Source organism: Durio zibethinus, chromosome 15 (assembly GCF_047325235.1).
Source record: "Durio zibethinus cultivar Kanyao isolate XHJ-2024 chromosome 15, ASM4732523v1, whole genome shotgun sequence".
NCBI classification, from domain to species: domain Eukaryota; kingdom Viridiplantae; phylum Streptophyta; class Magnoliopsida; order Malvales; family Malvaceae; genus Durio; species Durio zibethinus.
The window spans coordinates 25097016-25161780 of NC_143176.1; the positions used below are offsets into that span (position 1 = coordinate 25097016).

Sequence of the window (64765 nt, forward strand, 5' to 3'; positions counted from 1 at the left end):
GAGGCCTCCACCAACATCTTCAAACTTCTTAACATTGCCATTAGTCACCGCATCTTGGTTTAAGAATTTTAGCTTGATTCCTTTTTGAAGCTTGTGCTGGATGTGCTATCGGATGACCTTTCCCTATCTTTTAGGATCGACTAACCCATGTGCAAGTGCCATTTACATTGAACTTTTCCCTTCTTCGGCCTTCAAATTTCTTATTTGAATATTTGCTACTACCACCAAGATATATACTGATGGTCGCTCTGGTTATGCTTTGGGTTTTGCACTGCCTTTACACCTTGCTATTCATTAGGTCCTGGCCCTTGCCCTAACAGCCATATATAGGTCGTGTGCTTAAGCACCATCCATTTTTAGAGCTAGTTGATTTGGCAGGTGAGTTATTATACACTCCTTAGTGGATTTTGACTTTTATTACCACTATCCTATTATCTTAATTGACCGACACCCTTTGTGGGTTCTAGGTTAACATGCAGTTAGGCATCGTAATCTAGCTTCTAGTTCATCCTACATCACCAGTTCTGCTTAACAAAATGGCCCACTAGGAGCTCATGATTCCATGGAGCGGCTTCATGAAGTAGCCTCACCTTCTTACCTATTTTAAGTTTAAGAAGAGGTCAAGGGTGTTGCACTTATGATGCCTCTAATCATTGGCTTTACTTGATAGAACTTGCTAAGGGCTCCAGCTATCATGAGAGAAACTTTAGAGGGAGCTAGCTACTAGACATTTCAATTAGTTTTTCACCCTATACCGAAGTCAGACAAATGATTTGCATGTTAGTATTGCTACAGGCCTCCACCAGAGTTTCCTCTGCCTTTGCCTCACTCAGGCGCAATTCAAAAGATCAAGTTTGGTTGGTAGTGCACTTACAAGGGATCTTGCCAATTAGTTTCCTTATGCCTTATGGGTTTTCTAGCTCATTGACTTGCACACATGTCAGACTCCTTGGTTCATGTTTCAAGATTGGCTAGATGGGGAGCTTGTAGGTTGACCTCAGAAGCACATGTGGGTTGACACACATCTAGATGGCATGTGTTGCATTCCATGATAGTGGCGACAACGTCTCTGTAAGCATATAAAAAGTTTGAGCTTAGGCCATTGCCATGATATGCATCAATCCATACCCCAAGTTGATTGGTGGACCAGCTCTTACCATTCCACATCCAACTGAGGTGCATCCCTAGCCCCCATCTACTTTTCTACCAATAATTTCATGCACTTTTTAACTCTTTTTTTAAAGTCCCTTTCATCTTTCCCTCATGATACTTGTTCATTATTAGTCTCTTCCTTGTATTTAGCCTTGGATAGAATTTACTACCTGATTAGAGCTACATTTCTAAACAACTCGACTCGCAGATAGTGCCTCATGGTGTGATAGGGTCTAGGCATAACGGGACTTTCACCGCTCTTTGATACCTCATTAGAGACAATGCATGCTGGGAGCTTTACCAGTAATGATCACAGCACTATCATTATCGGGGACTCACTTTTGGGCCAATAACAACCGATGAGATCATAAAAGGCCATTTTTTGCCCCCTCACCTGAAACTCAATGGGTGGGGGGTTAGAGGGGGTGATGATGCATGACACCCAGGCAATCAGGCCCTTGGCCTAATGGCTTGGGCTGAAACTTGCATTCAAAGACTCGATGGCTCATGGGATTCTGCAATTCACACCAAGTATCATATTTCACTATGTTCTTCATTGATGCGAGAGTTGAGATATCTATTGTTGAGAGTTGTTTTAGTTTTTCATGACAAAATGAGTCACGGTGCCACCCATGCATGCAATGGGAACTGATGATAATGGTAGACATGCTCTTTTTCATTTTGATCCCTTGGTCCGATTTATGCTGGGGATTCGTTATTCGACCAAAAGTGATGAGACTAATTGTTTTGCTCATTCGACAGGTAAAACAAAGTGACCATCGTGCACACCCACAACTGAAAGAGCCTTGGGGTACGAAGGCTACCTCGCCCCATCGATGTTTTGTTAAGATATTCACGTCATTCATTAAGCAAGTTTCAACAATGATCTTTCCACAAGTTCACCTATGAAAACCTTGTTATGACTTCTCCTTCCTCTAAATGATAAAGTTTAGTGGACTTCTCATGATGTCATAGGCAACAAACCATCCACGTTGCCATAATTTGAACATTTCATGGACCATTCAATTGGTAGGAGTGATAGGTGATGTGTACAAAGGGTAGGGATGTAGTTAATGCAAGCTGATGACTCACGCTTACTAGGAATTCCTCATTGAAGACCAACAATGGTAATGATCTATCCTTATCATGATGAAATTTCAAAAATTACCAAGCCTTATTAGCCAAGTCTATAGAGACATTGAATACATTAGTGTATTATGCGTGCGGGCCCAAAATATCTAAGGGTATCATAGACTTGTTATTGCCTCAAACTTCCTTACCCTAAAAAGCCATAGTCATTCTAAAAAGCTAGCCATAAAGGTTCACCTTCACATAGCTAGTTAGTAGGCTAAGGTCTCGTTCGTTAATTGAATTAAACAAACAAATCGCTCCACTAACTAAGAATGGCCATGCACTACCACCCATAAAATAAAAAAAGAGCTCTTAATCTATCAATCCTTAGTATGTCTAGACTTGGTAAGTTTCCATGTGTTGAGTCAAATTAAGCCATAAGCTCCACTACTAGTGGTGCCCTTTCATCAATTCCTTTAAGCTTCAACCTTATGACCATACTCCACCTGAAACCCAAAGACTTTAATTTCTTATAAGCTGTTAGAGGAGTCCTAAATGTAGCATCCATTGACCATTGTTTAGCATCATTTATGGTTAAGACTAAGACAGTATCTAATCATCTTTGAGCCTTCAACTTTCATTCTTGATTAATGAAAACATCCTTGGCAAATGCTTTTATAGTTGTTCATCTTTCATAAATCCAAGAATTTCACATTTGACTATGAAATACGAATGTCCTTGACTATCCCTATTAATCAATACTCTAATCACCATAGCATCATCAAAAAATTGAACAACAGCAATGAAGCTTTCGACGATTAAAGGTGGGGGGCCAGGGGGTGTGCACACATGATATGTGATAAGTGCTGGTCCTTGGCCCTTATATTGGCCCTTTATCCCCCAATGAATCTTAATAACTCACAACCCCTTAACGAGCATCAAAGCTTTTATGGTTCACAGTCAGTAGCCATTCAAGTGTCTGAAATGGGGACACTTTTTTCAAATGGCCACAAAATCTTCTACACTGATTTTTTAGCTGAATGTTTTTGTGAATGCTAACAAAAATACAAGAATTTTTCTACACATGGGATTTTGCAATTCTCACCAAGTATAACATTTTGCTATGTTCTTCATCAATGTGAGACCTAAGATATCTATTGCTGAAAGTCATTTTGGTTTTTTATGACAAAAAGAGTCACGGTGCCACTTGCAAACATACTGCGAAAGGGATTGCAACATCACATGCGCTCTTTTTCATTCTAGTTCCTTAGCGCGATATGAATCGAGGGCTCATTATTTGGCCACAAACGATGATACTAATCATTTTGCCCACTCAAGAGGCAAAACAAATTGACCATCGCACAAGCCCAAGGCTAGAAGAGGCTCAGGGCATGAAGGCACGCTTGCCCTATCAGTGTTTCATTAACACATTTGTGGGTCATTCGTTAAGCAAGTTTCAACAATGATATTTCCCTAGGTTCACCTACATAAACATGGTTACAACCTCTCTCTCTTCTAAATGATAAGGTTCAGTGGACTTCCCATGATGTCGTAGGTAGCAAACCATCCACGTCACCATGATCCAAACACTTCACTAGACATTCAATCAGTAGGATGGGCGGTGTGTAAAAAGGGCAAGGATGTAGTTAACATGAGCTGATGACTTGCATTTACTATCCCATGATGAAATTTCAAAGATTACCCAAACCTATCAGCCAAGGCTATAGACTCATTGAATACATCAATATAGCACACTTGCAACCCAGAACATCTAAGGGCATCATAAACCTGTTATTGCCTTGAACTTCCTTAGCTTAAGTAGCCATAGTCCCTTTAAGAAGCTAGCCACAAAGGATCACCTCCATATAGCTAGTTAGCAAGCTGAGGTCTTGTTCATTAATTGATTTAACTAGACAAATCACTCCACTAACTAAGAACTACCATGCACCACCTTCCATAGAATCAAGAAAGTGCTCTTAGTCTATCAATCTTTACTATGTCTAAACCTGGTAAGTTTCCCTATATTGATTCAAATTAAGCCATAGGTTGCACTCTTGGTGGTGCCCTTCCATCAATTCCTTTAAGTTTTAGCCTTGTAACCATACTCTCCCCAGAACCCAAAGACTTTGATTTCTCATAAGGTGTCGACGGAGTCTTGAAAGTAACATCCATCGGTCCTTGGTCGACATCATTTATGGTTGAGACTAGGATGATATCTAATCATCTTCAAGCTTGTAACTTTTATTTTTGATTAATGAAAACATCTTTGATAAATGCTTTCACAATTGTTCATCTTTCATAAATCCAAAAATTTCATCTCTGACTATGAAATACGAATGCCCCCGACTATCCTTGTTAATTATTACTTTGATCTCAAAGGCCACCATATATAGAAATCCTATAATGTTATCTTATGCTAATGTATACAAGTACAGGCCTACTTTGAGCACTCTATTTTTTTCAAAATAGCAGCACTAGAGGAATGACCTGACCAGTTAAGGCTATGAGCACATCTCTATCAAAGGGATCAGTAGATCGATGCTCACTGTGGGTAGGCCAGATGACCCAACCCTAATTTTGACCATGAGCTTTTTAACTGCAACAACTGGAATTACCATAGCTACTGGCACTAGACTTGCCCTCCAATGGATGCTTATTAAGGGATTTAGATTGTACTCATTTCAATTACCGAACTCATAGAGCCCGATATTATTATTTATTGTGACTACCACCCCATGTCAGGATTGGGTAATTTGCACACTTGCTACCTTCTTTAGATTTGCTAGCTGTTTCTTAGGATCTCTCTTCGGATTGAACCCTAATTCTCTGCTACCCGTCACCACCATGGTAGGCCACTATCCTACCATCGAAAGTTGATAAGGTAAAAATTTGAATAATGCATCACCGGCATAAAGGCCGCACAATTTATTGAGTTATTATGAATCATTAGAGCAATGGTTAAAGCCCGTGTCAACCTTTTATCTAATAAATGCATCCCTTCTAGAAGTTAGGGTTTGTTACACGTATTAGCTCTAGAATTACTATGGTCATTTGAGTAGTAGATACCATTAAACAAACTATAATTGATTTAATGAGCCATTTGTAGTTTCATAGTTTGAATTAGCAAATACTTACACATGCATGGCTTAATCTTTAAGACAAACTTTTGACACTGGTAGGATCAACCACATAGCATTCTTTTAGGATGTTAGCACCTCATGGACCTAAATACACTGATAAAGCAACAAAGAAAGCCAACATGAAGCACAAGTGTTATGCATGTTGAGCATGTAAAATCCTATGCCCATAAAACATTTCGCATCTAAGAGCTTGATCGAACACTATTGCACCAATGTGGCCACACAGGTTTGGGTGGCATACTTGGGACATGAGGTATGATTGAGGTCAACCCATAGCCCCTAAGGACATAAGACGGATAAGGGATGCTAAGACATCCAGTTTCAATTGATTTAGGTATGCAGCATAAGATCCCGATTGTGCCTCTAGGGTACGATGACCACATGAGGGAGATTAAAGATGATGGCATGTCAACAATTCGATGAATCAAGCATGGAGCCTAAAATCGATGTATCTCTAGAAAAGCGTTAGCTAACTTTGTTAAAGCTTAGAAACCTTAAAACTATCTAGAAGGCCCTTAATAGCCATACACTTGGATTCATTATAACCATTAGTACCAAAGGGGCTCAATTATAAATAGGAGAACCTTCCCCTTATTTATACATAAGCCATAACCAAGTGAACATAGAGAAGCAGGAATGTAAGCATTAGCAACATAGTCTTTGAGAGCCTTTGTAGAGAACACATAAGGGGCTGTGTTCCAAGAATAAGTGTACATCCCCATCAAGTAAATAAACTACTATTGCCTTAACCATTTCCTTTCTAGCTTTTTCCTAAACTCGTAGGAGGTTAGTTGAGTTCCAGCATAAGTGAATGGCATAATCGATTAGTGTATGGCACCTAGTCGGTTTAAAGACTAACTTAGGAATATAAATAATAGTTTCCCACCTAAGGTTGCATGGTAGCTAGGCTTAAGCTCCCAGCCCATGATAGTTGGTATCAGTGCTATTTCTAACTAGAGTTAGTATCAGAGTAAGTTTCAAACCTTGGTTACGATCAGTGTTGGTGTCAGTTTGAGTGCACGAGTAGCTTGTGTGTTAGTGTGTCAGTTGTGCTATAAACTTGCAATGGGAAGTATTGTGTGGGCGATTACTGGTTGTCAATGCCAAGAGTGGGGCATAAATACGTGTGGGTGCTCCTAAGTAAATTATGGGAAGTTCTTAGTCCAAGTTTTGTAATTATGATGCACATGAAAAAGCATGGCTAGTAACTTTCAAGTGGAGTGCATAAGTGAAGTGCAAGAGGGCAACCCACCTATAAGCAAAGAGAAAAAGACCGATTCGAAGGATCTATTATCATCCATGGCTTCTCGACTGGCAAAATGAAAGTTAGCCATGAGAGATTTGAAGGATCAGTTTAAAGACACTGAGGATTGCATCCAACAGCTGGACTTGGCATAGGAAAAGCTTAAAAAAGAGATGCATTATGTCTTGACTCGAGAGATAGAAGTGCTTACACAACAAAATGAAGCTCTAAAAGCTCAAGTGGTAGCCTTATAAGAAGAACTAGAGCAACTCAAGCAAGAATTTGTTGTATTTTGGGTTGGAAAGTTGCAAACAAAGTTTAGGACCTAGGGTGAAAGTCCTAAGCCAAAGCCATTTGTTAGAAGTTGCTCAACTAAAGAAGTTGACAACTTCATGTGGGGCATAGGGTATACTTCATAGTGGTTAGTACAGTGAAGGAAGCCATGGTAAGCATGCTATCATGTACTTAACTAATGTGGCCTTGTTATGGTGGCATCGAAGGTACAATAGCATGCAGTTTGGGTACACTGCAATCACCACATGGGATCAGTTTATGAGCGAACTAATAAGATAGTTTAAGTTAGAGTATGCAAAAGAAAAAGCTCAGGTAAAGCATCACCCATTCACTCATAAAGGAAGAGTGTGAGACTATTATTGAGAGTTCTTGGAACTATCACTTATGGTTCCCAGCATAGCCAAGCAAGAAGCCTTCTTATACTTCTTTGACTGGTTAAAGTCATGGGCAAGTATCGAGCTAAAGTAGCGTAAGGTCCAAAACTTGAGTCAAGCAATTACAGTTGCCAAATCGTTGGTTAAGCATCAATATACCAAGTTTCTTAAGCCTAGGGGTAGCAGCTTAAGTGGGGGAGACAAGAGTAACTGCTCTTCATTAGAGGATGAGGTTGAGGAAAAGCCACGACATCACAATGCAAGGGTCGAAGAGCCTGATAAGGATAAAGGTAAGAAGGCTATTACCTTTAACCACTTCTTGTGTTCAGGGTCACATATACCTAGGGATAGACCATAATAAAAGAAGCTTGTAGCCATTGTAGAGACTTATAAGGAGTCCAATGACAAGAATAATGGTAGCAATCAGCACGTTGAGGACTCTAATGGTGTGTTGAGACTTGGTGCTATTCGGATGAACCAAGAGGAGTGAACTTCTCAAGCTCTCGATGAAGGCGATAATGGTGTGGCTATGGAGAGCCACAAGTCAAGCTAATAAGATTAGTAGAGTGTGGTCATGGAAAGCCACCAGTTAAACCAAAGAGATTAGGCAGACCCTTTCGTTAGAGTGTACAAGGGTGACTCTTAAGCAAAAATTGGTTTGGCAACAAACGTGTCACTGTCAAGGTAAGAGAAAGGGGTGATCATGATCAGGCACCAAGGACCATCGAGATAAGAGACAAATAATGAACCAGTGTGCGTGTGCGCTAGAGGATTGACATTTCCTTTGCAACAAAGGTATTGCTAGGACAAGCGAAAAAGAATATCATAAACTGTGCATGAGTCCTAGACCAAAAGGATCACATGATAGGACTTGCTCGAGATGGTGCAAGTGAAGCACTAGGAAAGATTGAGACCAAGGTCCTAAAGGAACATATTTTACCCAAGTGTACGGGCTAAGGCTAGGGCTAGAATGTAAGAGTACACTCATAGTGAGCTACAAGGTGCTAAGCATGAGGGCTGCTTGCTAGAAGGTTTTAGAATACCCCAGGATGTAGGACAAGTAGTCAGGTATAAAAAAGCCTAGAACTACCTAGAGATAGGCCATGTATATAGGTATGGAAAGGTTTAGAGAAGCTTGGAGGTAGACCAAGTGCATGGGCACCAAAGGTTTCAAAAGGGCTAGGCATAGGCACATGGAAAGACACTGTAGCACATAGATAAAGAAGCTTTTAGAAGACCCTAGCTATAGGTAGAGTGGCACCTAGATGAAGAAGACTTTAGAACCCATTTGGCGTAGGCACTCAGTGAAAGTGTTTGAACTCTTCCAAACCTAGGGCTCGATAGGGAGCCTAAGACTAGCATATCTCTAGAAAGGCTTTAGCCGACCTTATTGGAGCTTGGTCACCTTAGAACTATCTAGAAGGGCCTTAATGACCATATAGTTTGATTCATTGTAACCACAAGTACCAATAAGGCTTAAGTATAAATAGTAGAGCCTCCCTCTCATTTGTACAAAAGCCATAACTAAATGAAAGCATATGGAAGCATGAGTGTGAACATTAGGGACTTGAGCCTTAAGAGCCTTTGTAAAGAAGACATAAGGACAAACATACCCCATCAAGTAAATATACTAGTCTTGCCTTAACCGTTTCTTTCATAGTTTTCTCTTAAACTCCTAAGAGGTTAGTCAAGTTCCAGCACAAGTGCACGGCACAGTTGGTTTGTGCATGGCACCGAGTCTTTTTAAAGGCTGACTTAGGCATATGGATGATGGTTTCCCACCTAAGGTCGCATGGTAGGTAGGCTTAAGCTCCCAGCCAATGATAATTGGTATCAAGCCAGTTCTAAATGGAGTTGGTATTAAAGTAGGTTTCAAACCTTGGTTACAATCGGTGTTGGTGTCAATTCTAGTGCATGCGTAGCTTGAGTGTTAGTGGGTCAATTATGCTATAGACTTGTAATGGGAAGTGTTGTATGGGTGATTGTTAGTTGTCGGTGCTAAGAATAGGGCATAAATACACTTGAGTGCTCTTAATGAAATTATGGAAAATCCTTAGTCTGAGCTTTGCAATTATGGTGCATGTGCCAAAGCATGGCTAGTAACCTTCAGGTGAAGTTCACGAGTGAAGTGCAAAAGGGCTGCCCACCCACAACAAGGGGAAAAAAGCTAGTTTGAAGGATCTGTTGTCATCTATGGACTCTCGGTTGGTAAAATGTGAGTTAGCCATAGGAGATTTGATGGATTAGTTCAAGGACACTAAGCATTGTATCCAAGAGTTAGACTTGATATGGGAAGAACTCAAAGAAGAGATGCATGATGCCTTGACTCTAGAGATAGAAATGCTTACACAGTATAATGAAGCTCTAAAGGCTCAAGTGGTAGGCTTACGAGAATAAATAGAGCAACTTAGGCTAGAGTTTGTTGCGTTTCAAGCTACCATAGTTGCAAACAGGGGTTTAGGACCTACGATGAAAGTGCCCAAGCCAAAGCCATTCACAAGAAGTCACTCAACTAAAGAAGTCAACAACTTTGTATGGGGCATAGAGTAGTACTTTTGAATGGCTGGTATAGCACAGGAGGCTAAGGTAAACACTGTTGCCATGAACTTAATTGACGTGGCCCTATTATGGTGTTGTCAAAGCTGCAATAGCATGCAGCAAGGGGAGACTGCAACACCACATGGGATTAATTTGTAAGGAAACTAACAAGATAGTTTAAACTAGAGTATGATAAGAGGAAGCTTGGGTGAAGCTTCATCAGCTCACTCAAATGGAAAGAGTGTAAGACTATTGTCAGGAGTTCTTAGAATTGTCACTTATGATTCCCAACATGGGTGAGCAAAAAGCCTTGTTCTACTTCCTTGATAGGTTAAAGCCATGGGCAAGAATCAAGTTAAAGTGGCATAAGGTCCAAAACTTGAGTCAGGCAATTGTAATTTCCAAATCATTGGTCGAGTATGAGTACACCAAGTCTTCCAAGACTAGGGACAATAGCTTAAGTGAGAGAGACAAGAGTAATCACTCTTTATCAAAAGATGAGGTTGAGGAGAAGCTTTCGCATTGCAAGGAAAAGGGTCGAGGAGTCTAACAAAGACAAAGGTAAGAAGGCCATTACCTTTACCTACTTCTTGTGTTTAAGATCACATAGGCCCAGAGATTGCCCACAATAAGAAAAGCTTGTAGCCATTGTAAAGACTTATAAGGAGTCCAATGACAAGAATAATGGTAGCAATCAGCACCTTGAAGACTCCAATGGTGTGTTGAGGCTCAGTGCTATTTGATTGAGCCAAAAAAAGTAAAACTCTTAAGCTCTTGATAAAGGTGATAACAGTGTGGCTACAAAAAGCCACTAATCAAGCCAATAAGATCAGCAGAGTGTGGACATGGAGAGCCACTAGTCAAACCAAAGAGATCAACTAAACCCCTTTTATCAAAGTGCATAGTGGGTGACTCTGAAGAGAAAGTCAGTTTAATAGTAGACACATTAGTGTCAAGGCAACATAAAGGGATGATCACGATTAGGTGCCAAAGGCTATTGGGATAAGCGATAAACATCTATCTAGCATGCATGTGTGGTAAAAGATTGGCATTCCTCTAGCAACAAGGGCATTGCTAGAACAAGTGAGAGAGAATGTCACGGATCATGTATGAGTCGTCGACCAAGAGGGTCACATGATGAGACTTGCTCAAGATGGTGAGATGAAGCATTAGGTAGGTTCAAGACCAAGTTCTTAAAGGCACATACTTTACCCAAGTGTGTGGGCCAAGGCTAAGGCTAGAGTGTAGGAGTACTTTCATGGTGAGCTACATGGTGTCAGACAAGATGATTGCTTGCTAAAAGGTTTTAGAACACCCTAGGATGTGGTGTAGGCAGTTAGACATAGAAAGGCTAAGAACATGGAAGGGTTAGATAAACCTGTAGGTAGGCTAGGTGCGCGGGTACCAAAAGTTTTAGAAGGACCAAGCATAGGCATAGTGACAAGCATTGTAGCATCTAGATGAAGAAGCCTGTAAAAGGTTAGTCGAGTTCTAGCACAAGTGCATGACATAGTTGATTAATGCATGACACCAAGTTGGTTTAAAGGCTAACTTAGACATACAAATGGTAGTTTCCCACCTAAGGCTGAATGGTAGCTAGGCTTAAGCTCTTGGCTTGTGACATAGGCATAGGCTTGAGTTCAGCACAACTAAGCCTTTTTTCCACATACATGTTAATTGGTCAAGGCCATAGGCACCTACAGGTCACTAGACTAACCAGTCACCAAATAACATGATGAGAAGGCAAGAATGGCCTAGATTTTGCTCTAGGGACATTATGATGGATATATGCAATGACAGGCCCATCATGTACACCTATTCCTCTTATGGAAAGGAAAGGGGGGCTCAGACAACCAACTATTAAAAAGCATGAGAGATTTTATAGATATGCTTGTAGTAGACATTAGAGCATTTGAAATGCGAACACTTTTTTTAAACGGGCACATCCTGCACCAAGATTCCATAGGTTTTGATGGTGCTCAAGGCATGTCCTGACACTAAGGCCCAGCATATGCTGATGGTGTTTAACGTAACTGCCAACATCGAAAGCCATTTACTACCAATGCTGATCGAGGCATGTGTCCAAACCAAAGGTAGCATATGCCAATGATGGTTGAGGCAAGTTCCCATACCAAAGGCTAACTTGTGCTAATGATGTTTGAGGTATGTGCCCACACCATGCACCAGCATGTGCCATTAATGGTTAAGGCCTTAGTCAAACTTTGATTTTAGGCCACGATGCACATATTAGCTTAGGCATATGTTGGTTCAGCATTTTTTTACCTAGGGCACCATCGTTGGAGAACTTGATCGGTGACATTAGAGGTTCCAGTGATTGGGGGTAAGGGCTAGGGAGGTGTTCGCACATTATATATGATGGGCACTAGTCCTTAGCCCTTATATTAGCCTTATATGCCCAAGGAACCTTGACAACTCACACCCCTTAAAAAACGTAAGAGCTTTTACAGGTTCGCAGCTAGTAGCCATTCAAGAGTCTAAAATAAGGGCATTTTTTTCAAATGGCCAAAAAATCTTCTACACTTTAATTTTTTAGTTGAAGTTTTTTATAGAAGCCAATAAAAATACAAGGATCATGTATACCAAAATTAGTGCCAAAACTCCTTTTAAAAAAATTTTAGAAAATCTAAATCGAGAAAAATTTTAAAATTTATAAAAAATAAAAAATGAGTCATCTTGCCATGAAACTTCACATGAAGGCTTAAAGGACCATTATATGAATTTACAACCATAAAAATGTCATTGGTATAACAAAAATATGATGATGTGCTTGAACCCACCTATTGCCTAATCATGGTGCACATGGTGCATAGCTTAGGCCCAGGATACTTACGCATGGTATAAGGCCTAACATATGTTGATCATGTTAAGGGAATTACCTACACAAAGGCTAGCATGTGTCGATGGGGGTCAAAGCATGTGTTGAGATAAAGGGCCAACAAGTCCCGATGGTGGTTGAGATAAATGCATGCACTAAGGGTCTTTCGATGTCGATGGAGGTCAAGGCATGTGATGTGTCATAGTCCATTGGTCCAAGCCTAAGGGTTCTTTTTGAGTCAAGGAATAGTTTTAGTTCTAGTAGGATAGGGTTTGACAGCCACAAAGACCATGCCTTGAGGCCTTCTAAAGGCCCAAGTTGTAGGGAACTACCCAAAATAGTGGTATAGGTAGTGATAAAGACTCCAAAGTCTCAGGCATAATGTTTAGGTTTGGTAGAATTGAGCCAGGCCTAGTTATGGGAACTAGTGAGTGCTTATATGAATTTGCAAGCCATAAAAATGGCATTGGCATGGTAGAAATATAAAAATGTGCCTTAACCCACCAACTACCTAATCGCGGTATGCATAGTGCATAGCTCGAGCCTAGGATACCTATATGTGGTGAGTGGCTTAGCATGTGCCAATGTGTTCAAGGGAACTACTCACATAAAAGGTGAGCATGTTTTAATGGTGGTCAAAGCATGACCTGAGACTAAGGGTCAATATATCCTGATGGTGGTTGAGGCATGTGCATGTATCACAGTCCACATACTACTCTAATCCCATAGGTTTTTCATAAGTCAAGGAGCAATTCCAATTCTAGCAAGACAAGGTTTGATGGCTAGATGGATAGGCCTTGAGGCTTACTAAGAGCCCAGGTTGTGGAAAGCTAGCCTAGAATAAAGGTATGGGTAGTGATCAAGATTTAAGAGGCTTAAGCATGGTGCTCATGTTTGACAGAATTGAGTTAGACCCAGGTATGGGTGCTAGTGAGCACTTATATAAATTTACAAGCTATAAAAATGGCATTGGCATGATAGAAATATAAAGATATGGTTACACCCACCTACTACCCTGTTATGGTGTGCATGGTGCATGTGTCATGCCCTAGACAGGTGCTAGGTGCACAAGCTCAAGCACCCGAGGTTGAGGCTCGTGCACCTGGAGCATTAGCAGGGATTTGCATACTAGGCCTTGGTGAGGAGTCCAGATCATCGGTACAGCATAAAACAAGATCTTCTAAAAGCACGTTGGATTAGTAGAAGCCTTCTAGAGGATTTGGTTGACCCTAAAAATCAAGAAACAGAGTCCTGTATTAATGTAATTTGTGTAATCCTTGATTGATTGTAATTCCTTGATTCTAGGGATTTAGCCATAAGTGTAGCTGGAGGCCTCAACTATAAATAGAGGGTCACCCTACCCTCTTTTATACATCATTTACACTTTTGCTTTAGTAAAATATAGAGCATATTCCAGCAATCTCTTGTTCTTTTATTTTTCTCAAACTTGCGCATTCTATTCTTCCTATTGTTCTGGTGCTCGTACACTTGTGTTCTAGGCTGACTTAGGCTAGAAAGAGGTGATTCCAAGCCTAAGGTTGACGAATTTTGAGTCTTAGGTCAGAGCCCATGATAGTTGGTATTAAAGTAGTTTTGGTTCTTCTTGTTTGTGTGTGTGTAGGTTAGATCACAGTCAAGGAGATGGCATCCCAATGCAATATGGCTAGCCAACAACCAGAGGCCCAGAAAGAAAGGCAAAAAAGGGGTAAGAAGACCAGTTCGAGAGACATCTAGTCTACCATAGATGAGAGGCTGTCCAAGGTGGAGGTGATCATGGGTGGCATGAAAGAGAAGCTTGATGATGTGGAGACTCATATTGAAGTGCTAGACTCCATGGAGGAGGAGCTCAAGGGTGAGTTACAAGTTGCTCTCAATCAAGGCTTCGATGTGATCCCCCAAAAGGAATGAGACCTTTGAGGCATAAGTGGAGACCATGCGCGATGGCATGAAGGCCATGTGCAAAGAGATAAAGGAGCTCAGGAGCGAGTTCGCTGCATGCAAGACTACTATAGGGATTGGCATATTTGCTGGGGCATCTAAGACCCATGTGGAGATCACCAAGCTCTAAGGGTTCAAGGGGACTAGGGCAATCAAAGAAGTAGACAACTACCTGTGGGGCATGGAGTAGTACTTCTAGGCCACAGGCATGCAAGATAAAGCTACCAAGGTAAGCACTACATCAATGTATCTTACTGATGTTGCCTTGTTATGGTGAAGGTGCAGGTGTGTTGATGTGAGGTGTGGGGTGCCATGATTGGAACCTAGGCAGAGTTCCAAAATGAGTTCAGAGAGTAGTTATACTTAGAGTATGCCAACGATGAGGCATGGGCAAAGTTGTGTAGGCTTACCCAACAAGGGGAGATAAGGGATTATGTCCAGAAATTCTCTGAACTGATGCTTCAAATCTAAAATCTGAGTAAGATAGAGGGTATATTTTCTTTCATGGATAGGTTGAAGCTGTAGGTGAAGTGCCATAGATCGAGACTTAATCTCCAAGCCTACATGGCTTTAGGACCCAAGCGTGCATAAATCCGGTGTCCTAGATTAGCCTACCTACTATGATTCACACCCTTGTGAGGTATTGTTTGCTCTGACCCCTCTCACCTCATAGTTTTATCCCACAAAAGGTGCCTCACAAGGAGAAAGAGGTGTGAACCCTTATTCCCAAGACCAATTCTAGTATTTAACTGATGTCAGATTTCTGACTTCACTTCAAGACCATGACATCTTTCCCCACTCCAATGAGGGCCCACCATCCTCCATGGCATATCTTTAGTACCCTATAGAGTTGGCTTTGATTCCACTTGTCATAAATCAAGACTTAATATCCAAGCCTATGTGACTGCAAGACCTAAGCATGCACTCATCCAGCATCTTAGATTAGCCTACTTACTACGGTTCACACCCTTGTAAGGTATTGTCTACTTTAGCCCCTCTGGCCTTATGGTTTTATCCCACAAAAGGTGCCTCACAAGGAAGAAGAGGTGTGAACCCTTATATCCTAAGACCAACTCTAGTACTTAACTGATATGGGATCTTAACTTCACTTCAGGACCATGATAGAAGTATGAGCTACAAAGGCAGGGAGTTCGTGACTTGGCTAAAGCCATGACTACTATTAAGTCCTTAGTGGAATTCAAACAATTGAACAAGTTTAAGTCTTCCAAGCCCAAGGGAAAAAGTAAGGACAAGAGGGACCAAGAGAAGTAGTCCAAGGGAAAAAACCATGATTGGTAATCCAAAGATAACGATCAAAACCGTTCAGACAAAGATGGTGAGAGAAAGCCACTAGCAAGGAAGTGGAAGGCAAAGGGGGATCGAGAGCCACTCGTATGCTACCTATGTGGAAAGAGCTACATAGCATGTAACTACCCACAAAAGGGTAAGCTAGCTGTTATAGACAAGGAGTTTGATGAAGAGCCAAAGGTAGGGGTAGCAAAGCTTAGGTTGTTAGTGCTCAATGCTGTCAAGAGTAAGGGGAGCTGTAAACCAAAGGGCTTGATATTTGTTGATCTGATGGTTACGGGTCAGAAGGTGAGTGCACTGGTGGACGCAGGTGCCTCACACTTGTTTATTTCATGGGTTTGAACCCAAGAGGTCAAATTTAAGGTGTAAAAAAGAACTAGTACCATCAAGACAATGAACTCCAAGGAAGCTCTAGCTATTATAGTAGCTTAAGGAGTGGAGTTGTAGCTTAGAGACTAGAAGGGCAAGAAAACCAATAAGGTAATACCCTTGGATGACTATGAGTTTGTGATTGGGTTGGATATCCTTGTTTAGATTAACGCCTTCCTTGTGCCTTTTGCCAATTGTATTTGCATTCTAGATGTATAGTGCCAATGCCTTGTACCATCGAGGTGAGGGTTCAAGATTGGGTCTAAGGTGGTGTTAGCCATTCAATTTGCCAAGGTAGTGAACAAGGAGAAAGACACCTTCTTGGTAGCCCTGAAGTATGAAGAGTCAAGGGAAGATGAGTCTAATACCCTCTTGGAGGTGCTAAAGGTGCTGGAGTCTTTTAGTGATGTGATGCTCGTAAAGCTGCCTAACAAGCTACCACCTAAGAGGAAGGTGGACCATAAGATCAAGCTGGTGCCCAAGCCTAAGCCACTAGCTAGAGCCCCTTACCGAATGTCCCCACCAGAGTTGTAGGAGTTAAAGAAATAGCTCAAGGAGTTGATTGATACTGGCTTTATCAGGCTATCTAAGGTGCCATATGGTGCACTCATTTTATTCCAGCATAAGCATGATGGGTTGTTGCAGTTGTGTATAGATTATCAAGCTTTGAACAAGCTGACCATCAAGAACAAGTATCCTATTCCACTCATTGTGAAATTGTTTGACCAACTTGGGAGTTCAAGGTGGTTCACCAAGCTGGATTTGAGATCAGGCTACAATCAGGTCAGGATCGTGGAAAGAGATAAGCCCAAGACAATGTGTGTCACTCGGTATGGCTCATATGAGTTCTTGTTCATGCCATTTGGACTCACTAATGCCCCAGCAACCTTTTGTACACTCATGAACAAGGTACTTCAGTCATTCCTTGATCGATTTGTTGTGGTTTATCTAAATGACATTATGATCTATAGCTAGAAGTTGGGAGAGCATGTAGACCACTTGAGACAGGTGTTCGAGGTGTTATAAGTGCACAAGCTATATGTTAAAAAGGAAAAGTGCTCATTTGCCCAGTAAGAGATCTTGTTCTTAGGCCGCATAGGGAAAGGTGGTAGGATTCGCATGGATGAAGGCAATGTGCATGCAATATTGGAGTGGGAACCAACAACCAAGGTCACTGAGTTGAGGTCATTCCTTAGGCTGGTCAACTACTACAGATCAAAGGCCACTCAACCATAACCACGCCATTAATTGACTTACTCAAGAAAAAAAAAGCATGGTAGTGGAGTGTAGGGTGCCAAGAAGCCATTAATCGGTTGAAGCATGCTATGATCAAGAAACCAGTCTTGGCCTTGCCAGACCATGCCAAGTAGTATGAGGTGCATATATACACATTAGATTATGTAATAGGGGGTGTGTTGATGTAGGATGGACATCCGGTTGCATTCGAGAGTCAAAAAGCTCAATGAGACTAAGCGTAGGTACATGGTCTAAGAGAAAGAGATGACTACAATGGTGCACTACTTACGTACTTAGGGCCATTACCAATTGGGGTCGAGGTTTGTGGTCAGAATGGACAATGTGGCAACCAATTACTTCTAGTCATAGAAGAAGCTATCCACCAAGCAGGTGAGGTGGTAGGATTTTCTTATGGAGTTTGATTTCTAGATGAAGTATAAGCCAGGGTGGGTGAACCTACTAGTTGATGCCCTGAGCAGAAAGGCAAACCTTACTACCATTAGCCAACCAAAAGGGCCTTTAGTGCCATGCATCAAGGAAGGGCTTGTGCATGATCCTACACCCAAGGCTCTCATGGAGTATGCCTAACAAGGTAAGACTATGCGATTTTGGTTGCAGGATGGTTTATTGTACACCAAGGGTAGTAGGCTGTTTGTGCCATAGCATGGGATGCTTTGTAGGGAAGTCATGCATGAGTCCCATGATTTAAGGTTGGTTGGACACCCAAGGGTGAGTCGTACCTTGGCTTTGATAGAGGATTGATACTACTAGTTGTACATGAAGGAAGATGTAGAGGCCTATGCGAAGAATTGTCTTGTGTTTCAACATGACAAGGTGGAGCTCAAGAAACCAAGTGATCTCTTGGAACCATTGCCAGTGCCAGAGCAACCATAGGAGAGCATCACTCTGGACTTTATAGTCAGTCTACCCAAAGCAGAGGGATTTGGAAGTATCATGGTAGTGATGGACAGGTTTTCCAAGTATGGGATTTTCATTCCAACAACTAAAGAGTGCCTAGCCGAAGAAGTAGCCTAGTTGTTCCTGAAGAACATGGTGAAGTACTAGGGAGTGCTGAGAAACATTGTTAGTGATCGAGACAAGCATTTCACAGGTAGGTTCTAGACTGAGTTATTCAAGTTATTGAGATCAGACTTGAACTTTTCCACCAGCATACATCCGCAGACTGATGAATAGACTGAGCATGCGAATAGGCTATTAGAGGTCTACCTCAGGCACTATGGGAGTGCCATGCAAAAGGACTGGCCAAAGTTATTAGATGTCACCCAATTTTCTTCCAACTTATAAAGGAACGAAGCAATGAACTAGATTCCATTCGAGATCATGACAGGTCAGTAACCGCTAACACCCGATTTGATTACTGTAGGTTATACAAGGCAGAAATTTAATAGTATACAAGTTTGCAAAGGCTTGGTAGGAGCAATCTGACTTGGCCAAAGTGTATCTACATAAAGCAGCAAAGAGGTTGAAGAAGTGGGTAGACCAGAATAGGTGGGACATGCAGTTCCAAGTAGAATACTTAGTGTTGGTGAAGCTACATCCCATTGTGTGCCATAAGGGGCTGCACAAAGGCCTAGTCCAAAGGTATGAAGGACCTTTTTGAGTAGTCAAGAGAGTAGGCAAGGTTGCCTATAAGTTAGATATGCCACCCAATCTAAAGGTACACTCGATGTTCCAAGTTAGCATGCTCAAGCAATTTTGTAAGGATAAAGGAGATCTAGGATGGGCAGAGTCAAAGCATGCACCATTGAAAGCTAGGGCCTTATATGAGAAAGAGGCCCACAGCATCATAGTTGACCAAAAAGTGAGGCAGAAGAACAAATAACCAAGACAGGAGTACTTGGTGTGTTGGAAGGGACTTTCAAATAGTAAGGCAAGCTAGGAACCAACAGAAGACTTATGGTAGTTTTGGGACTAGATGAAGCAGTACGATGCAAAGGATGCAACGAGGGCATTGCGTAATCAAGTGGGTGAGAATGTCATGCTTTGTGCAAGTGTGCCAAGTGCACAGGCTCAAGCAATCGAGGTTGAGGGTCGTGCACCAGGAGCATTAGTGAAGGTTTACAGACTAGCCCTTGAAAAAAAGTCCAAACCGCCTGCATAGCATACAGGCCAGCTTGCACAACCAAGGCCAAGCTCACAAGATGCCTGTACCACATCCAAGAAGGCCCAAGAGAGAAAGTGTACAATAAGATCTTCTAGAAATGCATAGGATCAGTAGGAGCCTTCTAGAAAATTTAGTTGACCCTAAAAATCTGGAAGCAGAATCATGTATTAATGTAATCTGTGTGATCCTAGATTGATTGTAATTCTTTGATTCTAAGGATTTAGCCATAAGTGCAGTTGGAGACCTCAACTATAAATACAGGGTCACCCTACCCTCATTTATACATCATCTTACACTTTTGCTTCAGTGAAATATAGAGTATATTCCAACAATTCTCTTGTTCTTCTATTTTTCTCAAACTTGTGCATTCTGTCCTTTCCATTATTCTAGTGCTAGCACACTTGTGTTCTAGGCTAACTTAGGCTAAAAGGTAGTGATTCCAAGCCTAAGGCCGCACAGATTCTAAGTCTTAGGTTGAAGCCCATGACACACATCCTGAGCCTAGGATACTCGCGCATAGTGTACGACACAACATGTGTTGATGGTGGTCGAAGTATATGTCAAGACCAAGGGCCAAGATGTATCAATTGTGGTTAAGGCATATGCATGTGTCATAGTTTGTAAGCTGGTCCAAGCCTATGGGTTCTTTCTGAGTTAAGGAGTAGTTCTAGTTCTAGTGGGATAGGGTCCGATAGCTAAAAGGACCAGGCATTGAAGCCTACTAGAGACCCAAGTTATGAGAAACTAGCATAGAGTAGTGGTATGGGTAGTGATCAAGACTCTTGAGGCTCAGACACAATGTTCATGTTTGGCAAAATTGAACCAGGCCTAGGTATGGGTAATAGTGAGTGCTTACGCAAATTTACAAGCAATAAAAATAGCATTGGCATGGCAAAAATATGAAGATGTGCTTGAGCCCACCTACTATTTATCATGTGTGCATGGTGCCTAGCCCAGCATATGTTGATGGTGTCTAAGGGAACTACTTGCACAAAGGGCCTACATGTGTTAATGGTGGTCAAAACATACACTAAGACCATGGGCCAACATGTCCCGATGGTGCTTGAGGCATGTGCATGTGTCATGGGCCTAGGACTTAAACCAAATGTGCCATGTGGCCTTAGGCTGGACTCTCTCGTATGCCTAAGTTAGCATGCAAACACTTTCAAGTAATGAGCACTCAAAAGAACATTGAAAGGCACTATAAAGCTAGAAAAGGCTAGAAAGCAAGAGAAGCTTGGAAATGCTATAACTTGTATTCATTTAAGTGTTGTTGTATACCAAATAAGGGTGGGGAAGCCCTCTATTTATAGTTGAAGCCCCCATGAATCAATGGCTAGGATTGACTCAATCCAATGGCTATTACAATGTCCAAGATTACAAAGAGATTACATGAGATATACGTCAAGAGTTTGAATTGTGTAGGGAAGTATACTATCATGGGAGCCTCCAAATCCTTCTAGAAAGTTCTATCTATTAGGTCTACTTGGGCCTGATGATAGTTGGGTCTACTATGGCCTGGTGTGCCCACACTAAGGCCTAGTCCACTTGCACCGGGGCTTAGTCCATTTGAGGCCCATCTACAAGTGTTAACCTTGGTCTGAAGAGCTTGCATGGGTGGTTTTGGTGCTTGTGCATGCATTCTGCTCTCAAAGGGTTCTTATCAAGATAGGAAATGGTTCTAAAGCAACATGGACCAAGTCATAATGTAAGGAAAACTAGGTTCAGAGGTGTAATGAAGGCCCTATGTGTAGGACCATGACCTAGAATGGGTGTGCAGGCACTAAAACAAGCTTAGGTAATTCAGGCCAAAGGATCCAATTTAGCAACTTTTAGATAAACCCAGCATGAGCGTGGGAGTAAGCCTTGGTGCATGCAAAAGTAGGTGTAGACATGTAAATTTAGAACGATTCATTGTAATCCCATTATGTGTCCTATACATATTGTACTTTTTGTGAGCATTAGAATAGGAACAATGTTAACCTTTGATTCAAAAGGGTTTTAACTATAAATAGGAGGTATGACCACCCTCATTATACATACCATAACTTGAGTAATACAAGTTTACTCTTGCCTATCTTTGTTGTTCTCTTTAGCTTTCCATTAAACACCTTATATGCAGGCTTGTCTAGCAGTAGCTTAGGCATTTGTGCACCAATTCAGTTGAAGGCTAATGTGGGAAGTTGGATAAGTCCATTCCTAGGTCCTGGAGCCTTATGAGTCAAAGCTTAAGTCTTAACCAATGACACATGTGTCATGGTTTATAAGAGGACCTTGGCCTAAGGGTTTTCTCTGAGTTAATGAACAGTTCCAATTCTAGCAAGATAGGTTCAATAGCTAGGGAGCTAGGCCTTAAGGCCTACTAGAGGCCTAGGTCATTAGGAACTAGCCTTTTTAAGTGGTATGGGTAGTGATCAAGACTTTAGAGGCTTAGGCACAGTGTTCAAGTTCAATAGAATTAAGCCAAGCCTAGGTGAAGGTGCTAGTGAGTGATGCACGAGCACACAATCAGACCCAGCTGTGGGCACTGATGATCAAGGTGTGGGTGCATAGTTAGACGTAGGTATGGGTACACTTGAACATAGTCCTAGGAGGATCAAGTTTGTGGGCTTCTAGAAGGCCCAATACTATAGCATAATTTTTGACAAGCTGGAATTATGTTAAGCACTTGACTTTTGTAGGCTAACTTAGGCAAACAGAGTCAATTCCCTATCCAAGGTTACACGGAGTTTGGCTTAAGATTGGAGCATGTGATGCATGCATCGAGCATCATTTGGTGCTAATGGTGATTAAGGGGTAGGTAAATGCTATAGGTAGGAGGTTCACGGTACACATGCCGCACCAAGTGCTAGCATCTACTAAGAGGAGTTTGAGGCAACAACCCGCACTAAAAGCACTATTAGTGGTTGAGGTAAGTGCCTATACCAAGTGCCAGCATTTAGGATAGTGTTCGAGGCAACATCCCACACCAAAGGCCAACATTTACTAATGGTGTATGAGGCAACAATAGGCCAGCATCAGTTGATGGTATTAGATGCTATTGCCTACACTAACCAAGGGCCATATGCTATTGATGGTGTTCGAGGCAATAACCTACACCAAAGGCTGGCATACACTGATGGAGTTTGAGGTCAGTGCCCACACCAAGGGTGAGGCTGTCATTATAGCAACTACCAAAAACATTTAATTATAGTTTACTTGGTGGCTATAACAAATACTCGATCGAATATATTGCAATGGAGAACACCATTCATCCCTAACCCTAAAAGGGTGCGGTGTGAAAAAATGAAGTAAGAGGACTTCAATAGGTGTGGTGGGGAAAGGGACAAATTGAAGCAATAAAGGGTTAAATCTCAATGGATGTGGTAGCAAGGCTACTCTACCACATACAATATCCCATCACGTATTTAAGTCATCTATAAAGGATTCTATCTACCACTCGATGGGAATTGAGCTCCAAGGAGGCCCATGTGGCTTGTTCAACATGGGGGTTGCACTTATGACACATGGCCTTGAGGGCATTGGCCCCTACTGTGGGTCAACATTTGGGACATTTGGGTGATAGGCACATGTATCACTTCTAGCCTAGATTTTGACTTGAAGGCATTTTGTTATAGTCCAGTACATAGTAGCTTTGTGCCTTTGGCTTTTCAACCAAGTGTGATGACCTATTGTGCAAATCAATGATTGTTTTCATACTAGGTTGAATTACTATTATGACACTACAATCATTAAGGTAAATCTAACCAATCTCATTATAGTTTAAACCATTTTCATATTCCCAGTGGCTGGAAAACAATCCAACACTTGGTGAATTTTGCTTCATAATGATAAAAAAAGTTGACATTGAAAGATTAAGAAGCAAAGTCACTATGAATGCTTAGCTGCCATAAGCCAATTATCCGTGTGGTTTCTAACACCTCTAGCTTCAAATTTTGATGGTCTAAAGGATCGATAAGCCATGCTTTCATAGTTTGTATTTGTACTAGAAATTAAAATCAAATGAGCTTTTACCCTTTTGTTCTACATGAGATTTCTATTCTCATTGAGCTCATCTTAAGACACTTGCATTATCTTTTAATAGATGTGCCACCCTAGCCAAACTCCCCACTTAATAATGTCTTTCACCTAGATTGACTGATCGAGGCTGGCTTTGGGTTTAAAAGAAGGGGTTGTGCCCTACCTTTGATTTACAGAATAAGTAAAGTAGCATTAAAAGTAGTGGTATTTCAATTTCACCTGAGTGCCCCCACTTATCCTACACCTCTCAAGTCATTTTACAAAGTCAGACTAGAGTCAAGCTCAATTCGGTCTTCTTTTCTCGCTGATTCTGCCAACCTATTCCCTTGGGTGTAGTTTTGCTAGATAATAGACTGGGATAGTGGGAATCTCATTAATCCTTTCATGCACATCAATAATTAGATGACCAAGCATTTGGCTACCTTAAGAGAGTCATAGTTACTCCTATCATTTACCTACGCTTGGTTGAATTTTTTCACTTTGACATTCAAAGCACTAAGCAAAAATCACATTGTGTGAGCATTTGTAGGGACTATCATAATGTTTTGCTTTAATTAAATAGTCAGATTCCCATAGCCCATACTAGTTCAAAGTTGACTATTCATTCTTTAGGGAAGGCTCTTGACCGACACATGGTGACTTGCTCTTGCCATAAGAGTTTCTCAATAGTGCATTGATAGCTGATAGGTTTAGAAATAGGACCCCTATGCATAGCCCTTAGAGCTAATCCTTTTCTCGAGGTTACGAATCCATTTTGTCGACTTTCCTTGCATACATTGTTCCATTGACCAACAGTTGTTTACCTTAGAGACCTGATGTGGTTATAAGTATAATTAGACACGGACGGCACTTGGTGCTTCAAATTTTCAAGGGTTGCTAGGGGTGCACCAGACACCAAGCAATATACGTTGCTCATCTGGCTACTGGACCCTACCTACAGTTGAGTCATTTTTAGGGTGGGGAGGCCATGAAATAGAAAAGATAACTCTTTTCGATGACCCCACCAATGTCTCTAGATTCTCTAACATTGTCGTCAATCGCTGTATCTTGGTTCAAGAATTTTAACCTTATTCCCTTTCAAAGCTTGTGCTAGATGCACTATTAGACTATCTTCCCCTATCTCTTAAGATCAACTAACCCATATGCAAGTGCCATTCACGTGGAACCTTTCCTCTCTTTGGCCTTCAAAGTTTTCATTTGAATATTTACTACTAACACCAAGATCTACACTGATGGCTACTCCACCCGAGCTCATGCCTCTGGTTTTACGATGACCGTGTGCCTTCTTACTCATCAGGGCTTGGCCCTTGTCTTGATAGTCAAGTATAGGTCATATGCTTAAGCGTCATCCATTTTCAGGGCCAATTAACTTGGTAGGTGAGTTGTTACACACTCTTTAGTAAATTTCAACTTCCATGACCACTATTTTTCTATCTTAATCGACCAACAACTTTGTGGGTTCTAGGTTAGTGCAAAGTTGGGACCATAACTTGGCTTCTGGTTCATCCTGTATCACCAGTTCTACTTATAAAAAATGGCCCACTTGGAGCTCTCAATTTTGTGGCATGGCTTAATGAAGTCACAGCGTCCTACCTATTTAAAGTTTAAGAATAGGTCGAGGGTGTTGTGGCCCCGATGCCTCTAATCATTAGCTTTACCTTATGGAATTCACTAAGGGCTCCAACTATCCTAAGGAAAACTTTAGAGGGAACCAACTATTAAACATTTTGATTAGTCTTTCACCCCTATACCCAAGTTAGATAAATAATTTACATGCTAGTATCATTGTGGGCCTCCACCATAGTTTCCTTTGGCTTTGTCCCACTTAAGCATAATTCCTTATCTTTTAGGTCTTTACAGGCATGCTCACACTCGAAACCTTCTCAGAAGATTAAGGTCGATCAGTAGCTCACTCGTGAGGGATCCCATCAGTCAGCTTTCTTGTGTTTTATAGGTTTTCTACCCTATTGACTCACACACATGTTAGACTCCTTGCTCCATGTTTCAAGATGGGTCGAATGAGGAACCTGCAAGCCTATGTTAGGAGCATGTGAGTGTCAAGGCATGTCGAGATGGCATGTGCTGTATTTTATAATCATGGTAACGATGTCTCCATAGGCATATTGAAATCTTGGGTTCGGGCCACTGCCATAACCCATAATGGTCTATGCCCTAGCCGATCGACGGATCGGCTATCGTTGTTCCACATTTAACCAAGATGCATCATTGGCCCCTATTTCACTTTTTTCTTGATAATTTCAAGAACTCTTTGACTCTCTTTTCAAAGCCTTTTTCATTTTTCCCTTATGATACTTGTTTTTTTAGTTTCTCGCCCATATTTAGCCTTGGATGGAATTTACTGCCTTATTGGGGCTACATACCCAAACAACCCAACTTGCAGATAGTGCCTCATGGTGTGATAGGGTCTAGGCACAATAAGGCTCTCAGCTTTTCTGACTCTCCTTTCATAAGGACTTGGGCCTAGTCCACCACTGAAGATGCTTCTGTAAACTACAATTCAAATGCCGTGGGCACCCAATTCTCAAGCTGGGCTCTTTCTAGTTCACTTGTTGTTACTAGGGGAATCTTGGTAAGTTTCTTTTTCTCTGCATATTGATATGTTTAAATTCATCAAGTAATGCTACTTGACCTGAGGTCATGATGCTAGCATCAATCAAGTGATGTGAGGGGTCCAATAAGGTCTAGATGGACCACGAGCATGCATTACCGGAGTCAAAGGATGCCAAGAGCTTTACCACCAATGATCACGATGCTGTCATTGTCGAAGACTCATTTTTAGGCCAACCACAATCGATGAGATCATGAGGGGTGATTTTTAGCCCCCTACTATAAAGCCTAATGGGCAGGTGTTTAGAGAGGGAGACAATGCATGACACCTAGGTAGGCGTGCCCTCGACCTAATGGCTTGTGGCACAACTTGCATTCAAAGACTCAATGGTTCACGGGATTCTATAATTCACACCATGTATCACATTTTAGTACATTCTTCATTGATGCGAGAGTTGAGATATCCATTGCTAAAAGTTGTTTTGGTTTTTCATGAAAAAAGGAGTCATGATGCCGTCCATGTATGCACCATGAACAAGATGAAGAAGGCACACGTGCTATTTTTCATTCTGGTTCCCTAGGGTGATTAGCGCCAAGGGTTCATTATTCAGCTATAAGCAATGAAACTAATAGTTTCACCCATTTAGGAAGTGAAATGAATCGATCATCATGCACATCTTAGGTAGGAAGGGGCTTGAGGCACGAAGGTACCTTTGCCCCCTTAGTGTTTTGTTAATGCATTGTCATTCATTAAGCAAGTTTCAACAATGATCTTTTCATAAGTTCACATACAAAAACCTTGTTATGACTTTTCCTTCCTTTAAATGTAAGGTTTGGTGGACTTCTCGAGACATCGTGGGCAATGAACTATCATGTTGCCATGATCCAAACATTTCATCAGACCATTCAATCAGTAGAAGTGATGGGCGGTGTATACAAGGGGCAAGGATGTAGTCAGTGTGAGCTAATGACTCACGCCTACTAGGAATTCCTCGTTGAAGACCAATAATTGAAATGATCTATCACCATGACGATGGAATTTCAAATATTACTTAGGCCTATCAACCAAGGCTATATGTCACAGGTTGAGACTTAGGCTTTGACTTGTGCAACTCTAGGACCCAGGAATTGACTCATTCGGTGTCCTAAAGCAGCCTTTAACTAGATCAATGCATGGACACTTGAAACTCTAGGGCTAACCATCTTAATCTACTGCTAGACAAGGCTACACATAAATTGCTTGATGGAATGCTAAAGAGAACAATAGAGATAGGAAGGAGTAAACTTGTATTATTCAAGTTGTGGTGTGTATAGTGAAGGTTGGGGGCTTCTCCTATTTATAGCTAAGGCCCCCTTTAACCAATGGCTAATATAGTTCCTATCCTAGGGCTTACAAAGAGTCCAATATATATAAGACATTACAATATGATTACATTGGAGAGTTCTAATTTTACATAAACTATATCAGAAAGGAGTTTGAATTAGCTTGGACTCCTTTTTCAGCAGTATCCATGTAGGGCCCCTTTTTAAACCTATGCATGGTTTAGTTTTGCTATGCTTAGGCCTACTCACGTGCTTATGCCTAGGTCTATTTGAAAGTTGTTGAACTAGATCCCCTAGCTTGAGCTCCCTAAGCTCGTTTCGACATCCATGCACCTATTCTGGGTCACGATCTTACCTGCAAGACCTCTATTACACCTCTAAGCCTAGTTTCCCTTGCATTCTAACTTGGTCCTGATTACCTTAGAACCACTCCCTATCTCAGTGTGAACCCTTCCCATCTCAGTGAAAACCCTTGGGCTTGGTCCTTCTTATTGACTGTGACATTCTCCCCCACTCATTAAAGTAGTACCCTAATTGCTAGAGGGATGCTACACCTAAACTGCATGCCTCTATGCAAATCAGTTTTGTCTTCTCCCCTCAAACTAGATTTCCCAAGTGTTTGTCCCATACCCAAATAAGTACTCTACTAGTTGTTCTCTCGAGTATCATCAACCCTGTGCTACACTAGTCCTTTTCGCCTGCATGTCTGATGTCTCCTTTACTTTTTTTGAGTTGCCTACTACAAACTCTTTTTTAGAGGGATCTGGTTGCACCTTGGGACTAATGCTGTGGCACTCCATTACCACTTCACTGTTATCTCCTAAAGAGGTTCTGCCTTTTCAATAGAGTCAAAAAGCATCGAGCCGCATCACTTTGGGCTCCTCTTAGTGCTCATCACCACTACTACTCTTGCCTACAAACAACTCCTTTATATAGTTGATGGTTGAAGGCCTTGCACACCTCGAGCACTCATTCACCCTATGCTAATTCTTACACAAAAAGTAACTCAAGGGCTTATTCTCCTTGCCCCTACTGATGGCAGTAGTGGCCATGCAAAATCTAGGATTTCTCATAGCCTTTTCTTCCCCTAAGGAGCAAACACTGGTGTCTCCCCTATTTTGGTTGTTTCCCCTAGGCTTTAGAGACTTGGTGCACTAAACTTGAGTTTTTAACTCCACAATAACACTGGCGCAACTTGACTCCTGCATACCTCTTTGTTGTAGCATGGTCTTTACTCTTGGCTTTTGACCATTTAAAAACTACTTAGCCACTACCACTTTAGGTCCTATGCCCACACCAATAACTATGGCAGTCAAAAATGTAGTATGATCAACCCTGAGCCTTGCTAGCTCCTCTTGCAAGGTTGACAGCATGGCCTCCAATGCCTCATTCCACTGCATGAGCACCTCTAATACCTTATTCAAGGATCCTTCCCTATCCTTGAACCTATACCTCAATTCAACAATAGTCACCTCAAACTTTGGCAATTGGGTATCTAGGGACATTACCGTGTCTCTCAATCTAGCCTTTCTTCCTTCGTCTATAGGTGGGCACTTATCAAGGCCCTTACCCTGGCCTTTGGTCTAGTTTTCCCTAGTGATGCCATAACCCTAAACAATTTATAAAACTAAAGAGATTACATCAACCTTTTGCACATTCTAGTGATCTAGTCTTGGTCCCTATGAACCAGCACACCTATCTGTTGGCACAACACACCAACATACACACATTGTCAAGCACCAATTTGCACATTGGCTCAACACGCCTTGCATTTTTGATCAAGCACTAGTCTATACACCTGCACACCATGCCTAGCATTTTTATAGTACCATAATAGTAATCGATTGAACACCTAGTCTACACTCTTGTACACCTATATCTTGTGCACTAAGGGGCATATCACTAGCACACAAGCACAAAAATGACCTACAATGCCCACACCACAAAATTGAATGCCTACACCAACACGTTCAAAACCTCCCTCAAGGTTAACTTTAGTTCCAGTAGCACACAACATTGATCACTTTGGACCAGCTTTTGCTGACTCTGAACCAAATCTAAACCTGTCCTAATACCACTTATCATGGGCTGAGACTCAAGCTTTGACTTGTATGGCTCTAGGACCCAGGAATTGACTCAGCTGGTATCTTAGATAAGCATTTAACTGGACAGATGCATGGGCACTCAAAACTTCAAGGCTAGTTACCCCAATCTACTATTAGATAAGGCTACACATAAACTGTGTAATAGAAAGCTAAAGTGAATAACAGAGATAGGAAAGAGTAAACTTGTATTGCTTAAGTTATGGAAAGTATAATGAGGTTGGGGGCACCTCCTATTTATAGCTAAGGCTCTTTTGAATCAATGGTTGACATAGTTCCTATCCTAAGCTTACAAAAAGTCCAATATATATAGGAAATTACAATAGGATTACATTAAAAAGTTATAATTTTACATGGACTCTAATAAAAAGGAGTTTGAATTATCTTGGACTCCTTCTTTAGTAGTGCCCATGTGGGGCCCTTTTTTGGGCTTGTGCTTAGTTTGGTTCTACCTACACTTGGGCATACACTTGTACTTACACCTAGGTCTGTCTGAAAGCTACTAAACAAAATCCACGGGCTTAAGCTTCCTGAGCTCATATCAGTGCCTACGCATCCATCTGTGTCATGGTCCTACCCCTAGGACCTCTATTGCTCCCTATGCTTAGTCTACCTTACATATTGACTTGGTTTTGGTAGCTTTAGAATTGTTCCCTGTCTCAATGAGAACCCTTGGGTTGGTCTTTTCCTATGGACAGTGACATTAGTGTAGCACGTGTGTAGCCTAGAACATCTAAGGGCATCACAAACTTGTTATTGCCTCAAACTTCCTTATCCTAAGCGACTGTAGTCCCTCTAAGAGGCTAGCCATGAAGGATCACCTCCTCATAGCTAGCTAGTAGGCTGAAGTCTCATTCGTTAATGAAATTAACTAGACAAATTGCTTCACCAACCAAGAATAGCCATGCACCACCACCTATAGAATCAAGAAAAAGCTCTCATTTTCTCAATCCTTACTATGTCTGGACCCGGTAAGTTTCCCCATGTTGGGTCAAATTAGGCCGTAGGCTCTACTCTTGGTGGTGCCCTTATGTTAATCCTTTAAGTTTCAGCCTTGCAACCATACTCCCCTCGAAACCCAAGGACTTTGATTTCCCATAATATGCTGATGGATTCCTAAAAGTAACATTGTCGATCCTTGGTTGACATTGTTTATGGTTGAGACTGGGATGATATTTGATTGTCTTTGAGTTCCAACTTTCATTCTTGATTAATGAAAACATCCTTGGTAAATGCTTTTGTAATTGTTCATCTTTCATAAATTCAAGAATTTCACCTTTTACTGTGAAATATAAATGCCCTTAACTATCCCTGTTAATCATTACTCTGATCCTAAAGGCTAACACAATAGGACTAAAATCCTATGATGTTATCCCATGCTAATGTATACAATCTTAGGCTTGCTTTAAGCACTCTAATTTTTTCAAAGTAATAGCTTTAGAGGAATGACTTGGCTAGTTAAGGCCAAGGTACATCACTGGTAGTAGGGATTAGTAGACCAATGCTCACCATAAGGAAAACCAGATAATCCAACCTTAGTTTCAACTACAAGTTTTTTAATTGCAACAACATAAATATACACTATTGGAGTTGGAATTATCACAACTGCTAGCATTAGACTTGAACTCTAATATATCCTTATTAAGGGTTTTAGACTGCACTCATTCTAATTACTAGACTCATAGTGCCTAGTATTGTTATTTATTGTTACTACCTTCTCAAGTCAGGATTGGGTAATTTGCACACTTACTACCATTTCTCAGGATTCCTCTTTAGAATGAAACCCTAATTCTCTGTTACTTGTTGCCACCATAGTAAGCCACTATCCTACCATCGAAAGTTGATAGGGTAGAAATTTGAATGATCCATCACCAATACAAAGGTATGTGATCCATCAAGTTATCAAGAATCATCAGAGCAATAGGTAAAGCCTGCATTGACCTTTTATCTAATAAATGCATCCCTTCCAGAAATCAAGATTTGTTGCATGTATTAGCTCTAGAATTACTATGGTTATCCGAGTAGTAGATACCATCAAACAAACTGTAACTAATTTGTTAAGCCATTCACAGTTTCATAGTTTGAATTAGTTTAAACTTACACATGTATGGCTTAATCTTTTAGACAAGCATATGACTACTGGTAGGATCAACTAGGTAGCATTCCTTTGGGACGTTGGCACTACATGGGCCTCAATGCACCGACTAAACGATGAAGAGAGCTAAGACAGAGCACAAGCATCGTGCATGTCAAGCACATAAAATGCATAGCATTAAATGAACAAGGGCTTAGAGCCCGTGCTTACAAAATGTTCTGCATCTAAGAGTATGATCAAACACCAATGCACCAATGTGGCCATAGAAGTTTGGGTGGCACACTTAGGACATGGGGCATGATTGAGGTTCGACCAATAGCCCTAAAAGACATAAGACCAATAAAGGATGGCACGACATCCAGTTTCTATCGATTTAGGTATGTAGCATAGGATCTTAATTGCACCTTTAGGGTATGATGACCTCATGAAGAAAGATTGAAGAGGATGATGGGTCGATAGTTCAATGCATTGATCATGGAGTTTGCCAACATGCACAACCATAACACCACTCATATACCCATTATGTACAAGTGGCAACATCCACAACATTAGTCTATAACCCACCCATTCAATTACGCAACAAGAGAGCCAAGGAAATGACATATGAGGCCATGCCATAATCGCTTGGCATAAGAAAAACATAAACAAAGGCTACGGGACTACATCTACCATGCAATAAACAACAATGACACGACACCATCGATGCTTGGTCTGGTTAGGACCACACATGTAAACTCTATTGTCAGCATCTCATGGGGACATTACCTAATTTAGGGACTTGTTCCTGTGTTCTTGGGCAGCATCGACTGCATGTGTCATGGTTCATGTGCAAGTCATAACCCAAGTGGGTTAAGAGATATGGCTTATTTGAGTTGGTATGGGAAAAAGACTGGGAAGGATCGAGAATAAGGTCTTAAAGGCATATACAAGGCCCAAGTGTATAGATTAGGGCCTAGGCTAAAGTACAAGAGCACGACGAGGTGAACAACCTAGTGTCGAGAATGAGGACTGCTCGTTGGAAGGATCTAAAATAACCTAAAAGAGTGGCACAGACAAGTAGGTACAGAAGGCTCTAGAGTAGCCTAGAGACAAGCTAGGTGCATGAGTGCAAAAGAGTCTAGATAAGCCTAAAGGCTAGCCACGTGCATGGTTACCTAAGGTTCCAAAAGAGATTAAGGCAAGAATAGTAACAGGTACTATAGCACCTAAATAAGGAAGGCTCTGAAAGGCCTTAGCTGTATGTGGAGCAGGGACTAGACAGGGAAGGTTTTAGAACCTACTATGTACAGGCACTAAGTGAGAGTACTCGGACACTTCTAGACTCGAGGCTTAGCGGGGAGTGTAAAATAAGCTAGATTTTGTAAAGGCCTTAGTTGACCTAGGAAGTGTTTAAGGATCATGAAAGGGTCTAGAAGGTCTATAAGGGCAACACACTTGGATCAATAAAGGTCATATGAGTTAAGGAGCCTCCAGTATAAATAAAGTCCATTCCCCTCATTTTTCAACAAGTTAGAAGTTACACAAATAAGAAGAACCATGTCATAGACTTAGGCATTAAGCAATTGTATATAGTATCATGTAAATAAAGGTTACAAATGCTTTAACCCTCAGTTCTAGCTTTCTCTTAAGCTCTTAGGGAGCTAATGGAGTGCATGGTAAAAATGATCGACAAAAAGTTAGGGAAAAGGCTAATTTAGGCCTATGGATGGTAGTTTTCCACCCAGCCTATGGCATATACAAGGGCTTGGCCAAGCCAAGGCATTTTTGTGGTCTATGAGAAGGGATCATGAAACTTCCAAATACTCCAGAGACTTGGCTAGACCTAGCCCACGACCTCAGCTTTCACTTGCACCACTTCGAAAAATAGTTACTTGATTTAGAGACTTAGTTTATAGTTTGGGGTAGCATCAATCATAGGCATAGACTTGAGATTAGCATCAACCGTAGGCAAAAACTTGAAATCAACATAGTCAGGCCCTTTTTCCACATACATGCCAACTGGTTGAGGTGATGGGTGCTTGTGGTTCACTATAGCAACTAGTCACCAAATAGCATGGCTAGAAGGCATGCACAACCTAGATTTTGCTCTAGGGATGTTCCCATGGATGTACACAATGATAGGCCCATTGGACACACCTAGTCCCTCCATGGGGATACTTTTTTCAAACAAGCAAATCTTACACAATGGGTCCATAGGTGCCGATGGTGGCCAAGGTATGTACTTGCACCAAGGCATAGTATATGCCAATGGTGTTCAAGGCAACTGCTCACACCAAGGGCCAGTATGTGCCAATGATGTTCAAGGCAACTACCACATGAAGGGCCATTTTTTATCGATGCTGATCGAGGCATCTACCATACCAAGGGCCAGCATATGCCAATGGTGGTTGAAGCAAGTGCCTATACTAAAGGCTAGCTTGTGTTGATGATAATCGAGGTATGTTCCTATACCAAAGGCTAGCTTGTGTTGATGATAATCGAGGTATGTGCCTACACCATGTGCTAGCATGTGCCGTTAATGGTCAAGACCTTGGCTGAAGATTGATTCTAAGCCACAGTGCACATGTTGGGCTCGGGCATGTGCTGGTGCTACATTTTTGTCTAAAGTACCATCGTCAAAGCATCACAATAGAACCTGATCAATAGCATTAAAGATCTAATGATTAGGGGTAGGGGCTTAGGGGTGTGCATACATGATGTGTGATGGGTGCTAGTCCTTAGCCTTTGTATTGGCCCCCTATCTCCTAAAGAACCTTGAAACTCACACCTTTTTAATGAGTATAAGAGCTTTTATAGGTTCGTAGACAGCAGCCATTCGAGTGTTCAAAATAGGTACGCTTTTTCAAATGGCCATAAAATCTTCTACACTTTGATTTTTTAGCTAAATTTTTTTTGGATGCTAAAGAAAATACAAGGATCTCATACACCAAATTTGGAGCTGAAACTTCTTCTAAAAAAATTTCAAAAAATGTTGAATGATGAAAAATTCTAAAAATTATGAAAAATAGAAAATGTGTCATCTTACCATAAAACTTCATATGAAGGCTTAGGGGACCATTATATGAATTTACAAGCCATAAAAATGGCATTGGCATGGCAAAAATATTAAGACATGCCTAAACCCACCTACTACCAGGTCATGATACGTATGGTGCACAGCCTAAGCCTAAGCCCAAGCTCAAGTTACATGTGCATGATGCGTGATCTAGCACGTGCTGATGCTGTTTAAGGGAACTACCTATATAAAAAGGCTAGCATGTATTGATGGTTATCGAAGTATATGCCAAGACAAAGGGCTAGTAAGTCTTGATGGTGGTCGAGGTATGTGTATGCATCGAGGGTCATTCAGTGCCAATGCTGGTTAAGGCATGTGCATGTATCACGACCTACAAGTTGCTATTGGCCTAAGAGTTCTTTATGAGTTAAGGAGTAGTTCCAGTTCTAGCATGATAGGATCTGACAACTAGAGAGACCAAGCATTGAGGCTTACTGAAGGCTGACATCATGAGGAATTAGCACAGAACAATGGTATAGGTAATGATTAAGACTCCAGAGGCTCAGGCACAGTTTTCAGGTTTAGTAAAATTAAGCAAGGCCCTAGTGTAAGTTCTTATGAATAATGCACAGGCACATAGTAGGACCCAAGCAATGGCCTTGATGATCAAGGTATGGGCACATGGTCTGACCCAAGTGCAAGCACACCTAAACATAGTCTTAGAAGGATAAAATTTTGGGGCTTCTGGAATTATGCTAAGCACAATCTCTGACAAGCTAGAATTATGCTAAGCACTTAAGTTTCGTAGGCTAACTTAGGCACATAGAGTCAATTCCCTATCTAAGGCCACATAGATTTTAGCTTAAGACTGAAGCTTATAACATATACACTGAGCATCATTGGGTGTTGATGGTGCTCGAGGGGCAGACAAGTGCCTTAGGAGGGATAAAAAATTGGTGGAAGGGTCATGGTACACATGCCATACCAAGTGTCAGCATCTGACGATGGTGTTAGAGGTAACAACCTACACTAAAGGCCAACATTTATCGATAGTGGTTAAGGCATGTGCATGCGCCAAGGGTCATTAGGTGCCAACAATGGTTGAGGCATGTGGATGTGTCACAGTTTGTAAGTTGGTCCAGGCCTAGAGGTTTTCCCTTAGTTAATTAGCAATTCTAGTTCTAGCAGGACAGGGTTCAATAGCCAAGGGAACCAAGCCCAGGTATGGGTGTTAGTGAGTGCTTACATAAATTTACAAGCCATAAAAATTGCATTGGCATAGCACAAATATAATGTGCTAGAACCCACCTATTGCCTAATCATGGTGCAATGGTGTACAGTCTGAGCCTAGGATACTTATACATGGTGTGTGGCCTAGCATTTGCCAATGATGTTTGAGTAAACTGCCCACACAAAGGGTAAGTATGTGCTGATGGTGGATGAAGTATGTGCCAAGACCAAGGGCCAACGTGTCCCAATGGTGGTCAAGACATGTGCATGTGTCATAGTCCATAAGCTATTCCAGACCCAAGGGTTCTCTTTAAGTCAAAGAGCAGTTCTAGCTCTAGCAGGATAAGGTTTGATAGCCAGGGGAAAAGGTCATGAGGCCTACTAAAGGCCCAGGTCATGGGGAGCTAGCAAGAATAGTGATATGGGCATGGTGTTCATGTTCAGTAAAGTTGAGCCAAGCTCAAATACAAGCACTGGTGAGCATTTATATGAATTTAAAGCCATAAAAATGGAATTAGCTTGGCAGAAATATGAAGATGTGCCTAAGCCCACCTATTACCCTGTTGTGGTATGTATGGTACGTGACCTAAGCCCAGGATACTCGTACATGATACATAGCCTAGCATATGTCGATGGTGTTAAAGGTAACTACCCACACTAGGGCTAGTATGTGCCAATGGTGGTCAAAGCATGTGCTGTGACAAATGATTGAATACCCTTTTATGAAGCGTTAATAGTAGTTTGCTAGACCTAGGAATAACCTTAACTCTATGACCTTGGTTGGTTGTTCCCATTTTTGGATTGCATGGACTTTGTCACCATTTATCTGGATTTGGCCATTCCCTACAACATGGCCTAAGAATGAGACCTTCTGCTAAGCAAATGAATATTTCTCCTTCTTTACGTATAGTTCATTTTTGCTTAGTATTTGGAACACTTACCGTAAGTGATCCACATGTTTCTTAAATGATTGACTATAGATAACAATATCATCAAGGTACATAACAACAAATTGGTTAAGAAACAGTTGTAGTATGTTGTTCATTAGTGTGCATAATGTCACAGTGCATTTGTCAAATCAAAAGGCATTACTAGGAACTAGTACGCCCCATAGCTAGTCACACACGCTGTCTTTAGTTCATCACCTTCAACTATCCTCACTTGATAGTATCCCAATATTAGATCCAGCTTGATGAACCATCGTATTACTCTAAGCTGGTTGAACAAGTCGATAATAAGGGGAATCAGATACTTGCTCTTTACCATAAGCTTGTTTAAAGCCTAATAGTTAATGCACATCTATAAAAATCCATTATGGTTCAATTGAAACAAGACTGGTGCACCATATGGAGCTTTAGAAAGCTTGATGAACCTTGCATCTAGAAGCTCCTTGAGCTATCTCCTTAGCTCCTCCAACTCTGGGGGTGGCATCTTATACAGAGCTTAGGCTAGTGGCTTGGCATTAGGCACTAGTTCAATCTTGTGGTCTACCTCTCTTTTGAGAGTTAGTCTTTTATATGATTCTATGGGCATGACAACCTTGAAGGACTCCAACACCTCTAAAGGAGTGTTGTCCTTCAGTTCTTAAGGCTCATCCTCCTTTGGGGCCATTAAAAAGGTGGCTCCTCCTTTCACACGCCCTTGGCGAGCTAGATTATGAATAGTGCCTGGGTTTCAGTCCCTTGCTTTTGTTTCATTAAGACAATGCATTGGCACCAATGGTCTAAAATGCAAATCATCTAAGATACAAATGCAATTGGTGAAGAGAACAATGAGTTTATTGATCCTTTAAAGAAAATCTAAATCGATAACAAAGTCATAGTCATTGAGAGGGATTACCTTAATGGATTCCTTACTTTTCCATGCTTCAAGTTATAGCTCGACTCCTTGTGCCATGCCCATGATCTAAACCTCTTTAGAGTTCATGATCTTAATCCATCCCGCCCCTTCTTGACCTTGAGCCTAGTCTCTTAGCCCCTCTTTCGAACGTGAAGAGATTAAATGTACTTGTGTCCACTAAGGCATTCAAGCACTTGCCTACAATTGAGATTTTGTCGAATATGAGCCCCTTTCTCTTATGCCCGTTCTTTGCTAATATAGAACTTAGCATAATCAAACCAAGCTTTAGTCCCTCCTTCTCTGATTGCTCTTTATAGCCCTTGATGATGGCCATGAGCTTGGCTTTATTAGGATAATCCTTGGCTTAGTGTTGACTATCACATAGAAATAGGTCATGGGTCCATCTTTGGTCACTGATTGTTTGTCCTTCTTCTTGTGTCCCTCTTTGAAGGATTTCCAATTGTGCATAGGTGTCTTACCATTGCTACTCTTGTCCTTGTATCCCCTACCTTTACCCTTGTCTTTGAGCTTGAAAGACTCAAAATTGTACCCTTTCTTAAATTCCACTAAGGATTTGGTGATGGTCATGGCTCGAGTGAGGTCCTGGACATGCATCCTCTTTAGCTCTTGCTTAGCCCATGGCTTAAGCCCATCCATAAATGCAAAAAAGGCCTCATCCTCCCCAAGTTGGGAATTTGGAGCATGAGTTTTTAGAACTCTAGAACATAGTCTCGCACCTCTCTATGTTGGGTGAACTATCGTAGCTTCATATATGCCTCGTTTATAGCGTATCTTGGGTAAAGATGCTACCTAAACTCCTTTTAGAACTCTTCTAATGTTCCAATGGCAGCACCTCCATGCCTAACCTTCTTGGGCCTGCAATGCCACCATAGAAGTGCAATGTTTGTAAGATACATAGAGGCAATATTTACCTTAGCAACATCCTTCTCGATGCCTAATGCTTGAAAATACTACTCCATGCCCCATAACGAGTTGTCTATGTGTTTTGTAGATCATGTTCCCTTGAACTCCTTCAACTTAAAAACCTCTACCCTAGTCCTAGGAGCTATTATGAGTATGCCTCCCCCTATGGTCGCCTTGTATGCAGAAAGCCTCCTCTTGAGTTGCTTCAAGGCCTCCACTAGGGCCTCTAGGGTAGAGTTCTTATGGGTAAGGCTTTCGATTTCTTTATAAAAAATTTGCCTTAACTCTTCCATGATCTCTTTTCCAGTTGAGACCAATTCCTCCATTTGGTCTTTGTACTTATCTTGTATTTTAGCGATGGCTAATTCAACCTTGGCCAATTAAGCATCTAAGGTTGAGATCATGCCCTTATTGGTGCCTTTTTTACCATTCCAATAGTGTGTATTTCATGAGTCTCTTGCCAGTCAATATGCTGGGGGCTTTTTTAGAAGTTGACATTGTCTTGGATCGGGGTCGCACACTAAACTATATTCTGATGCCAACTATCACAGGCTTCAATCTTAAACTTTGCAACCATGCAGCCTTAGGCAGGAAGCTACCATTCACATATGCCTAAGTTATCCTTTAATCGGGTTGAGTGAATGTCCCATTCACCAATGACTTGTTGGGCCCTAGAGACAATCAAACACTATAGCACACTAAAAAGGCACTGGTAAAAGAATACAAAATCCTTTCTATTACTGAAACAATGTGGCTTATGTACAAATGTGCTTTAATAGCTTTGTAGGTCCATAAGTTCACTAGCTTATATGTTGGTCTTATGGGAGAGGGGGCACCCCTATTTATATTTGAGCCCCCACAGCCAAGGTGGTCACCTGTGAGCCAAGTGTATGGCTTTTATATACATTCTAAAGGGTTCCAAGGCCCTTAACACATACAAGGTTAGGGAATTTCTAGAAAAAAGTTGGTTCTTAGCACTTTGTGGTGCACCAGGTCTAGAAGGTTCCAGGCTCTCTCTCAAAGTGCCTATACTTTTGGCCTTTTGGAAGCATCCCTACCTAGTGCTATAGTAACCATACCCATTTTTATATCTCACCCTTCTAAAAGGTTTTATGCCCATGCACTTGGCTTGTAACTAGGCTTGTCTAGAGCCTTTGCACCTACAGTGCCCGCACCACCTTTCTAGGGCTTTTGAGAAGCTTCTCTCGAATGGTCCTCAGGTTCAACATTAAGTAACTCTCGTAGGGACTCATTCATGCGACCTAGTGCTTGAGTGAGGGTTTAGCCTCCATGTGCTGGCACTCGAGCCTTGGCCTCGATGGGCTCATGTGGGGTGTGACATATGCATAAGCTTGGTCGGGCTAAGGCATTTTTGTGGTCAACAAGAAAGGACCATGAGAGTGCCAAATACCCAAAAGACTTGGCTAGACCTAGCCCATGGTCATAGATTTTGCTCGCAAGTTGCCATTGCCTGATTCAGGGACTTGGTTTGGTGCCTAGGCCAGCATCAGCTATAGGCATGGGCTTAAGCTTGGCACAACTGAGCCTTTTTTTCACATGTATGCTAATATGTTGAGGCCATGGGCATCTATGGGTCACTAAAGCAACTAGCCACTAGACAACATAGCCAAAAGGCATTCACAGCCTGGAATTTGCTCTAGGGACATTGCCATGCATGTACGAAATGATAGGCCCATCATACCCACCTACTCCCCTCATTGAGGGAGAGGAGGCCCAGGACAACCACCATTTGGAGAGCATGAAAGATTTTATAGGTATGCTAGCAATAGACATTAAAGTGCCTAAAATGGGGACACTTTTTTCAAACAGGCATATCTTGCACTAAGGGTCCATAGGTGCCAGTGGTGGTCAAGGTATGTACTTGTGTCATGCTTTGAGGGGAATTATTAGGCACATTAGGTGCACCAGCAAGTGCACCTGAGGTTGAGGCTTGTGCACTGGCGGGATTTAGCGTGCAAGGCCTTAGAGGTAAGGTTAGAACACCCGTACAGCTTGCAGGCCAGCTCGCAAGGCTAAAGTCTAGCCTATATGATGCCCGCACCACATCCAGTAGGGCCCAAGATGGGAGATATGGAAGAGGATCTTTTGGAAGATCCTAGGATCAGCAGGAGCTTTCTGGCAAATCTGGTTGACCCTTAGAATCATGAGATAGAATCTTGATTGATTGTAATCTTCGTAATTCTTTGATTTTAGCCTTAATCCTTAGGATTTAGCCATAAATGTGGCTGAAAGCCTCAACTATAAACAGAGGGCTACTCCACCCCCATTTGTACACCATCATACACTTCTGTTTCAGTGATTACAGAGCATATTCCAGCAAGCTATCTTGTTTTTTTGTTTCTCTCAAACTTGCACAATCAGCCCTTTCCATTATTCTAGTGCCTGCACGCTGGTGTTTTAGGTTGACTTAGGCTACAAGGACGTGATTTCAAGCCTAAGGCTGTACAGATTTTGAGTCTACAATTAGAGCCCGTGACGGTTGGTATTAGAGCAAGTTCAATTCTACGTGTTTATGTTGTTCAGGTTAGATCATAGTCGAAGAGATGGCATTCTAGAGTGACATTGCTAGCCAACAACCAGAGGCCCCAGAGCAGGGGCGTGGAAGAGGCAAGAAGGCCAACTCAAGAGACATCTGGTCTAGCATGAATGGTAGGCTAGCCAAGGTAAAGGTGAGAATAGGTGACATGCAAGAGAAGCTTGAGGATATGGAGACTCACATTGAAGCGCTAGACTCTATGAAAGAGGAGCTTAGTGGCGAGTTACAAGCTGCTCTCAATAAAGGCATGGACGTGATCACCCAAAAGAATAAGACCTTGAAGGTTGTGGTGGGGCCTTAAGCAAGAGGATAGAGGAGCTCACTAGCGAGCTCATTGCTTACAAGACTACCATTGGGAATGGCATGTTTGCTGAAGTGTCTAAGTTTAGGATGGATGTTCCCAAGCCTAGAGAGCTAAAGAGAACTAAGGCGGCCAAGGAAGTAGACAACTACCTTTGGGGTATGGAGCAGTATTTCCATGCCATGGGCATGCAGGACGAGACAATAAAGGTAAGCACCGCTGCTATGTATCTCATTGATGTAGCCTTATTGTGGTGAAGGTGTAGGTGTGATGATGTTAGGCGTGGGAGCGCCAATATTGGAACCTAGGTAAAGTTCCAAAAAGAGTTTAGGGAGCAATTTTACTTGGAGTATGCCAATGATGAGGCACAGGCAAAGTTACACAGGCTAAGCTAGCAAGAGGACATAAGGGAATACGTCTAGAGATTCTTTGAACTAATGCTATAGATCTCAGATCTAGGTGAGAAGGATGCTTTATTTGCTTTCATGGATGGACTGAAGCCGTGGGTGAAGCATGAGCTACAACGGAAGGGAGTTCATGACTTGGCTAAAGCCATAACCACTGTTGAGTCTTTGATAGAGTTTAAGCCTCTGAACAAGTTCGAGTCTTCCAAGCCCAAGGGTAAGGGCAAGGACGAGAGGGACAAAAAGAAGTAGCCCAAAGGGAAGGACCATGATCGGGAGTCCAAGAATGGGGACCAAGACCGTTTAACCAAGGATAGCGAGAGGAAGCCACCAGCAAGCAAGTGGAAAACAAAGGGGGACCAAGAGCCACTAGCATGCTACCTATGTGGAGGGTGCCACATAGCGCACAATTGCCCACAAAAGGGTAAGTTGGCTGCTGTAGACAGAGAGTCTGATGAGGAGCCAAAGTTAGGGGTAGCAAAGCTTGGGTCATTGGTGCTCAATGCTATCTAGAGTAAGGGGAGCCATAAGCCAAAGGGCTTGATGTTTACGGATCTGATGGTTACGGGTCAGAAGGTGAGCGCACTGGTGGACACAAGTGCCTCAAATCTTTTTATTTCAGGTGATGGAGCCTAGAAGCTCAGACTAAAGGTGCAGAAAGGGACTAGTACCATTAAAATAGTGAACTCTATGAAGGTTCTAGCCATTAGAGTAGTGCGGGGAATGGAGTTGCAACTTAGAGACTGGAAAGGCAAGGAGACCATAAAGGTAATAGCCCTTGACGACTATGAGTTTGTGATTAGGTTGGATTTCCTTGTTCAGATTAACACCCTCCTTGTGCCTTTTCCAATTGTATTTGCATCTTGGATGCACGGTACCAATGCCTAGTACCATTGAAGAGAGGGTTTAGAGTTGGGTCACGGGTGGTGTCAGCCATCCAATTTACCAAAGTGGTAAGCAGAGAAAAAAACACCTTCTTGGCAGCCCTGAAGTATGAGAAACCAAGGGAGAAGGAGACTGACTCACCCTTGGAGGTGCTAAAGGTGCTAAAGACCTTTAGTGATGTGATGCCCACAAAGCTACCTAGCTAGCTACCACCTAAGAGGGAGGTGAACCACAAGATTGAGTTGGTATTTGAGGCCAAGCCACCAACTAGAGCCCCTTACCGAATGTCCCCACCAAAGTTTGAGGAGTTAAAGAAGCAGCTCAAAGAGTTAGTTGATGCTGGCTTCATCAGGCCATCGAAAACACCATATGGTGCACCAATTCTATTCCAGTGCAAGCATGATGGGTTGTTGCAACTGTGCATAGACTACCAGGCTTTGAACAAGCTGATCGTCAAGAACAAGTATCCTATCCCACTCATTGCAAACTTGTTCGACCAACTTGGGAGCGTAAGGTGGTTCACCAAGCTGGATTTGAGGTCGGGCTACTACCAAGCCAGGATCAAGGAGGGAGATGAGCCCAAGACAGCATGTGACACTCGGTATGGTTCATATGAGTTCTTGGTTATGCCATTCAGACTCATGAATGCCCCAACAACATTCTACACCCTTATGAACAAGGTATTTCAGTCATTCCTTGATCGATTTGTTATGGTTTATTTGGATGACATTGTGATCTACAGCTAGACTTTGGGAGAGCATGTAGACCACTTGAGACAGGTTTTCAAGGTGTTACAGGCACAGATGCTATTTGTCAAGAGGGAAAAGTGCTCATTTGCCCAGCAGGAGATCCCATTCTTAGGCCACATAATGGGAGGTGGCAGGATACGCATGGATGAAGGCAAGGTGCATGCCATCCTGAAATGGGAATCGCCAGCCAAGGTCACTAAGTTGAGGTCATTCCTTGGGTTGGTCAACTACTGTAGGCACTTCATCAAAGGTCACTTAGCAATAGCCATGCCATTGACTAACTTGTTTAAGAAAGGGAGAGCATGGGAGTAGAGTGCAGGGTACGAGGAAGCCTTTGACAGGTTGAAGTAGGTTGTGACCAAGGAGCCAGTCTTGGCCTTACCAGACCATGCCAAGCCGTATGAGGTGCATATAGATGCATCAGACTTTGCCATAAGGGGTGTGTTGATGCAAGAAGGACATTCAGTCGCATTCTAGAGCAGGAAGCTGAATGAGACTGAGCATAAGTACATGATCCAAGAGAAAAATATGACTGCAGTGGTGCACTACTTGCACACTTAGCACCATTACCTATTGGGGTCGAGGTTCATGGTTAGGATAGACAATGTGGTGACCAGCTACTTTCAGACGCAGAAGAAGCTGTCACTCAAGTAGGTGAGATGGTAAGATTTTCTTGCGAAATTTGATTTCTAGATGGAATACAAGCCAGGGTAGGCAAACTTGGTGGCAAACTCCCTGAGCAGAAAGGCTAACCTTGCTGCCATTAGCCAACTAGAGGGGTCACTAGTGTTACACATCAAGGAGGGACTTACACATGATCCTATAGCCAAGGCTCTTATAGAGTATGCCTAGCATGGTAAGACTAGATAATTTTGGGTGCAAGATGGCTTGTTGTACACCAGAGGTAGTAGACTATTTGTGCCATAGCATGGAAAGCTCCACAAGGAAGTTTTGCAAGAGTGCCATGATTCAAGGTAGGTTGAACACCCAAGAGTGAGCCACACCTTAGTGTTGCTAGAGGACCGGTACTACTAGCTGCATATGAGAGATAATGTGGAGGCCTATGTGAAGACTAGTCTTATGTGCCAACATGACATGATGAAGCTCAAGAAACCAGGCAGTCTCTTGGAGCCATTACCAGTGACAGAGCGACCATGGGGGAGTGTTTCTCTGGACTTTATAGTCGGTCTACCTAAGGCAGAGGGGTTTGGAAGCATCATGGTAGTGGTGGATAGGTTTTTCGAGTATAGAATCTTCATTCCAACAACCAATGAGTGCCCAACCGAAGAGGTAGCTCGATTGTTCCTAAAGAACATGGTTAAGTACTAGGGAGTGCCGAGGACCATTTTTAGTGATCGGGATGGGTGTTTCATGGGTAGGTTTTGGACTGAGTTGTTCAAACAATTAGGGTCAGACTTGAACTTTTCCACTAGCATGCATCCACAGATCGATGGGCAGACTGAGCATGTGAATAGACTATTAGAGGTCTACTTCAGGCACTATATGAGTGCCACACAAAGGGACTGGCCAAAGCTGCTAGATCTTGCACAGTTTTCCTACAACTTGCAAAGGAATGAGGTAAAGAACTAGAGCCCATTTGAGGTTGTGACACGTCAACAACCACTAACACCCGATTCGATTACTGCAGGTTATATAGGGCCAAATCCAGTAGCATACAATTTGCCAAGGCTTGGCAGTAGCAAACTGACTTGGCCAGAATCTGTCTACACAAAGTGGCAAAGAGGTCAAAGAAGTGGGTAGACCAGAATAGGCAAGATATGCAGTTCTAGGTTGGAGACTTGGTGTTGGTGAAGCTGCATCCCATTGTGTTCCACATAGGGCTGCACAAAGGCCTAGTCCAGAGGTATAAGCGACCTTTTTGAGTACTCAAGAGGGTAGGCAAGGTTGCCTATAAGCTAGATATGTCACCCAAGCTGAGGGTACACTCAGTGTTCCATGTAAGCATGCTTAAGTTGTTCCATAAGGGTGAAAGAGATCCAGGATAGATAGAGTCAAAGCATGCACCATTGGGAACAAGGGCCTCATATGAGAAGGAGGTCCACAGCATCATAGCTGATCGGGAAGTGAAACAAAAAAACTACCAACCAAGATAAGAGTACTTGGTGAGCTGGAAGGGACTTCTAGATAGTGAGGTGAGTTGGGAACTAGCAGAGGACTTATGGTAATTTAGGGACTAGATTAGTCAGTACCATACAGAGGATGCAATAAGGACATTGCATAATCAAGTGGGGCAAAATGTCACGTCTTGGGTGGGCGCATCAGGCACATCAGGTGCACCAGCACGTGCACTTGAGGTTGAGGCCTGCGCACTAGGTGCATTGGTGCGAGTTAGCACGCAAGGCCTTGGAGGCAAGGCCAGAACACCCGTACAGCTTGCAGGCCAGCCCGCAAGGCTAAAGTCTAGCCTGCATGATGCCTGCACCACATCCAATAGGGCCCAAGATGAAAGATACGCAAAAGGATCTTTTGGAGATCCCAGGATCAGCAGGAGCCTTCTGGTATATCTGGTTGACCCTTAGAATCAAGAGATAGAATCCTGATTGATTGTAATCTTTGTAATTCCTTGATTTTAGCTTTGATCCTAAGGATTTAGCCATAAGTGTAGCTGGAAGCCTCAACTATAAATAAAAGGCTGCTCTACCCTCATTTGTACACCATCATACACTTCTGTTTCAGTCAATACAAAGCATATTCTAGCAAGCTATCATTTTTTCTTGTTTCTCTCAAACTTACCCATTCAACCCTTCCTATTGTTCTAGTGCCCATACGTTGGTGTTTTAGGCTGACTTAGGCTACAAGGAGGTGATTCCAAGCCTAAGGCTGCATGGATTCTAAGTTTAAGGTTGGAGCTCGTGACACTTGCACCAAGGCCTAGCATGTGCCAAAAGTGTTCCAGGTAAGTGCCTGCTGCAATGGCCAGCATGTGCCAATAGTGTTTAAGGCAACTACCCATACCAAGGGCCATCTTCAACCAATGTTGATCGAGGCATGTGCCAAAACCTAGGGCTAGCATGTGCTAATGGTGGTTGAGGTAAGTGCCTATACCAAGGGCTAGCTTATGCCAATAGTGGTTAAGGTCAGTGCCCTCAATGATGGTCGAGGCATATGCATGCACCATGTGCCATTGATGGTCGAGGCCTTAACTAAAGTTTGATTCTGGGCCATGGTGCACATGTTGAGCTTAAGCATGTGTTGGTGCCACATTTTTTCGTCTAGGGAACCATTGTTGGAGCATTGCTATAGAACCTGACTGATGGCATTAGGGATTTTGATGATTGAGGGTGGGAGGTCAGAGGGTGTTTACACATTATATGCGATGGGTGCTAGTCTTTGTCCTTTATGTTGGCCCCCTATCCCCCAAGGAACCTTGACAACTCACAACCCCTTAAAGATCATAAAAGCTTTTATAGGTTCTCAGCCAGTAACCATTCAAGTGTCTAAAATAGGGATTTTTTTTCAAATGGCCATAAAATCTTCTACCTTTTGATTTTGTAATTGAATTTTTTAATAGATTCCAACAAAAATACAAGTATCATGTATACCAAATTTGGGGCCAAAACTCCTAAAAAAATTCCAAAAAATCCTAAATAGCAAAAAATTTTAAAAATTATGACAAATAGAAAACAAGTCATCTTGCCATAAAACTTCACATGAAGGTTAGAGGATCATTATATGAATTTACAAGCCATAAAAATGCCATTGGCATGGCAAAAGTATGAACATATGCCTGAACCCATTTATTACCTAGTCATGGTGCACATGGTGTGTGACTCGGCCTAAGACACCCACATGTGGTGCACAACCTAGCATGTGCTGACGGTGTTCAAGGAAACTGCACACATAAGGGCCAGCATGTGCCGATGGAGGTTGAGGCATGTGTCGAGACAAAGAGCCAACAAGTCTCGCTAGTGGTCGATGCATGTGCACATGTCATAGGCCAAGACTCAAGCTCTAAGCTCGAGTAGGTCCAAGACATAAAAATGGACTCTTTCATGTCCCATATCAACCTAACACAAGAAATGGTGCATAGACACTCTAGACTACAAGCTTGGTTACCCAGCATGTTGTAAAGTGAAAAGGCATAGCAAGTGTAAGAAGAAAAGCTAACAAAAGAACAATAAAAAGGTTTAAGGTAAGAGTAAAGATGTTATTACTCAATGGTTCTATTATGTGTACAATGGGGGGTGGAGGCTCTCTATTTATAGTCGGGTCCTCCTTACATTTAGTGCCTGAGATACATTCCTAAACTCTAGAGATTACAATCCCTTGATTCTAGGTTATTTGGTGTTCCTGCACAATCCTTGACTTGCTAAAATCATGCTAAGCACCAGGCCTTTTAGAAGCTTTCAAGTCTATTCCTCCTAAGATTGTGTTTAGGCATGCCCACACCTAGGTCTGACAATACACCTACATCTCAATCATCAGTCTGCTTGCCTAAATCCAACTAAGAGCCTGTGCATTGTTCACCAGTGCCTGCCCTTGGGCTTGGCTCAATCCTATCAAACTTGAACACCTTCCCTAAGCTTCTAGAGTTTTGATCACTGCCTCCCTATTGTTTTGGGCTAGTTCCTCATGACCTAGACCTCTAGTGCACCTCAGGGCATAGTTGCCTTGGCTTTTAGACTCTATCCTACTAGAACTATAATTGTCACTCAACTTAGAGAGAACCTCACTTATCATGGGCTAAGACTCAAGCTCTAGGCTAGTGTGGCTCCAGGACATGGGAATAGACTCTTTTGTATCCCAGATTAGCGTAACATAAGAAACAGTGCATGGACACTCTAGACTACGGGCTTGGTTACCCAATATGGTCCAAAACAAAAGGGCACAATAAATACTGGAAAAAAGGCTAACAAAACAACAACAAAAAAGTTTAAGGTGAGAGTAAAGATGTTATTACTTAATGGTTCTAGTGTGTACACAATGAGGGTGGGGGACTCTATATATAGTTGAGTCCCCCTTACATTTAGTGTGTGAGATATATTCCTAAACTCTAGAGATTATAATCCCTTGATTCTAGGAGCTAAGTTACAATCCTTGATTCTAGGGGATTTGGTGCTACTGTATAATATTTGACTTGCTAAAATCAACTTGAGCAACAAGCCTTCTCGAAGCCCATAAATCTAATCTTTCCAAGTCTGTGTTTAAGCATGCCCGCACATAGGCCTGACCATGCACTCGTACCTCGATCATTAGTGCTACTGGCTAGGTCTGACTGGGTGCTCATGCATCGCTCACTAGCACCCACCCTTGGGCCTGGCTCAATCCTACTAAAGCTGAACACCTTTATTGAGCCTTTAGAGTCTCGATCATTACTTACCCCATTGTTTTGGGGTAGTTCCCCATGACCTAGACCTCTAATGCACCTCAAGGTATGGTCCCCTTGGCTATCAGACTTTGTCTTGCTAGAACTACAACTGTCACTTGACTTGGAAAGAACCCTTGAACTTGGACTAGCTTGCGGGCTGTGACATTCTCCTTCACTCATTCTAGCAATGCCCTTATTGCTAGGGAATGATGCACCCACCTTGCACATTGGTATTGACTCCTACCCTGTGAGCCAATTTTCCAACATTTTGGTCCTATTCCTAAACATGTACTTTATTGGCTTTTGCTATTCTCGATCCTATGTTCCTCAGCATTTTGCTACAATCCTATATTCCTTAACACTCTACCATAATGGCCCTTTCCATCTATGCTACTGATGTTTCCCATGCTTTCTTTAGGTTACTTGTGGCACACTCTCTTATGAGGAATCTGGTTGTACTATAGGACTTATGTTGTGGCACTCCACTACCATTGGTTTTCCCTCTCAACTCCTTAAGAGGTCCTAACCCCTTGGTAAACTTGACTAGCACCTGGCCGCTCTTCTTTGGGCTCATTCTGGTGCTATTTACCACATCCACTCTGGCTTTCAGATAGCCCATTTGCTTGCTTAAGTGCCAAAAGCTTTGATCACTCCCTAACCCGATATTGACTGGCGTAAAAATAGTAACTCAAGGCCCCTTGCCCCTATTGGTGGCTCTATTGATCTTGCAAAATCCGGTTTTCCCTATAGCCCTTTCCTCTTTCAAGGAACAAACATCAATGTCTCCCCCACTTTGGCTTTTTCTTTTTGGCCTTAGAAACTTGGTGTACTTAACCTGACTCAATGATTACACAGTAATTTTTACTTAACTTGACTCGTGTACCTCTTTTCATTACAGCTTAACCTTTACCCATGACTTTGGTGCATCAATGAAATGCTTAGGTACCTCCACTCTTGGTCCCAGCCTATAATAGCAACCACAGTAGCTCACAATACAACATGGTCAACCTTGAGCTTGGCCAACTCCTCTTATAAGGTTGTCACTATGGACTCTAATGCCTCATTACCCTGTATGAGCTTTTTCATTACCTTATTTAAGGATCCCTTAATGTCTTAAACTAATCTATTATCTGAAGCATGGCCTCCACACACTTCGCTAACCAAGTGTTTGTTAGTACATATCTTGTTGAAGCCTTCCCCCACTTGTTTGTAGGTGGGTGTTCCTCGAGCACCTCGCTTTGGCCCCTCATTTGGTTTTCCCTAACTATGCCATAGCCCAAAGCACACAAACTATTAGATCATGAATACACAAATTGAAGGATTACCTCAAGTCTAGTAGGCACTCAAGCAATCTAAGTTTAGTTATTGCAAGCCAGCACACTAGTCTATCAATACAACACACCAACATAGCACACACTATCAGGCACTAGTCTGCATAATGGCTCAACACACAAGTCTCTCTTGGTTAGGCTCCAATATGCACATTTGCTCACCTACACATTTTCATGGGCCAGGAGCTTAATCCTAGTTACCGTGTGGCCTTAGGTAGGAAACTATCGTTTGTATTCCTAAGTTAGTGTTTTCCTTGACTCTATGCCAAACACTTTTGCCATGCACTCCATTGGCTCCCTAAGAGCTTGGCAGAATGCTATGAAAGAGAGTTAAAGCAATTGTAACTTCTATTTACTTGATGCTATAGACAATTGCTCAATGCCTAAATCTATGACTTAGTTCTTCTTACTTGTGTAGCTTCTAACTCTTTACAAATGAGAAGGAGGGCCCCTATTTATACTTGAGCCTTCCTAGCACATACGACCTTTATTGATCCATGTATGTGGCCATCATAGGCCTTCTAAACCATTTCGTGGTCACTAGACATTTCCTAGGTTGGCTATGGCCCTTTTAGAATCCAGCTTGTTCCAGGCTCCCTACTAAGCCTTGGGTTTGGAAGAGTTTGGGCACTCCTATTGAGTGCTTGCCCCTACCAGGTTCTAAAATGTTCCTCAACTAGTCATTGCTCTACCTATTGCTAAGGCCTTTTAAAGCCTTCCTCATCTAGGTGCTATAGTACCTACCATTATTCCTGTGCCTAGCCTTTCTAGAGCCTTCAATGCCTACTCACCTAGCCTACTTCTAAGCTTCTCCAAACTCTTGTGCTTGCACATTTTTCCTATCTCTAGGCTAATTTAGAGCCTTTTGTGCCTGCCTTCCCATGCCATTCTTTTGGGGCATTCTAGATCCTTTCAATGATTAGTCCCCATTTTTAGTACTAGGCTGCTTAACTCTCCAAGCTCTTACACCTTAGCTTAGGCCTTGTGCCTTTAGGACCTTGGTCTTGCTCTTTCTTGGTCCTTCACCCACACCAACTCAAATAAGTTACGTCTTTTGACCCCATTGGCTTAGGACTTGTACACAGACCATGACACATAGCACACCTATAGCATAGAACAACAACTTGTTGAGAACTTGTCTTACACTCTAGTATGCTCAAACCTAGTATACCAAGAGTGTTTCACCATTATATGAGCACAATAACCCTTCTAGGTTGCATGCACCAAGCAACAAGCTATCTGCACGACATAGTTGAATGTCCATACACACAGAAGGATGCTTGCACACCACACCAGGATGCCTGCACATAAATCCCCTTACCTGTATCAATGCCAACTCTAGCTCCCCACGCCAACTCTGGCTTTCACAGTAACTCTAGCTCCTTATGTCACAAGTTGGGATCTATTGCACACTCTGAACTAAGGCTTTGGTCACTACCTCTAGTCTGATCCAAGCTTCGATAGCCCTTGGTATCTAGTTTTCCTACCTACTTTAAAGATTCCCTTGAACTAGGCTCTAACACCACTTGTCACGGGCTGAGACTTAAGCTCCAGGTTCACATAACTCTAGGGCATGGGAATGGACTCTTTTGCATCCTATATTAGACTAACACAAGAAACAGTGCACAAATACTCTAAACTATAGGGCTTGGCTACCAAGTACGCTACAAAATAAAATGGCACAGCAAGTGCTAGAAGAAAGGCTAACAAAAGAACAACAAAAAGGTTTAAGTCAAGAATAAAAATGTTATTACTCAATTGTTCTGGTGTGTGTACAATAAGGGTGGGGGACTCTTTATTTATAGCTAAGTCCCCTTTACATTTAGTGCTTGAGATACATTCCTAAACTTTAGAGAATGCCATCCCTTGATTCCAGGAACAAAGATACAACCTTTGATTTTAGGGATTTGGTGCTGTTCAACAATCCTTGACTTGCTAAAATCATGTTGAGAACTAAGCCTTCTAGAAACCTCCAAATCTAATCCTACCAAGTCTACATTCAGGCATGGCCAAACCTAGGCCTGACTATATGCCAACACCTCAATCATTAGTGCTTTTACCTAGGTTTGACTGGGTGACCCCGCATTGCTCACCAGTACTTGCCCCTAGGCTTGGCTCAATCCTACCAAACTTGAACACCTTCTCTGAGCCTCTGGAGTCTTGAACACTACCTGCCTCATTGTTTTAGGGTAGTTCCAAGCAACCTGGATCTTTAGTGCACCTCATAGCTTGATCCCCTTGGCTATCAGACTTTGTCCCTATAAAACTGGAACTATCACTTGACTTGAAAAGAATCCCTAGGCTTAGACTAGCTTGTTAACTATGATAGATGCACTGAGGGTCATTTGGTGCTGGTGGTGGTCAAGGCATGTGCATGTGTCACAATCTACAAGGTGGTTGTCATGGGCCATACATTTCTTAAACCAAAATCATGTGTCCATGCGGCACCGAGACTACTCTTAGTCGAGGTTAACCTTTCTCAAATCCTTTTCTCCATGGATAGATCATTTTTTATCCTTTAAGCTACATACTCGTGAGCCTTTCTTGGCTCGAACCCCATCGGTTGCCCACAATAATCTCAAACTTGGTAAAGAAGAACCTAACTCCCATCATCATAATCAACCCATGATTCTCAGGTGGCCCTCAACACCCATATCTACCTGCAAGCATTAAGGTTCTGAGCACTAACCCACTTGGCTCATAAGGGTGCACACATTTTGGCATGTGAGAACTTAACACTATGCTTGCCTACATCATATGCAAGCTTTTGTGCCTTAAACCCTAAGGCACAACATAGATGCTAGTTAATAGCTAGCTTAGAGCCACACTTGGCTAATCTCATCCCATGAAACATATATCTTAGGGCCTCAGCTTTAGCCTTATTCTAGGTTGCTCATATACATGATGGACACTTGACATGATGCTTATCCCACCTCAAAGAACTTGAATGTGCTACCCTAGCTACAGCATACCTCTTTCAATTGGCCATAAGGGTCTAGTAGCATGTTTGCTTTCTAGCTCACTCGTCTTTCAGGCTTGATGGTGCCCTTCCTATGCAAACACCATCTCATGATCCTTGGTTACTTATCGAACTAGCTAAAGAAAGGGAAACTGAAAGGCATAACAAACACCAGTATCTAAACCCATGGTTCAACACAAAGGCATGATACAAGGCCTACTGACGCTAACTATCCTTGAGTTTACCATAACCTAAGGAGGCATCATGCCACACTCGTGACCTGATGATGCCTACCCATCTAGACACCACATGTGCCTAAGAGTTACTTATTTCAAACTAGCTAGGCCCCCTTCTACGTACTAGCCAATGGGGTGGTGGAGAGCTAACACCAGTCATCCCTTATAAAAAGTGTAAGAAATTTTTTAATCATCTTATCTAGAAATGTAAGACTGTTTAAAATAGGGACATTTTTTCCCAACCATCTCAAAGCCTTTCTTCAACTAGCTCAGGGCCTAGTGACCTATCTCTTAGGCACTATAATTGTCAAAATCAGCTTGTTGCTACATAACACATTCAAAGGTGCCTGCTCATGACTTTGACTGATAACACCTGACTAGGTATTTGGCTCTAAGGTGCCTATATATTAGCTCATAGTTGCCTAAGCACCTTGGGACCTCAATTATGCCTCTAGGGTATGATGACCACATGAGGGGAGATTGAAGAGGATGACAAGTTGATAGTCTAATGCATTAAGCATGGAGACTACTAACATGCATAACCATATCACAATTTATATGCCTATTACTCAATGAGTGAGTAGAAGAAATGATGTATGAAGCCAAGCCATAATCGCTTGGCATAGGAAAAACACAAGCAATGGCTAGGAGACTACCCTTTCCATCCAACAGGTAACAATGATACAACACAACTAATGCTTGGTCTAGCTGGGACCACACTTGCAAACTCCACGGTCACCACCCTAGGGAGACATTGCCTAATTTAAGGACTTTTTTTTGGGGTTTTAGGTAGCATCAGCTGAATGTGTCACAAACCATGTAGGAGTCCAAAACCAATAGGGTTATGTGATTAGACTTGCTCAAGATGGTATGGGCAATGGACCAAAAAGGATCAAAATCGAGGCCTTAAAGGCATATACTTTACCCAAGTTTGTGGGCCAAGGCTAGGGTCAGAGTGTAAGAGTACACTAAAGGTAAGTTGCACAGTGCAAGGGATGAGAATTGCTCATTGGAAGGTTTTATAAAACCCTAGGATATGGCATGAGTAGTCAGGCATAAAAAAGCCTAGGTTAACTAGGAGACTAGCTAGGGGAGTAGGCATGAAAGAGTCTAGAGAAGCCAAGAGGCTGGTCAGGTGCATGGGCACCAAAAGTTCTAAAAGGGCCAAGTGTAGGCATAGTGATGGGCACTATAGCACCCATATGAGAAAGCCTCTAGAAAGCTCTAGCTTTAGGCAAGGTGGCACCCAAATGGAGAAAGCTTTGAAACCCACTAAATGCAGGCAGTTAGTGGAAGGGTTTGGACTTTTCTAGAGCCAGGGGTTCGACAGGGAGTTTGAAACCAACGAATCTTTAGAAAGGCTTTAGCTGACCATGGTAGAGCCTGGGTACCCTAGCACTATCTAAAAGGCCCTTTATGGCCATACACTTGGATTCATTGTAACCATAAGTACCAAAAGAGCTCAAGTATAAATAGGAAAGCCTCCCTCTCATTTGTACATAAAGCAATAAACAAGAGGAAAGTTAGAAGCAACAAGATAAGCAAGAAAGAAGAACTAAGTAATAACTTAGGCATTGAGTAATTGTACATAGCATCATGTAAATAGAAATAATATTGCTTTAACTCTTTTTCTTAGTTTTTGCTCAAGCTCTTAGGGAGCCAATGGAGTGTACGGCACAAGTGTTCAGCATAGAGTGAAGAAAAAGCTTACCTAGGTATTTGGATGGTAGTTTTTAACCTAAGGTCGTATAGGTGCTAGGCTTAAGCCATGGCCTATGACATATGCATGGGCTTGGCCAGGCTAACACATTTTTATGGTCGATGAGAAGGGACCATGAGACTGTCAAATACCTGAGAGACTTGGCTAGACCAAGCTTACGATCATAGCTTCTACTTGCACCACCCCAAGGAGTCGTTGCCCAAGTTAGGCACTTAGTCTAAGGTTTGGGATAGCATCAGCCATAGGTGTCACAGGCCAAGGGTTTAAGCCTAGCACCCATGTGGCCTTAGGCTAGAAACTACCATCCATGTGCCTAAGTTAGCCTTTTTTTTTACTCTGTTACGTATGTTTGTGCCATGCACTCTATTGTCTCCTTAGGAGATTGAGAGAAAGTTAGAAAAGAGAGTTAAAGTAATTGTATTTGTATTTACTTGATGCTATGTAAAATTGGTGAATGACCTTACAATGACTCTTATGTTTACCTCCAAGTCTCTAATATAGCCAAGTCTATGACTTGGTTCCTCTTACTTTTCTATTGTTGCTTCTCTTGTTAACTATAAATAAGGGGGATGGCCCCTATTTATACCTAAGCCTTCCAACACATATGGCTTTTATTGATCCAAGTGTGTGGCCTTTATAGGCCATCTAGACCCCTCCACGGCCCTTAGACACTTCCACAGCCTTTGCAGAATCTAGCTTGTCTACTCTTGGTGAGTGCCTACACCTAGTAGGTTCCATAACTTTCACCATCTGGTTCTTGCTCCACCTATAGTTAAGGCCTTTAAGAGCCTTCCTCATTTAGGTGCTATAGTACCTGTTACTATTCCCAAGCTAGGTCATTTTGGAACATTCAGTGCTAGTGCACCTAGTTAGCCTCTAAACTTCTCCAGACTCTTCTATGCCCATACACCTGGCATGTCTCTAGGTTAATCTAGAGCCTTTTGTGCTTGTCTGCCCGTGCCACTCTTTTGAGGCATTCTTGATCTTTCCAATGAGTAGTCTCTATTCTTGGCACTAGGTTGCTCAGCTCTCAAAGCTTTCACACCTTAGCCTAGGCCTTGGTCAAGACACTTGGGCATTGTATGTGCCTATAGGACCTTGGTCTTGATCTTTCCTAGTCTTTCACCCGTACCAACTTGAACAAGCTATATCTTTTGACCCTCTTGGCTGAGGCCTTTTGCATAGAACATGACATTCTCTCCCACTCATTTTAGTAATGCCCTCATTTTTAAGGGATGCCATTCTTTCATCATAAATGCATTTTAGATCAATGTCCCACTCTTGTCCCTATGGTCTTTGGCACACGATGGTTCTTGTTACATGATGGTTCTTGGTACACCTTCATAGTTATCCCCTGCTTCACTCATAATCCCAATGTGATTCTCATGAAACCAAGCTTGTCAAAGCATGTAATGCTTTCTCTAGTGATGTCCCATTACCCTTTTTCAATACTTAATGGGCCTTTTGAGGTGTGCAACACTCACATCACATAGGATTCCATGAATCTTGGCTTGTCAAAGCATACAACACCTCTATGTCTGATGTGCCATTACCCTTTCCTCTTCACCATGAGATCTTTACCCTTTTCCTACACTTAACGAGCCTTTTAGAGTATATAGCAACATAAGTGTAGGGTGTGCGTTACTCATGACTAGGCTATTACCCTTTCTTCGACAAACCATCTATCTCTAAGGTTGGTAGCTCTTTGCAGCGACACTCACCTTGCCTTTATTAGGAGCCTGAGAGATCACCTTTTCTTAGTTCAATCACCATCATGACTCTTACCATTAGACTCTCCCTAAGTCTTCACAATGGTTTTAGGCTTTTTCCACTATGGGAGCTCCCTAGCCAAATAAGGTCCTAAGTATAAGAAGTAATTAAAGGACATGGTCACTATACCATTATCTCAGATCGAACCCTTAGTCCTTACCTTTTGATATTACGAATCTTCATTTGCTTCCTCTTCCCCTAAGGAACTGCTACTCTTATCTCTCTCACTCAAGCCCTTACCCCTGGGCTCAACTCTTACCCTTGGGCTGTGGAGACTTAGTATACTCAGCCTCAACCACTGACTGAGCAATGTCAATACTCTGACTTGAAGTCCTATACCTTATTACTTCACTTGGTTCTTACCCATAATTTTTATGTTTCTTTAAAGTTCTCTCATGTAGAGTCTAGCAGTCATATATCATCCTTGGTGTTTTTAAATTGACTTTCAAGGATGACAACCTCTCTTTCAAACTAGCCTTTCTCCCCTTACACATGGTTTAACGACCCTCATACACATCACTTATGCATTCAACCTCAAAAGCAAAGCTAAACTAAAGATCTCTAACACATCTTTATAAGTGATCAAGTGTCCTTATGCCCTATTCTTAGCACCAACAACCAGTAATGCCCACTCTATGCAACCCCTCATGCAAGCTATCATCACAAGTGGCACACTAGCACACAAGCTATCGGTACAACTCAAATCGACATTAACACTGATCATAACGAAGGCTTTTATCTCCTTGTTGGGAACCTACTTTGATGCCAACTATCATGGGTGGAGGGCTTAAGCCTAGCACTCATATTACCTTAAGCTAGAAATTATCATCCATGTGCCTAAACCAACCTCTTTTTTGACTTTGTGCTAAACGCTTATGCTATGCATTCTATTGGCTCCCTAAGTACTTGAAAGAAAGCTAGGAAGGAAAGTTAAAGCAATTGTATTTCTATTTACTTGATGCTATGTAGAATTGCTTAACGACAATGACTCCTATGTCTAACACCAAGTCTCTAAAATGGCAAAATTTATGACTTGGTGCTTTTTACTTTTCTCTTGTTAATTCTCCTATTAACTACAAATGAAGGGGAGGGCCCTTATTTATACCTAAGCCTCTCCAACACATATGGCCCATATTGATCCAAATGTGTGGCCCTTATAGGTCTTTTAGACCCTTTCATGGCCACTAGACACTTCCTAAGTTGGCTAACAGCTTTGCAAACTCTAGCTTACTTTAGGCTCCCTATTGAGCCTTAGGTCTAGAAAAGTATGAGCACTCTCGCTAAGTGCCCGAGTCTAGTGGGTTCCAAAACCTTTTATGTTTGGCTAGGGTTTTCAAAAGCCTTCCTTATATGGGTGCTACAGTACCTATTACTATTTTTATGCCAGCCTATTTTGGAACCTTTGATGCCAACACACCTTCCTAGCCTCTAAGTTTCTCTAGACTCTTTCGTGCCCGTGCACTTGGCTTGTCTCCAAGCTAATCTAGAGCCTTCTTTACCTATTCACCTATTTGCCCATGCGACTATTCTAAGGCATTTTAGAACCTTCTAATGAGCAGCCCCCATTCTTGGCACTAAGCTACTTACTTTGCCATGCTCTCACACCTTAGCCTAGGCCCTAATCTACACACTCGAGCCTCGTATGTGCCTTAAGGGCCTTGGTCTTGATTCTTTTCAATCCTTCACCTACACGAACTAAAAAAAACTGTCTCTCAACCCTTTTGGCTTAGAACTTGCATATAAACCATGACATTCTCCCATACTCATTCTAGCAATGCCCTTATTACTAGAGGATGCCATTCTTTCACTATACATGCACATTAGACGATGTCCCACTCTCATCTTGATGGTTTATGGCACATGATGGTTCTTGGTACACCTTAGCAGTCATCCCTTGCTTTGGTTTTGATCCCAATATGGTTCCCATAAAATGATGCTTGTCAAAGAATGCAATGCCATAGTTGGTGATATGGCCTTACCATCTCCTCACACTTAATGGGCCTTTTAGAGTGTGCAGCACTCACATCACATAGGCTTCCACAAATCTTGACTTGTTGAAAAGTGTAGTGCCTCTATGTTTGATGTGCCATTACCCTTTCCTTCGCACCATAGGGTCTTTTCCCTTTTCCCGCACTCAATGGGCCTTTCAAGTTGTATAATGACATAGGTGTAGGGCATGTAAAGTGTGCATTGCTCACATCTAGGACATTACCATTTCTTCAAAAAACTATCCATATCTAAGGCCTATGACTCTCCGTAACAACAATGACCTTGCCCTTATCAGGAGCCTGAGAGATCATCTCTTCTTTGCTTAACTACCATCACAACTCTTACCATTGGACTCTATCTATGTCCTCACAATGGCTTTAGGCTTTTTTCGCTATGAGTGTTCCCTAGCCTTATATTGAGCACAAGAAACAGTTAAAGGACATGGTCATCGTACCTTTATGCTAGACCAAATCTTTAGTCCTTGCCTTACGATGGCACAGTTTTTCATTGGCCTTTTTTTCCTTTAAGAAACTGCTGCTCTTGTTTCTCCCACTCAACCTTTATCCCTGGGCTTAGCTTTTACCCTTGGGCTATGGAGACTTAGTGCACTCAAACTCAACCACCAATTTAACAGTGGCTATATTTTGCTTTAAGTCTTGTACCCTACCCGTTTCACTCAGCTTTTACCTTTGGGCTATGGAGACTTAGTGCACTCAGACTCAACCACCAACTTAACAGTGGCTATATTCTACTTTAAGTCTTGTACCCTACCCGCTTCACTCAGCTCTTACCCATAGCTTTTACCCTTCTTCGAACTCCTTGCACATGGAGTCTAATACTCGTATGTGATCCTTGGTGTCCTCAAACTGGCTTTCATGGATGACAACCTCTTCTTCAAAATAGGCTTTCTCCCTTATGCATGGGTGGGTGGCCCTCATGCACATCACCCATGCACTCAACCACAACCACAAAGCTTAAACCAAGGATTTCCCACACATCCTTATGAGCAAACAAGCATCCTTGTGCCTTATTCTTGGCACGAACAACCAATAATGCCCACACCACGTAATCTTATAAGCAAGCTATCATTATAAATGGCACATTAGAATGCAAACTACTTGTGCAACTCAAACTGACATCAACATAAATCATAATAAGGGTTTTGATCCCCTTTGGTTAGAACCTACTATGATACCAACTATCATGGGCTAGGGTTTTAAGCCTAGCACCTGTGTGGCCTTAGGCTAAAAACTACCATGTTTCTGAGTTAGCCTTTTTTTTAACTCTATGCCAAACACTTGTGCCATGGATTCCATTGGCTCCCTAGGAGCTTGGGAGAAAGCTAAGAAAGAGAGTTAAAGCAATTGTATTTCTATTTACTTTATGCTACGTACAATTACTGAAATGACCTTACACTAACTCCCATGTCTATCTTCAAGTCTTTGAGATGGTAAAGTCTATCATTTAGTTCCTCTTACTTTTTCTTGTTGTTTCTCTTGTTAACTAAAAATGAGAGGGAAGGCCCTTATTTATACTTGAGCCTTCCCAGCACATATAGCCCTTATTGATCTAAGTGTGTGGCCCTTATAGGCCTTTTAGATCCTTTCATAGCCATTTGATACTTTTTAGGTCAGCTAAGGCCTTCGTAAAAATCCAGCTTGTTCTAGGCTTCTTATTGAGCATTGAGTCTAGAAGAGTGTGGGCACTCCTACAGAGTGCCCATGCTTAGCGGGTTTTAGAACCTTCCTTGTTTGGTCACTACTCTACCTACAGCTTGGGCTTTTAAAAGCCTTCCTAGTTTGGGTGCTATAGTTCCCACTACTATTCCAATACCAGGCTATTCTAGAACCTTTGTTGCTCGTGCATCTGGCTAGCCTCCAAGGTTCTGTAAACTCTTCTGTGCCTATGCACTTGGCTTGTCTCTAGGCTAATCTAGAGCCTTCTCTAACTATTTGCTTGCACCACTCTTCTAAGGCATTCTAGATCCTTTCATTAAGCAATCCCCATGCTCGACACTAGGTTACTCACCTTGCCATGCTCTTGCACCTTAACCTAGGCCCTAGTTCGACACTCAAGACTTGTATGTGCCTTTAGGATTGTGGTCTTGATCTTTCTCGATCTTTTTCCTACACCAACTTGAACAAGCTGTGTCTCTCAACCTTTTTGGCTTAGGACTTGTGCATAGACAGTGTTCTTTTCCCCCACTCATTCTAGAAATGCCTTTATTGCTGGGGGATGTCATTCTTTCACTGCACGTCACATCAGCTTCCATAAATCCTAGCTTGTATAAGCATGCAGCACCTCTATGTCTAATGTGCCTTTACCTTTTCCTTTGCAACATGGGGTTTGTACCCTCTTCTAACACTCAATGAGCCCTTTAGGGTGTCCAGCACACACAAGTACAAGGCATGCACCTTTCATGTCTAGGCCATTACCTTTTCTTATACCATCCATTTTTAGGGTAGGTGGCTTTCCACAACCACACTCACCTTACCCTTATCAAGAGCCTGAAAGATCCCTCTTTTCTATTTAACCACCATCATGACTTTTGCTATTAAACTTTCCCTAAGTCTTTGCAATGGCACTAGGCTTATTCTATTATGGGTGTTCCTTAGCTTTATATGGTCTTGAGCATAAGAAGCAATTAAAAGACATGGTTATCGTACCTTTATCCTAGACTAAATCCTTGTTCCTGACCTTCTGATGTTATGGTTCTTTATTGACCTCATCTTCCTTTGAGGAACTGCTACTCTTGCCTATCCCAATCAAGTCTTTACCCTTAGGCTCAACTCTTACCTTTAGGTTATGGAGACTTAGTGCACTCAGCCTTGACCACTAACTCAGCAATGGTAATACTCCCACTCTAAGTTTTGTACCCTACAGCTTCATTCAGCTTTTACCCATAACTTTTACCTTTTTTCAGACTCCTCGTGTGTGGAGTCTAGCACTCATACGTGATCTTTAGTGTCTTCAAACCAGTTTTCATGGATGACAACCTCTCTTTTAAACTAGCCTTTATCCCCTTGTACATGGGTGGGTGGCCCTCACGCACATCACCCATGCATTCAAGCACAAACATGAAGCTCAAACCAAGGATCTCTAGCACATCCTTATGAAAAATCAAGAATCTTTGTGCCCACTCTTGGCACTGACAACTTGCAATGCCCATACGAGGTAACCTTGTATACAAGCTATCATCACAAGTGGTGCACTAGCATACAAGCTACCCACACATCTGAAATTGACATCAACACCAATTATAACAAAGATTTTGATCCCTCTAGGTTGAAACCTGCTCTGATACCAACTATCACAAGCTAAGGGCTTAAGCCTAGCACATGTGTGACCTTAGGCTAGAAATTACTTTTCATGTGCCTAAGTCAACATCTTTTTTGACTTTGTGCTAAACACTTATGCTATGCATTCTATTGGCTCCCTAAGAACTTAAGAGAAAGCTAGGAAGGAGAGTTAAACCAATTATATTTCTTTTTACTTGATGCTATGTACAATTGTTTAATGACCTTACAATGACTCCTATGTCTATCCCCAAGTCTCCAATATGGCTAAGTCTATTACTCAATTCCTCTTACTTTTCTCTTATTGCTTCTCTTATTAACTACAAATTAGAGGGAAGGTCCTTATTTATGCCTAAGCCTCCCCAGTATATATGGCCCTTATTGATCTAAATGTATGGCCTTTCATAAGCCTTTCAGACCCTTTCATAGCCCAAAGACACTTCCTAGGTTAGCTAAGGACTTTGTAGAATCCAGCTTATTTCAAACTCCCCACTAAGCCTCAGGTCTTGAAGACTTCAAGCACTCCTGTTGAGTGACTGCACCTAGCAGGTTCCAAAACCTTTCCCACCTGGTCGCTACTTTGCATGCAGCTAGGGCCTTTAAGAGCCTTCCTTATTTGGGTGTACAGTACCCATACTATTCTCATGCTAGGTCATTCTAAAACTTTCAGTGCCGACACACTTGGTTGTTCTCTAGGCTTATCTAGACTTTTTTATGCCTATGTTCCTGCCTGTCCCTAAGTTAATCAAGAGCCTTTTATGCTTGTCTGCCCATGCCACTCTTTAGGGGCATTCTAGATCTTTTAATAAGTAGTCCTCATTCTTGGCACTAAGCTGCTTACCTTATCATGCTCTTACACCTTAGCTTAAGCCCCGATCCATACATTCAGGCCTTTTATATGCCTTTAAGACCTTGGTCTTGATCCTTCCAAGTCCTTTTTCCCTCACCAACTCAAACAAGCTACATCTCTTAACCCTTTTGCATGATGCAGACAAAGGCTTAAGGTCAGGACATTGAGCCATTTTTTCATATCAATAGTAATAAATCAAGGCCATAGATGCCTATAAGTCACCGAAACAACTAGTCACCAAACAACATGGCCATAAGGCATGCGTGACTTAGATTTTGTTCTAGGGATGTTGCCATGGATGTATACAATGATAGGCCTATCAAGCACACCTATTTCTATTATAGAGGGGAAAAGAGGCTTGGAAAACCACCTTCTAAAGAGCATGAGAGATTTTACAATTATGATAGTAGTAGACATTAAAGTGTTTGAAATGGGCACACTTTTTTCAAATAGGCATATATCACACCAAGGGTCCACAGTTGAGGCATGTGTTCCCACCAAGGCCCAGTATGTGCCGATGGTGTTTGTGGTAACTGTCTACATCAAGGGCCATCTTCTATCAATGTTGATTGAAGCATGTGCTCATACCAAGTCTAGATTATGCTGATGTTGATCAAGGTATGTGCCCTTACCAAGGGCTAGCAAGTGTAGATAGTGGTTAAGGTAATTACCCATACCAAGGGCTAGCTTATGTCGATAGTCATCAAGGTAAATGCCTATACCAAAGGCCAGTTTATGCTAATGATGGTCAAGGTATGTGCTCACACCATGCACCACCATGTGCCATTGATGGTCAAGGCCTTGGCCAAAGTTTAATTTTGGGCCATGATACACATGTTGGCTGGAGATGAAAAACCCGATTGATGGCATTAGGGGTTCCAACAATTGAGGGTAGAGGGCTGGGTGGTGTGCGCACATGATGTGCAATAAACGTTGGTCTTTGGACCTTATATTGCCCCCTATCCTCTAAGGAACCTTGACATCTCACCCACCTTTAAGGAGTATAAAAGCTTTTATAGGTTAATAGCTAGTAGCAATTGAAATGTCTAAAATATGGATGCTTGCTTCAAATGGCCACCAAATCTTCTACATTTTGATTTTTTTAGCTGAAATTTTTATATGGACACTAACAAAAATAAAAGGATCACATATACCAAATTTGGGGCCATAACTTCTAAAAAAAATTTAAAATATCTTAAATCAAGAAAAATTATAAAAATCATGTAAAAGAAAAAATGAGTCATCTTTCCATGAAACTTCACATAAAGGCTTAGGGAACCATTATATGAATTTACAAGCCATAAAAATGGCATTGGCATGGCAGAAATATGAAGATGTGCATGAACCCATGGATTGCTTGATCGTGGTGCACGGCCCAAGCCTAAGATACTTGCATGTGGTACATAGCCCTCCATGTGCTGATAGTGGTCAAAGCATGTACCAAGACTAAGGGAAACATGTGATGATGGTGGTTGAGGCATGTTCATGTGTCATGATTCGTAAGCTAGTCCAAGCCTAAGGGTTCCTTTTGAGTTAAAGTGCAATTCTAGGTCAAGCAAGATAGGGTCTGACAGCTAGAGGGACCAGGCTTTAAGGCCTACTAAAGGCCCAGGTTAGAGGAACTAGCCTAGAATAATGGTATAGGTAGTGATCAAGACTCCAGAGGCTT

At 42.1% G+C, this 64765-nt stretch overlaps 6 pseudogenes; all 6 read right to left on the reverse strand.

Moving 5' to 3' along the window:
- The window catches only part of LOC149514900 (25S ribosomal RNA), a 3247-nt pseudogene extending 1646 nt beyond the window's left edge, over positions 1 to 1601 (reverse strand).
- Positions 1602 to 2032: 431 nt separating this feature from the next.
- LOC149514901 (18S ribosomal RNA) lies at positions 2033 to 3334 on the reverse strand (annotated as a pseudogene).
- Positions 3335 to 3683: 349 nt separating this feature from the next.
- LOC149514902 (18S ribosomal RNA) lies at positions 3684 to 5415 on the reverse strand (annotated as a pseudogene).
- A 17534-nt stretch (positions 5416 to 22949) lies between these two features.
- LOC149514903 (25S ribosomal RNA) lies at positions 22950 to 26303 on the reverse strand (annotated as a pseudogene).
- Positions 26304 to 26535: 232 nt separating this feature from the next.
- Positions 26536 to 26691, reverse strand: LOC149514904 (5.8S ribosomal RNA; annotated as a pseudogene).
- Positions 26692 to 30709: 4018 nt separating this feature from the next.
- On the reverse strand, positions 30710 to 31793 carry LOC149514905 (18S ribosomal RNA; annotated as a pseudogene).
- Positions 31794 to 64765: the final 32972 nt, after the last annotated feature.